We start from the raw sequence: 60,948 nt of genomic DNA on the forward strand, positions 1-60,948 counted from the left end.
GCAGAACTGGACAGGAGGACGTGCGACTCGCAGGACACCCGCACGTGGATTTTCTCACGCTTAGTGTGTTTCGTGCATTGACTTGGTTTATTTTCCTAATATGTTATCTACTACTATATTTACTTATTAATTATTGTTAGGGTTACCTCTATGAGGATTGTTATCATTAGTTTTGAGAATACTTTTTTTGGAGAGATAGAAACCCTATTATTGTTATTGGCAGACGATGTGTAACTAATCTTTATTCTCGGATTCAAGCGATTGAAGCACTCTAATCCGGTTGTGAGTTTTAATGTTTTAATTTCTCTTCTTGATTATTGTGAATTGCTTAGCTCTTAATTATATGAATGTTGATTGATAATTGCTTGGTGCGCAACTAGTAGTCGATTTCTTCATTCTATTGTTAGTATTGTTAATTGAATATGATTTATTGATTAACTTTACACTAGTAACATCTAAGAATTAGTATTGAACGGGATACGTTGATATTAGTACTTAGAAGCGATTCACATAAATATCTAAAGTGCAACTGGATTGTATGCGCTATTTATTCTCTATCGAATTCTCTAAATTATATTGCTGCTGTTGAATTAAACCTTGAACTAGATTGTTAGGGTTGTTTAATAGTTAGGGTTGATTAAGAACGGGATTCGTTTTAATTGACTATTCGTAAGGAGAATTGGAATTTTACATTCACGATAGAGTAATCAAGATTAGTAATTGAAACCGTCTTACAATGATCAATTGTTATTGAGTGTGGATATATGCTTGAATCTAAGACCTTTTAAATCATCTGAATTCGTCTATTTTATTATTTGCTTAGTCTTAGTTCTTTAGATTAATCAAACCAAATTAAATCCCCCCTAAACTAGTTAATTTACTCTATACTTTTAGACACTTTGATTGACTTAGTCCTTCCTTGTGGGTTCGGCCCTTACTTTCTCTATATTACTATTTTAGTAGTTTAGTAAGTAAGTGATTATAAATTTACATTTGATAGGCATACGACTTTCAGCCCGTCAACATTCAATTATATGAATTCAAAAAAAAAAAATATGAATTCACTTTTACAAGAAGAAAGTAATAAAAAGAAATTTCGCACCTCATCAAGGGGAATGATATTAAGAAAATAATCACCCCAACAACTTGGTTGAAAATCGACTGAGGCTTGAGAAACATTCGTTATTGTTGTAGACGACATGTTCTACGTTTATCAATCTGCGTTCAATTGTTGGGCTTGTACAACCCTATTTATAGTTTTTTTAAAAAAAAGGGCAATGATAACGGAAGTACCGTTTTTACTAATGCCACTCAAATACAAGCGAATTATCCTCATGTTGTTTTATACTTATGTTAATGTCGCATATATAATTATTTTAGGGTAGCAAAAATCGATAATTTTAACCATTTTTTGGTAAAATGTACTTAATCTAGATAAACTGAACTTATGTAAATCAACCTAAACTTAGATGAACTTAACTAAATAAAACCAAATTTATTGGATAACAACTAAAATGAATTCAATAAAATAATTTTTTCTAATAGTTGATTAAGACCAAAACAAGCAGGGCTTAGGTAAAGACATTCATATACCTTAGTTTTGAAAAATTAGTAAATAATAACTTCGTATATTGCACGGAAACTAAAACTAGTTAACTTTAATAAGTGTCAACTTTCTGATGTCAAGTAGTCCACATTCGACAAAAATACAAAGGACAGCTAATAGGCCCCGATTCTTTTGTTTAATAGAGTGAAAACAACATTTTGTAAGTTGTCTTTTAAGACTTTATCGAGTGAAAACAACATTTTGTCAAATGATTTTATTTGTTTTAATGGAAAATTGACGTGTATCCCTGAACTTTGTCAATTTATACATGGAAAATTCACGTGTAGCCTTATTTGACCCAACTTATGCTTAAAACGGATAATCACCGTCTTAAATGAGAATTTGTGCAAAGAACTTAATGGACGAGAGGATCCATGTTTTCATGAACATCTCTACTCAATGTTAAAGTTAACTAACAAGATTTTATAAAATAAAGATGACGATAAACAGAACTCTTCAGAGATGGTCTTAAATCACATATTCTCATTTGTGACGTATTATAAAAGTGCGAAATTACAAGTTTGTGATGGAGAAATGTAAACATTTTACGATAAAATGTAATCATTATCCGATAAAAGAGAATTTGTGGATGATTACTTTTTATTAGAAAATGGTCGCATTTCCTTCGTCACAATATGTGACCTGTCGTCACAGGAGAGACCAGCTGGTCTCCAATAAACACCTATTGGGAGCCTAGTTACAAATTGATGGGAAAAAACAAAAGTAATAAAATGGGAACGTATATTATTGAGAAGGCCGTAAAAAAAAAGGTGGCAACGAGTACACTTGTTATAAAATAAAACAAGTATCAAATAAAATCGTAATTTTAAATCACAGTAATAAATGGGTAACGAAAAACATACGAAGGGTACTTAAAAGGTGATCTCTCAATAATCGAAATTAAATTTACAATGAATAGAGATAATGAATAACTAGTTACACAAATGACGGACACATACTTTTTGTCACAAGTTTGTGACGTCTCACAAGCTGTAAATAGGAGAGTTAGTGGGAGAAGGGTTGTGAAAGATTACAAGTTTGTGACGGTCACAAGCGAGATTAGTTAAGTTTGGTAGCGTATTGCTAACTTTTTTTTTCATTATTTTTCAGCCTCGTTATGATTATTCTGTACATTTGTTCATGAAAGTCGTCCTCTAATAAGTCTTATTTTAAGATTATTGACTAATCAACCTTCTTCATTTTACTAATCAAGCTTCTTCATTATAGCAAGTCTTTTTTTTTTTTTTTTTTGACGAGGGGGTTGAGTCCCCCCGGGCCCATGCATTCCCGCACCACCACATGGACCATGTAAGCCAGGGGCGTTTTTGGCGTGGGTGCAGGGGATGCATCTGCACCCCCTTCTCCGAAAAATAATTACAATATTGTTTAGTAAAGGAGCACATTAATTAAGTGGGTGTAGTGGTTATTTAGACTATTTCTTCTCTATAGCTCATGGGTTCTATCCTTGTATTGGACAATTTTTATTTATTGTTTTATCACCATACATTTTGTCCAATTAAACAATTTTTTTTTCATATAACTCGATATTTTCATTGTTAAAAAATTTTATGCACCCCCGTCCATGTCATCCTAGAACCGCCACTGATGTAAGCCACCCCTTTCGGGGGCTCGCAGCGCTGTCGATCATCGCCCCACTTGGTAGTCGAACCCGGACCTCTCAACCGCCGCATTTCAAGTTTGAGTTTAACCCGCCACCACCTGACTAACACCACTTTGTTTTTAGCAAGTCTTTGGATACCGTAGAGAATGGAGGAGCTTTATTCAATAATGGAGTACTACCTAGTCAATCCCTCCGTCTCTATCATTTGTCACCTCTCTCAAAAAATAAAGAAATTAAAGACAAATACTCTAAATTAAGCCGTCACTTTATGATTGTGCAAGAGAGTATATACTCACTAGACTTAGAAAACTATAACAAATAAAAGATAAACAATTGTGTACAAGGAAGATGATAGGATAAAACTAGCTGTTGTTAATCTCTAATAATAACTGTTACGGTGCAAATAATCCATGTCCCACATCGATAGAATAAAGATGGGGCTCATTTTTATAAGTGTCTACAAAACATAATAGTATGAGGACTCTTGGAAAGAAGCCCAAGAGTAAATCCGTGAGGCTTTGGCCCAAAGCAGACAATCTATATATATATATATATATATATATATAAAAGAGAGTTTTTTCGAGCGATCTGAGAGCGTCCACATCATCAAAAATCAATTTAGGAAAGTATAATTTTTGGTGTAAAAAATAAAGTGGAAAATCTTTTAATTATTATAATATGTATATTTCCTAAATTATATTCAAGTGATATTTCCAATTTTATATCAAACTTTTACATTTCATTTGTCAAAAAAAAAATATCGTTAAAAAATTATGAAAATAATATAATTAGTTTTGTGGTAAAAAATGTTATCATTAGAGTATAAATTTCATATTATTTGCATAAATTAATGATGGTGTACTTATTAATATGTAAAATTGCGTACTTTTTAGTATGTTTTGTCCCACATTGGAAAATAAGTAGGTGTGGTGAACATACTACATATAAACTAGCTTTTGAACCCGTGCCCGCACGGGACAATCTTCGAAATTGCATTATTATAAATAATATTTATATTATAATTGTAATTGTCATAATTTTATAAATCCGTTTATATTCCTTTAATCGAGTATAAACAAATAACAATTTGCATATCCAACACATCTAATAACTATTATACCCTAAAAGCAAACACGATGTACATCACGTTCATTTCACGAAGAGTTTAAAAAAATATATTCGAGCATAATTAGAAATAGTTAAATTTTTTTCTCAAAAAAAAGAAATAGTTAAATTTTCTTATCTAAATTTTAACATATGTAAAATTAAATTGGTAAAAAAAAATTTAAATGCAATATTGACCCGCTTTTCTTTTAGCTGATCCATGTCCCATAACTTTTGACCCATAACCTAAAAGGACTCAAACTCAACAGGACCCGTAAATTTAGGCAACAACCCCCGCTTGACACATAATCCAACTATATAGTAGATAATGTACGAAAAATGGGGTATCTAATATGAGTAACTATTGAACAGTTTGTGCATGGTCGTGTTAGTCTGATGATATCTCAACTTATTCATAGTTTTAATCAAAGCTACACAAATCCCTACTTGTCTACACATTTTGAAGATCCTAGTAAGATGTAAGGAGAATTATAAATTATGAATTTATGAACTTGCTCAAATGTGGTTAATTTATCTTCTTTCGTTTTGAAATTGAGTAGTCTAAGCTCTCACAAATTTCGTTGATTCTTTTTTTTTTTTTTAGCTTATTCATCCAGAAAATTATATCGGAAGATAATATTACTTATAAATTTTGTCGGCCATAAATTCCTATTTAAGACGGCACTATCCATCTTAATAAGCTTAAGGCGGGTTTAGTATCTTACCACTTATTTTATAAGACGAATATTGTTTTTACTATGCATTCTTATATGTACAAATTATATACACTTACCGGTCTTAAACTTAAGACAGATAGTACGGTCTTACTCTTAAGAGAGACTTATTGTTAGTCGATTTGCTATATTACTCACGCAATTTACCATATTTGTTAATGTTAGCCTCTTTAACTTTTTCACAACTTGCGTTTGCATTCCAAAGTGATAAGGATGCTCATATCATCTCGGTTACCATGATGGCATAGGATCTGGTTTACCCAAATAAGGAGTATATATCTTTGCCTAAAAAGCAAAAAATTTAAAGTTTAATCATCTTAACCCTAGACGTACATAATAAGTTACGTAAAATATAAACGAAATAATGAACCATCAATCCTAATAAAAACGATAAAAGAAAAGACAATTAAGATTCTAATTACCCGAACAAAGTAACGACACACTAAATCGTATTGTAGCACACCAATTGTAAACTTTCGCACAATCTTATAACTTCCCTACCCACTCTAAATTTTGATTTCCGAATTCCTAAACCATCGTCTAAGATACCAATTTCCCTGCTAGCCAATTATGCAGTCGGCATAATCAATATGAGTATATATTTCTACTTATTCATTTAGGAAGGAAACACAAACATTTATTTTATAATAATTTCTTAAACAAAAAAGGATAATGTTTTGAGAAAGAGTGTGTAAATATTTTGTAAATGTTGTCATTGATATTTGCCGTTGACATAAGCAGTATATATATCAATCTCTCTGATAGCCAATTATGCAGTCGACATATGGAGTATATATATTTCTACTTCTCCAATATTGAATCGCATAAATTTAATAAATTTATTAAGAAATAACAATTTTAACTATAAATTTAGAAAGTGAACACACGGAATTTTTCGAACAATAGAATTTTTTTGTACCAGCAATAAAAAAGGGAAATAAGCAACGATGATGGTGGTGACGTTTTAGCCAAATCGACCGAGTAGATGGACGGAGGATGGAAATGGCCAAATGGGTGGAAAATGATTAAAAGAAGGAATACATTTACATTTACCTTCAGTATTGTAGATATTCATTTGTTCCGTGTAACCGAACTAAGCATTCATCCATTAAAAATTGAAAGGAGGAAAAAAACCCCATGAGCACTTACTATATTATATACTGCGTAGCTTCGATTACATAGCTTATGAATATTTTGATGATAAAATTCCAAATTAATCAAATATTCAAACCACGAATAATAACTCTACGTCGAAAATTCCAAATTAATATTCCCACTTGCGAAGAATAACGCTACGTCGAACATTGACATATTGGAGTTGATATCGATGTCCCTAATGCGGGCGAGGATAAGATTTTCATACAAAATACCTTGGGTGCAGATGAACTAATTATCCTGGTAGCAAAAAAAAACCATAATTATATTGCTTCCGCCAATTAACAACTGATAAAATAGTGAATGATGCACATTATCTTGTGAAACCATTCTTATAATAAGCGTAAAATGGAAAAAGATTATTATAATGAAATCAATTGTGTACTGATGATGTATTAAAAATTATATCGTTATGATTCCATGAATATTATTTCCGTAACTAAATAATATACGGAGTAGAAAATATGCAACGCTAATTAGGCTAAGAATCAACACTTTAATATATGGTTTTTTTTTAAACTCGAATGGATTGATTATGGAATCAATATTTCTATAATATCAAGAGAGATTAATGGAAAATTTAAATATTTCCATTAAAAACTTGATCATATGAGTTAAAATATATTTACAAATTTCCTATGATGGAGGATATGTATTAACTTTCAAAGATCACGCGCCAATTCGGGAAAGAAAATAAGATTCCAATTTTTTTATTTTTCAATCCAAATAATTAGGAATGATTTAATGCCATATTATTTGTCATTTATTTCCTTTCACGTAATTGACCTTATAATATATGTAACAAAGTAAAACATAGCACCATGATCCTAGAGATGACATGTGGCAAATGAATGAGCTGATGACATGTGGCAGACTGGTTTCTGCTTTAATATAATATATGATAGTAGAATTGTCCCACATTGAAAGATTAGTATAAGGTGGGTGATTCTATAATTATAAATAAGAGACATACTTGGAACTTATGCATCAACCCAAAATCTTTTGAGTCTCTTAAGTATTGTCTTGGAGAGCTCTTAAAAGTTTATATCATTATATTTTCTACCTATAGATTTTATATGTCTCAGATTGAAAAATAATGTAGGTGTGGTAAATATACTACGTTTAAATAATATAATTAGAATTGTGTTAAAAAAAATAATGTAGGTGTGGTAATATACTACGTTTAAATAATATAATTAAAGTTGTGTTAAAAAAATTCTATCATTAGAGTATAGGTTCATATCATTTGCACATATTTTAATTATGATAAAAAAACAAAAAAAAAAGTATGAATGTTAATAGATGTATTTGCTTATTATTAAATCGGGTTGGACGTCGAATTAGGTTCAAAAAATATGGTGTACTTTTAAATACGTTATTCATCTCATATTAAAAAATAATGTAGGTGTAATAAATATATACTACGTATAAATAGTTGAATTGTCCCACACCATAAGATTATCATAGGTGGGATGATCCCATGATTATAAATAGGATTTATCCTTGGAACTTAGGTATCACCCCAAATATATTAAATCTCTCAAAGTATACTTATTATATAAGAGACTTTAAACATAATCTTAAATTAAATGTTTAATTTTTAAAGTTGCAACATATTTTTAGGTGGGAGAAAGATCGATAAAATGGTTAATATTATAGCGGAAATTTTTCATGTTACCCTCGAATTTTGTTAGATTACACATAATACCCCTAATTTTAAGTTTGTACATATAAAACCCTTGTGTTTACTTTTTTTATAACATACTTACTCTATGAGTAACTAGATGAGTAATTGAGCATGCCATGTTATTTGTGTTTTGTTATTTAGCTATTAAATGTTAGTTTATTAAATAAAATATGGATTTAAGAATTAGATGATGAAGTTTTTGTGTAATAGACGATAACAAAAGAAAAAGGCTTCAAAAGTCATAGGAGTAATGACATTATGACGGAAGTTGTCAAATGGTATTCTGGGAAAGAAAAAGGTGAACACAGGGGGTACCATTTGTAGAAACTTAAAATTAGGGTTACCATGTGTAATCTATCAAAGTTCAACGTTACCATGAGAAATTTTCAATATTATAATGATATAGTTAATTAAATTTTCATTTAAAAGATAGAGATATCCGTACCAATAAAACAATAAAGGGGGTATTATTTTTTAATTGTTATTTTATTGTCACGCCATCAAACTTAACGTCCATTTAACAGCCTTTATATTAGGGGGTACCATGGGCAAAAAAATAGAACCTCAAGGATACTATAGGCAGATTCTTAAAAGTAGGGGCAACATGGAAAATATGACAAAATTAAGGGGTACCACAGGAAATTTCCGTATCTCAATTATGATAAAAAAAAAAATGAAGAAAAAACAACGACAAATATTAATGAAGAGTACTTGATCATATTATTAAATTTAAATATAACTATTAGATATAATGAGTAACAATTATCCGTATTCGGTATTCGGGATCTGGTTGAATGTCGAACTAAGAGCAAAAAACATGGTGTAATTCTGAGTATGTTATTTGTCTCACATTGAAAAACAATGCAAGTTTGATGTTATACTACGTATAAATGGTAGAATTGTCCCACATCAGAAAAATAATCCAAATTTGGTGAATATATTACTTATAAATAGTAGAATTGTCCCACATCGAAAGATTAGTATAAGGTGGGGGTGATTATATGATTATAAATAAGAATTAACCCACGTATATATTAATCTTTTATTTTTTTTGAAAGAAATATTTTAATAATATGTAAACAAATCATTAGACATAGAATGTAAACATTAAACTCTTATGTTTTTTTTTTTGCATTATAAATAAGTTAATTACCCCGTTGCAACGCACGGGCATTCAAACTAGTATCGTATTATTATGGACTCTGGACACTGATGCAGCAGGCGCTCAACACGAGATATTCACGTTTTCGCACAACAATAACCTATTAAATTAACTATTTGTAAGACCTAACTAGACTCTAGACTCACTCAAATTAAAGGTAGTAGGGTCGAACCCAAGAGAAAGCGATTTAACTAAAGCTAGACTCTAAATTGTTGACTAATCACTAATTAAGACTCTAATTACTACTGTAATTAGGAGTACCAAATTATAGAAACTAGATTTCATGCCCGTGATAATGTTTTGTTTTAAGTGAGTTTTTTCAAAAATGTTAATAGATAATGTATCGACAATTAAAAAGATTGGGATAATAAAAACTAATCTCATAGGTAAAGAGATATATTTTGTTTAGAACTCTATAAATGCTTATGTCTAGGAATATATAATCCTCTATGTTCTACTGTATCTTCTGATAGTCAAGCAATACATCTATACCTATACCAACCCTAAAGACCATAAGCATAAAATTAACATCCAATAATTTCTCCAAGTAATGAACAGTACGTTGATTGTTTCAATTCAAGGAGTTTTGCCTTATATAGGTAATTCTCATTAGAATTACGTGGTTAATTGTATAAAGGAGTTCTAGTCTATCAACAGTTTCTAAAATTATCTAACAATCATACCCTTTAATTTATTTATCTACGTATATTTTACTGAACAAATCTTCTTTTCTATTAGAACCGCATTGTAGCAACTTACGAATGTAAAAATCCTACTTATTACTGAAGACCTTTCTTTTTTTTTTTTTTTTTTGGTGACGAGGGGTTGAATCCCCGGGCACATGCAATACCGTGCAAACCACGTGTGCCATGTAAGACATCCTTTAGGATGACAGTAATCATGACACTCCGTGTAGGGAGTCGAACCCGGGACCTCTCAATTCGTTGCCATTGCAACGCTTTGAGGCACTCCCGCACTCCACTACACTCAAGCCACTTTGGTTAAGACCTTTCTTTTTGTACTTGTATTTTTGCCCATGTAGTTGGTTACGGTGTTTATTCGTTTCATATATACTGAAAGATCTTCTTCATGCACCCATGAGTGGCTGGTAAGACTAAAGCTAACCCTCATAAATGTCGTGCTTTAGCACGGGATCTCAACTAGTCAACTAGTAATCCGTTGCTCCTTGTACGCGGAAATCGACACCCTAAGTGATACCGTGACTACGTAAAGCTCTTTCATCACCTCCTCTTTCAGATTTCCAACTTCTTGTTCCATTTGGCGAAAAGCTCGAGTATGGGCCCATTTGGGGGCGGGTTATATTCAGGTTAATGGTTAAAATGCTTTAATCTGTACTAACGTGACTATGAATGAGTATCTTTCACAATTAGGCATTTATTACATAGCATTGCAACAATGAACCCTTTCTTTTGACGATATATAATATTAGTATGACTTAGTACTTGTAATTTTAGGTCATTTCGGATTACTTTGGATTATTGCAGGTTATTATACTTTAATATAAGATGTAGATAAGTCAACACAATTCGATCTATTTCAAACAAAATAATACGGAGTTGGGTACCAAAACTAATAATAATTATAATAATTATACAAAAGTAAGAAACATAACAACAAAATGAGTCATATAATTAATAATACAAATAAAGCACATAAAAGCTATGGAGTAACCCAATAACGCATAATAATAAGACCCATTATAATGGGATAGGGTCAATGAGGATTGAAGCAATCTTTTGTTGTATAGTTTCGTTGACAAAAGTGAATCCATCGGTTCTTCCTTTGTACAAGGTATCAGTTACACGAGCAAAGAAGAGAATCCGCTCTAATAAAGGCTTCGGAACTGCATACGGTTTAAGCATACCTTCATTGATATCCTTCCAAGCATCCTTCACTTGATTCTCTAACTCTTCATAAACTTGAATATCATTTGAAATACCATGTTGCTTCATGTAGCATTCAACCAAGGATGCAACATGTTCTCTGTCTTGGTCAAACTGTAGATGATCACATTGTTAAATCTTATCTATGTCATTGTCATTGATCATATATCTAGGAAGAAGAAAAACGTAAAGAATGTGTTCAATAATTGAAGAAAGGATTTTTTTGATAACTTATACCTTGAATAACTCGCTTTTTTAAATCTTATAGCTAAGATAACTTTCTTTAAAATCTTATACCTAAAATAATAGTATTTTATTTCAAACTTATACCAAATCTTTAAAAAAATGCCTTAAATTGGCGATTTTGCCCTTATTAATTTGATGGTTTTTAGTGGTCGTAATTGTGGTTGTGTGGGTTAATCATTTTCCTGTTTAATTAGTAAGGAGAAGATCGTCAATTCAGAACTTTTTTCGATATTGGTATCAAGTTTGGATGAATTTTTTTTTTAAGTATAAGATTTTAAGGAAAGTTATCCTAGGTATAAGATTTGAAAAAGTGTGTTATTCAAAGTATAAAGAATCTGATTAGGGAATAACATTTCGCGGGAAATTAGATAGGTACCTTATGTCCTCCAATATCGTTCATGAGCCTAAGGATAATGCTACAAGCTTTTAACAATTTTGGCACCGGATTATTTTGAAAAACCCATTCATATGCCTCCTTTGTTGCTATTTCACCCATACCAAGATATGCTGCGATTATTGCTGTAGTTTGAGCAACAGATATAAGTGCAACTTCAATATACTCATCATATGTAGGAATGTAGTTACTTTTGCACCATTTCGCTTCTTGTAACCATGCCTCGCAGTTTAGCTTCATCTATAAATCAAACCTCAAAGAATTAGAATGACAAGTTAGGTTAATTGAGATGGCCGCTAGATTAAATTTGATTAAATAACCATATATTTCATATTTAAATTAATTGTTAAACAATGGATGTTGAAGTGATAAATGAACGAGACCGGTGGTAATAAGACCGGTCTTCTAGATTAGGTTTTCTAGTAGACAAACATATCTCATGTAGGGAGATTAGTATATTATGTTTTACAGACCTGCTCTTTACAATAATGTATGCCAAATGATCCTTCTTGTTTTCCCACATCTTGCTCAGCTTCAGCAAATGAATCAAGAAGTGTTTTATAACACTCTTTAAAATATTTGGGCAGCTGATCCACATAGCTATAATCCCACCTGTCAATTTTGATGTTTAATACGGAGTATTAATAAGTAATAACCCACGTTAGTTGAAGAGGTTTATTGATAAGCTTAAATAACTAGTTTAAACGGATTGAAAGTACTACGCATATCAACAAACTCGATCACTTTCTTTTTTGATTATCCATGCAAAAGAATTCCACAGTTAAGCGGGTAGTCTTAGGATGGGTTAGACCTGGCCGGTAAAAGCAACCCGACCCGAGACCTGAAGTGACCTGAGCTACATCACTCGAATGTGACCCGAACATGACCCGAGCTTTCTTGACCAGTAACTGACCCGACCCAAAAATGATCCGATCTGAAACCTCCAAACCCAAAAATAATCCGACAAAATATAACTCTAATTGAACCGAAAAGACTTGAAATGGCTATTTCTTTATTATTCATTGACTCGAAAATGACCCGATCGAAACAACCCGACCCGCTTATATGGGGTATATTGGTGTGTAAAGTAAGGCTGGTCACAAAGGGTTGATATTTTAAATATAGATCGAAAGTCATCCCATTGCAAGTGAGCAGGAAGTTGTTGGAATCCGGCCAAAAAGTTTGTGTTTGACAAAAAGAAATTATTAAAGGTTGTGTTTGACAAACCTAGAATTTTTTTTTTTAAAGGTTATGTTTGACAAAAATCCTAAATTTATTGACAGTGATTTATATGTCTGACATAAGGAGTACTAAATAAAAAATTAAAATGAGAAAGTGAGACAAAATAAACAAGAAAGTAAATAATTAAGTAATGTTAAAAATGTGTGGAACTACAAACCTATGAACTGCTTGGAGAAGAAATTGTTTTTCTTGAATAGTGCCATATGAATCAAACATGTCGTCAAGGAGTACAAGCATTGTGCCCATTCTGCTGAGTATTTTCCTGGCGAATGCATACTTGGGTTCATAATAGCAACCCAATACCCAAAATTGGCTTTCGACCGACTTGTCTCTTGTAAATGGTAGCTTTGCATGTATGCCTTTCCACCAACTAAATTTGCATGTTAACAAGATTAACGATTTAAAGGTCTAATACTCCAATGCTAGGCCGACCATAATGGAATTTTATAGGCTATGTAAATAATTAACTTCGTAAAAAACTACCTAGAAAAAAGGCTATTGAAATGAATATAGAGCCCATGTTTTGTGAAAATACTTCAAATTGTCGACAATTTTAATTAACTACCAAAATACCCTACCCCTTTAGTCGCCGCTTTGAATTATTTCGGATCAAGATTTTGCCCTAGCTAAATCATTTTGGGTCAATTGGATCATTTCATATAACTTCAAGTCAGGTCAAGTTTGGGTCACACTTTGGATCAATGAGGTTACTAGGATCGAATCAATAGGCTCCGATTGTAGACGTAATATCTTCCAAATTAACTAAAATACTTCCTCCATCCCAATTTTATTGCCCTCTTTCTCCCAAAATTTATGTCAAAATAAGCGTTCCTTTCTAAATTTAGTTATCAAGTTTTAACACTCAATATTGCCCCTAAATTATTTATTATCTCCAATTCCCCACCTAACACAATATTTTTCTCAACTTTCTAATTTTAGGGGTGAAATAGGTGTTTTACCCATGTTTCTTAAATATGTACCAAAAAAAAAAAAACCATGTTTCTTATATCCTCTCAAAATAAAAAAGGGGCAATAACAATATGTTAAATTCTGGTGTTTAATATAAAAAGTCAAAATACTACTATATTATCTTATTATGTCCTCACAAATCATTTCAATTTATGCTAATTTTCATTCTCAGACTCACATAAAATTTTGGTAACCTGAAATATTGAAATGCTACTATATAAGATCAGGTCCTTAATTGTAAGATCGTAGGATCGAGTTAAGCTTTTACTTTAAAAAAAATGAGACAAGTTGAATCGTATGATTCTACAAAATTAAGAACTTATCTAGGATCGGCATCGGTCACCACTTTTTAAATCGTAAAATCTTATGATCCGGATCGAGAGCTTAACAAGTATGCGTATTATTACTATTCTCGTTGTTTCAGTTATTTGTTTATTTTACATTTGCCAACGTATTAATAGAAAGAGTCAATAATCGATTACTACCACGAACATTCCACTGTTTTTCACTTACTCCTACTTCTAGTTTTTTTTCTTTTTTTTTTTTCTTTTTTTTTTTTTAAGAAATTACACCTATAGTATTCGCTCGGGTGAAAATCTGCACCTAACATGACTTTCGGGTGAAAAAAATATGTGAACTGACAATTTTACCCCTACATTTATATTAGTTACCTCGCTTGTGTTTATTCATTTACTTAACCCACTTCATACTTTTAATTAACCAAATTTCCCCCCTAAATTTCCCCCAGTTTTCCTCTCATATTTCCCCAAATTCTAACCTAATTTCCTGTTGATTCATTCATCAAAATTAATTGTTCATCAACCCATCTATTACTCTACAGAATTTTGTAAGTAGTTATTTTATCCCTTTTTCCAAATTAATTTGTAGCTTGCTTTTTTTAATGGGTCTTCAAATAAATTTTCAATCTTTGTTCGCCTTATTGTTTTGCTCAATTAATATGTTGTTTAGTTTGCTTTACCTTAACCTATGTGGATAGACTTACCTGATTATGAGCTCTTGAAATCAAACTGGGAAGAAGAGAGAGAAGCAAAATATATTGGATTATAACATAAAGAAGAGATTGAAAGAGAGGAAAAAACATAAGCTTAATAAAAGAAGTATCAGCGGCAAAATCGTAAAAAATGTAGTTTTTTAACCAGAAAATTTGAATTTTGACGGAAAAATGGCCTGAAAGTGATTTTGGCTGCAAGATTTGAACCGAGCAAATAATATGGGTGTAACTTTTAAAAAAAAAAAAATCACGCGGAGAGTAAGTGAAAAAATAGAATGTTGATGAGAGTAATCGATAATTGATTCAAATAGATAATGTTAGACTTACATATCCAGGTCTCTGAGTTCCATCTGGTGGAAAGACTGGAGTAGATTGAAGTCTAATTTAGCAAGTCGCAAAAGAGATTTGTTGTGCGAATGAATTTTCTGATAGAAAGAAATGAAGTGCTTTGATTCGAGTCGGATCATTCCTTTGTGGAGGGGTTGATGAAGGGCATGCTCAATTTGATCGGCCATAGGAGACTTGAGTTGATTGACCAAAGATTTAAGAAGAGTAGTTGTAAGCTCAAGGGCTTCTTCTAGTATATCATCCCCATGTACCGCAACATGGCAAGCCTCGTACATGCTTAGTATCCCCTCTATATCGTTGGATATGTCGTCTTGAAAGTCTTTGTTAGACATAAATCTTTTGAAAACATCTGTGTTCAAATTACATAGTATAAGAAAACAACTCTATGAGTTTTGTGTCGTCCGTGTGATATTTTTTTCATCCACACCTTTAAAATGACTAGAAAAGGGTCTGAATCTTACCGCATGACACAATAAAACCATGTTGCCTAAAGATACGAAATCCCAAAGAGACGAGATGTAAATTATACTTGTCACATTCCTTGAGATATTTCTTGTAGAGTTTATCTAAAATTTGTTCGATATTTGTCTCGAAATGGTAAGCCACCCCAAGACGTTCGATAGCATCGACAAGCTCCAGTTGCTTTGTTGGTTCCTCAACGATTTTCAGAAGCTCTTTTTTCACCTCCTCTTTCAGATTCCCAATTTCTTCCTCCATTTCATGCTTAGTTGCCTACCATGTCCAAAAATTTTAATTGGAATAAGAAATGAAAAATTCTTAGGTACACCGGGTGTACCATGTCATCGTACACTCTATCCAATAAGATTATTAGAATTACACACACTTTCCATAAATAATAAAGCAAAATTTAATGAAATATGTTTAAAGGTTTATCATTGGTTAGGGTATACGATAATCTTGTACACCCGGTGCAGGGGCGGATTTGGGGGGGGGGAAGTGAGGGCACGTGCCCTCACGTGCGAGAAAAAAAAAAGACGATAAACATGAACCACACAGAGAAAGTCAGAAACAACATAAACATAAACAATGACACAAACACAAAGGTAGAACTGTAGAAGACGATAAAGACAGTCCGTCGTCCGTCTGGCTCATCCCTCGCTCATCTTTACTCCGCACTCGATCCACACCGTCACTGTCGCGTCACCGACGTACTCGGTATGTCGTCTTATAATCTTATTAATTCGATTAATTTGTTGTTGATTGTTGATTAATTAGATTAGTTTGTTCTTAGTAAGTTAGTAGTTATTAGTTTTGATTAATTCGATTCATTTCTTCCCCAAATTCAATTAATTTGTTCTTATTATTTATTAGTTTGATTAATTTGTTCCCAAAACCTAGATCCCAAATTTGTTCTTATTCAATTAATTTAGCTTAGAATTTGTTGTTTGTTTGTAGATTGAATCATTGATGATGAACATGAATAGCTTACAATACTTGTGGAGTCGAAAGTCACAAATTTTTTTTTTCTTAGTGTCCACAATTTTTTTTTTCTTAGTGTGCCCCCCCTTTACTCAAATCCTGGATCCGCCACTGACCCGGTGTACCCAAAAATCTTTCGAAATAAGGTTTCATAGGTGTAAGCAGTGGCGTATCCAGGATTTGAGTAAAGGGGGGGCACAGTAAGAAAAAAAAATTTTGCGGACAACATTTATACATTAAAATTCAAATATCGTCTTTTTTTTTAAAAAAATTTTTTTTTTTTCTTTTTTTTTTTCGCGTGAGTGACGACGCGTCACTCACTATCCCCACCCCCCCCCCCCCAAATCCGCCCCTGGTGTCCCGGTGTATCCAAAAATCTTTCGAAATAAGGTTTCATAGGTGTAACTGTGTAAGTAGAAAATACTAGAAATAAATCAGAATTAACAATCAGAAAATACTAGAAATAAATCAGAAATAAGGTTTCATACGTGTAAGGTTTCATAAGGTTTACGTAGGATTTACGTAAACAGTTGACGATATATTAGAGGGTTACTTACATAAGTGTTATGTCCCTTGGTCGGAATCATGTATTTATCCCCTTCACAGTTTCACTTCATAAATCCGGTCCCCCACATTTTAAGATATTGAATAATAAATACACAGGTGTGTTTCAAAGAACATATATTTCCTCCGTTTTAATCATTTATTTATTAGAACACTAACAAATAATAATGGTTCATTTTTCACAACGGTGTAAATTAAATTGGTAATTGGGTCCTAAACTCAGTTGAGTTAGCTCTTTTCAGTCAAAACGAATAGTTTAAGTGTCTTTTGACAATTATTTACTTTGACAAATATAGACACATGGTGCTTTTTTTTTTAGTAAAGTTCGTATATCTTTTGATAAAATTTGTGAAAGATATTTTGATTTTCTTTCGTTGTTTGTTCAGGTCCTAATTTAAGATTTTGTAACGGACCCCCAAAATCCCAAAGACGATCCTAGTCTTTAATAAAAGTTTTTGCAATTTGCCTGGGTTTAGTTTGTAACAATTTAACTATAACTAGTGTAGATCCCGCGCAAATGCACGGTAAATATAGGCCTTTTAATTTTTAGTGCATTAGTTATAAATTTTAAATTTATATCTCATGAATTTTTATAAAAAATAACTAATATTAAAACAAATCAAAAGAATTGAATAATTGCATGAATTGTGTTTTTTATGAAAATATTTTAACTACATCAAATTATTAAAAAAAAAATCTTTTTTCGTCACGAAATTAATAATAGGAATACAATTGTTATGTATAGATTATTTTAAATGGAAAATTAGCTTACTAAATGAAAATCTAATTTATTTACATAAGTTTGAGCACTTGGAGGGAAAACTTTAGAGAAGTTGTATTCTCTTAGCATATAGAAAGATTTATATTTTTTAAATTTGCACCTCATTAATATTTATCAGTTCACTCCATTGTATTTTGATATGAAACAAAAAATTGAAGTGGAAAACTAATAAAAAAATTTATTTAAGTTGTGAATTTATTTTAGTGAATGTTTTTGTCATGAAGCTAATAATAAGAATGTGTCAAGTTATTCCCTACAGTAATAATTATTACATTACTGAAAATTTAGCAACTTATACTTTATAGTTTAATATCAATTTTATTTTATTTTAATGAAAAGAACATAATTATGAATTTATTTAAAAAATGAGAGTTTATTTATAAGAATATATTCATTGAAAAGATAATAATGTAATGAAAGAAAATTTTATTTATTACCTTATTTAGCTAGATGTTTTTTGAAGAGAAAACTAAGAGAATTTTTATTCTCTTAGTAGTAGGGGGGATTATACATCATATTCTTCGATTATTTGTTAATAACAATCTCATATTGAATTATACGGAGTATTTGCATTAGTTAGTCAAATATATTTACAAATAATAACAGAGTTTTTAAATACGAGTATAAAACTAGTCCAGTTGGAAAAAAAAAAAAGACGGGTTAATCCCGTCACAAGCTTGTGACCTCTCACAAAAAGGGAGAGGGGACAAGGTGGGCACCTCCCATGTGCTTCCCACTCACCTTTCAATGGGCATTTTGTGAGAAGAAACGATATCTGTCACAAGCTTGTGACGGATATCGCCCGTCTTCAATGAAATTTTGTGATCATTTTACGGGAGACATACTCCCTACTATAATCACATCTGATTTCCTAACAACTACGAAGAAAATTAATAAAAAAGGTTCTACTAGAACATTACTACATTAGTTTTTACTGCATTCAATTATATGAATTCAAAAAAAAAAGATATGAATTCACTTTTACCAAAAGAAAGTAATAAAACGAAATTTCGCACCTCATCAAGGGGAATGATATTAAGAAAATAATCACCCCAACAACTTGGTTGAAAATAATCACCCCAACATTCGTTATTGTTGTAGACGACATGTTCTACGTTTATCAATCTGCGTTCAATTGTTGGGCTTGTGCAAACCTATTTATAGTTAAAAAAAGGTTTTTTGTCAAAAACTACCTTATATTTAGGGGTATTTGTAAAAAAAACTACCTTATATTATTTTTCTTGTTTTATACTACCTTTGTTTTCTCATTTTTTGGTCAAAAACTACCTACGCTGAAAATATGACGAGATTTGGTCGATTTAGTGACATTAACCTATCTTACATGACTTTCTTAACATCAAACAACAATGATCAACTGCATCCAAACCAAAATTTAACTTTAGATAAGCAAAATTAATGAATTTCACATTTCAATAATAACTACAAACATCTACTAAAGTTTAGCGTAAGTACTTTATGACTTCCCAAAATCGGGTCTTAGTAAGATTAAAACATAAAAGAGTCATGTGAGATATGTTAAAGCCGGAAAATAGACCAAATATGTCTAGATTCTTAGCGTAGGTAGTTATTGACCAAAAATAAAGAAAACAAAGGTAGTTGAAAACAAAAAAAATAATATAAGGTAGTATTTTTACAAATACACCTAAATATAAAGTAGCTTTTGACAAAAAACCCTTAAAAAAAAGGGCAATGATAACGAAAGTACCGTTTTTACTGATGCCACTCAAATACAAGCGAATTATCCTCATTGCACGGAAACTAAAACTAGTTAACTTTAAGAAGTACTCCGTATTAACTTTCAAGGGTCAGGTAGTCCACATTCGACAAAAATACAAAGGACAGCTAATAGGCCAATTCTTATACCATACACCCAGGTGTATGGTACATCCTACTCTCACTATTAAAAATAAAATAAATAAAATTAAAAGATAAAAATTCACTCACATGATTAAGCAGTTAACAACGCTTACCATAAAACCATTTTTCATCCCCTTTCATACCTAGATCTTTCATACTTCCAAAAAGAATAATGCATAAAATTTTATTTTATTTTTCATTCAAACCTATTAGTTTTGTATTCTTAGATTTGTATTTTGATTGATAATCTTCTAACTCATCAGGTAACTGTATTAATTGAATGAATTTTTATATTTTGTCTCTTATTATTCATGGTTAGTTTTGTGATTTTAGGAGTGTGATTCATCATATAGCAGTATCATATTCACTTTTAATTTAGTGAATATGATAGTTTAGTTTGATGGTCATATTCATCATATGACACTATTATATTCAATTTCAGTTTAGTGAATATGATTGTGTAATTTGATGAATATGTATTATGGAATGTCATCACAATGTGACACTATTATATTCACTTTGAGTTCAGTGAATATGATAGTGTAATTTGATGAATATGTATTATGTAATCTCATATTCACAATATGACACTATCATATTCACTTTGAGCTCAGTGAATACGATAGTATAATTTGATGAATATGAGAGATTTAATGTCATATTCACTCAATGACCCTATTATATTCATTTTGATTTCGGTGAATATGGTGGTTTAATTTAATGATTATGAACTATTAACTTCGCAAATTTAAGTACGACTAGATGAAACTATAAATTTGATGAATTTGATATGATTTTAAAATTGATAAGTTGAGTAATTTGGAAAAGAAAAAGAAACGTAGAATAAGTAGTGGGTAGTTATTCATATACTGGGTAGTTAACTATTTTTTTTATTTTATCTTTTTTATAACTCCTATGAGAGTATCATGCTCCCTACTCCTGGGAGTAGGATATAATTTGCCCTAATAGGCCCCGATTCTTTTGTTTAATAGAGTGAAAACAACATTTTGTAAGTTGTCTTTTAAGACTTTATCGAGTGAAAACAACTTAACAACAATTTGTCATATGTTTTTATTTTTTTTAACGGAAAATTGACGTGTATCCCTGAACTTTGTCAATTTATACATGCAAAATTCACGTGTAGCCTTATTTGACCCGACTTATGCTTAAGACGGATAATCACCGTCTTAAATGAGAATTTGTGCAAAGGACTTAATAGACGAGAGGATCCATGTTTTCATGAACATCTCTACTCAATGTTAAAGTTAACTTACAGCCAAGTGGTGTTAGTCCAGTGATAGCCGGGTTAAACCTTGAAACTTGCAGAAATGCAGGAGTTGAGAGGTCCCGGGTTTGACTACCAGCTGGCACGATGATCACTTGTCCACTGCAGCCCCCGAAGGGGGTGACTTACATGGTCCATGTGGTGGTGCGGGAATGCATGGGCCCGGGGATTCAACCCCTCATCATCAAAAAAAAAAATTAAAGTTAACTAACAAGATTTTATGAAATAAAGATGACGATAAACAGAACTCTTCAAAGATGATCTTAAATCACATATTCTCATTTGTGACGTATTGTAAGAGTGTAAAATTACTCGTACAAGTTTGTGATAGAGAAATGTAAACATTTTACGATAAAATGTAATTATTAGGATATTAGGCCCATTAAGACCGACTATCATTAGGGTTAGATTACGAGTTACGACGGTCCGTAATCTAACCCTAATCACAGTCGGCCTTAATGGGCCTAATATCCTAATAGTAATCATTATCCGATAAAAGAAAATTTGTTGATGATTATTTTTTATTAGAAAATGGTCGCATCTCCTTCGTCACAATATGTGACCCGTCGTCACAGAAGAGACCAACTGGTCTCCAATAAGAATTTGCGTTATTGAGAAGGCCATAAAAAAAAGGTGGCAACGAGTACACTTGTTATAAAATAAAACAAGTATCAAATAAAATCGTAATTTTAAATCACAGTAATAAATGGGTAATGAAAAACATATGAAGGGTATTAAAAAAGTGATCTCTCAATAATCGAAATTAAATTTACAATGAATAGAGATAATGAATAACTAGTGTGGAGTCTATTGATCGAATACGAAAGAGGGGGGGTGAATTGAGTATTAAAAACGATGACCACTTTTTCGAAATATATGATATAAATTAATTATTTGATTTTATTGATTAAAATCAACTAATTAAATTATTAACAATAAATGCAAAATCGAAATAACAATAATAAAGAGAGAGAGAAAGAGAGACACACAGGATTTTGAAGTGGTTCAGTTTCACAAGTCGAAACCTACGTCCACTATTCTCGATTAATAATTTTTAGTACCTTTCTCCGGATTACAAAAATTACCAATCCACTCGTATAATCAACTATATGATTATAACTCAGATTGAGTATCGCTAAATACTCTAGGTTGCTCTTACGTTAATAAGAAAAATACAACGACAAATACTAATCTCACGTTATGCGAGTGAGTATACTATCTTTGTGTATTTAATATCCAATAACGATTTTTCTTCGAGTGATTGACAAATTTGATGCGTGATTTTTGTATAAGCAAATATGAAAATAAGAATTAAAGCTCAAATGATTTTTTGCTTAAAATATTTTTCTCTCTTGAAATTTGTAGATGTGTGTGTCAACAATTAATGTTGAATGAATGAGAGTATTTATAGTAGAGAGGATTAGGGTTTGGAATGTTCTGGAATTAGGGCATAGGAATGTTCTGGAAATGTAAAACTTGAAGAACAAGTAAGAAGAGAAAGGAAGGAGGAGTTTTGGCCTCCTAGGGTTTCGGCCACCCTAGGGTTTCGGCCTCCCTAGGGTTCGGCCGGCCCAAGGCCTCCTTCGGTCCTTTCTTGCTTCTAAAGCCCGCAACAAATCGAGATAGAATCTAGTTAAAGCCCTAGGTTGCATGACGATATAAATATCGTATTACAAACCAATAGTTTATTTAACTTAAATTCTAATTAATTAATTCCAACCAAATAAATACTCTCTTATTTTTAAAACCATTAAAAATATATTTTCCAAAAATTAACGCATCATTTTTGTCTAGCAATGAAGTTATGTCTATTAGGTCATAACTTCACTAACCTTTAAATCAAACAAAGTAAAACCATTACCGGATGACGACCTATACTAACTAATCTTCAGTAGATCTTCAGTACACGAATCGTCTCTTCACAAGTCTCTCATCTTGAGTCTCGTGGTTGATTTCCAATCTTGATATTGCTTGAATGCATCGATCAAATGTATTTGAAGTTGTACCTCCTTGGTCCAAACTTCAAGCTTGCGTCATTGTAATTGTTCCTTTCTAAATAAAGACTTGAGCACACAATTACACGCATATGTTTATAATATTAAGTCCACATACAAATCATTACTGTCATTATCAAAACAATTAACTAGGACTAAAGGTCCAACAACTAGTTACACAAATGACGGACACATACTTTTTGTCACAAGTTTGAGACGTCTCAGAAACTGTAAATAGGAGAGTTAGTGGGAGAAGGGTTGTGAAAGATTACAAGTTTGTGACGGTTACAAGCAAGATTAGTTAAGTTTGGTAGCATATTGCTAACTTTTTTTTTTTTCATTATTTTTCAGCGTCGTTATGATTATTCTGCACATTTGTTCATGAAAGTCGTCCTCTAATAAGTCTTATTTTAAGATTATTGACTAATCAACCTTCTTCATTTTAGCAAGTCTTTGGATACCGTAGAGAATGGAGGAGCTTTATTCAATAATGGAGTACTACCTAGTCAATCTCTCCGTCTCCATCATTTGTCCACCTTTAATTAAACTACCTCTCTCAAAAAAATAAAGAAATTAAAGTGCTCAAGAACACCTCAAACCGACCTCATTTGCTACTTCAAACATCAATTGAAAATAATCCCACAAACTTTGGACAAAAAGTCGTGTTTGACAAAAAAAAATTATTAAAGATTGTGTTTGACAAATTTTTTTTTAAAGGAAGTGTTTGGAAAAAGAAAGTTTTTTAAAGGTTGTGTTTGACAAAAAACCCACTTTGATGCGGCTCTTTCCCCCCTCCTCTTCTCTAGCTAGTATTGGGTGTGTTGTTAGAAATGACATTGGTTCTTGGGTTCGGAATGGTCAACTTAACTGTTTTCCCATAACCCCTACATATGTGAGGTCCTTAGTACTCCCTCCATTCAACTCCACACTACCACTTTCTTTTTTCACGTTTGCCAACGCGTCTTTTAAGCGCTAAATATCGTTAGCTACGTATTTGCAAAAAATATAAAAGTTACATATTTTTAATGTACTCGTAAAGACGAATCAAACAAGATCCCACATGAATATATTTCTACTTATGTATTGAGAGAAAATTGAAACGGAATGCTTAATTATGAATAGTGTGTAAAATAGAAAGTGTTAGTGTGGAGTTGAATGGAGGGAGTATTAGAGAAGGATTGCGTTTCTGTTGTCAGTCCATGGAAAAATTTGTTATTGCCTATGGTTGTCTTAATGCGGTTAAGATTATTTTGAGTAACGACCCCTCTTGTGGCCCTTATGCTAACATTATTCTTGAGTGTAGGGAACTTAGAGGGCTCACGCCATTTGAAGATCATATTTGAGAAGAGGTTGGCTAATGGAATTGCGGATGTACTCGCCAAGTTCGCTTTAGATGATATTTGTTCTTGTAATGGATATTTTATTTGGGACTATGCTCCTCCCTTTGTAACTCGTACTTGTACTTCTGACTTTTTGTCGGCCATCGAGCCACTTTCCCCAGACCGGTCCCCGATGTACTTGACCTCTATATTTTTTATTTAATATTAAGTACCGTTCTTCCAAAGAAAATGGGACTATATTTAGGAAACTTCTAACGTTTTATGGATGATCTTGTACGACCACTTTCGTACGTTTCTTCGACCCGGTCCGAACATGATCTGCGCTTTGTTGACCCGGTAATAACCCGACCCGATACCACCCAAACTGACAAAACACGGCTCTAATTGATAAAAAAAAAAAACCTCGAAATGGCTAATTTAAAAGCACACGTTATATTATATACGTTAAAATAAAGAATCAATCATTAAAATTAAATCAAAGTAGATAAAAATACTAAACGTTCTTTTTTCTCTCCTAATCATTAACCTGAAAATGCGAACCCAAAACAACCCGACCCGTTTGACTCGAAAATGACCCGACCAACATATCGAAACATGTCCGAAACTCGAAATGACCGACCTGACCCGAATTAACCCGAAGATGTAACACACCCAAACTTACCCGACTCAAACTGGCCCAATCTAACCCCGATCCGATTAACCCATTTGCCAATTCATACCATCACCACTCTTTATCTTCTTTCGGCTTTAAATTCATGAATATATATATATAAGGGCTTTGCCTCCAATACTTGTACGAAGCCCAAAAAATGAACAAAGAAAAGGCATCATTGACAAGTCAACAAGCCCATATCAGTAGCCCATGAGAAATTCATTTTTCTTTTGTCCTCTTTAACCCACCTTGACTCACTTCTTTCACTTGAATTTTGATTTATATGGTATTTTTTTTTTTTTTTTTTTTGGGTTCAAATGAGTGCACTATGTCGTAGGTAAGAATCGAATCTCCAATTTCACTGTTGAAATGAGAGAGCTTTTACCATTTAAGTTAACTATTGTTCTTCTGGTCGGTGCCTTTAAATGTAAGACGTCAAAAAGTGGTACCACAATTCCGAAAAGTAATGTGAAATAACATTATTTAAAAGTTAAAACTAATCTGACTATTATGCTAGTAAATCCTAAACTGAGTTAAATATTCTAAAGTCAATTATTAATTCAATTAAATAAGAGATAAAATGCGAGTCAAAACTCGGTAAAATATATTGCTATTACCCTCCACCACTGAAAATTATATCATCACCGTTTCCTTCCGAAAGATAAATTCTCCATTGGAATGTTTGATTGACCTCTACTAGTTTTTTCGATTCACATACAACACAATACCAATTAGAATGAAGATAAAAATAGTTTTAACACTTATAATACAACATATAATTACCTCAAGATCCAATAACAAACAGTGGCAGAGTCAGAATTTGAAATTCTGCGGTCGAAAAAATTTAGGGAGGGGGGGAGGCGGGGGCGACCGAGTAATAATATAAGGTACACTAGAAAAAAATTGCGAAAATCTCAACCGACAGGCGACAGGGAGGGCGAGGGCCCCGCTAACATCCTCTAGCTCCACCACTGATTACATAGGGACAGGATCGATTAGGACGGAAGCAATCTTTTGTTGTATGGTTTTGTTAACAAGAGTGTATCCTTCGGTTCTTCCTTTGTACATAACATCAGGAACACGAGTCTGGTTCAGAATTATATCCAATAATGGTTTGGGTATTGTGTATGGTTTAAGCATTCCTTCATTTACGTCCTTCCATGCATCCTTTACTTTCTCTTCTAATTCTTCATAAACTTGAACTTCATTTGATATACCATGTTGCTTCATGTAACATTCGACAGCAGATGCAACATGTTCTCTGTCTTGCTCATACTGCAAAATTATTTTGTGGATCGACTAGTAAGAAATGGTATTATTAATGATCAAGAATATCAAATACGGAGTATATATCTATCGTCTTATTGGAATAGGAAGTTAGTTATATGCTAACTAACTAAACTAACTGTAGTTAGTATAACTAACTGTAGTGAAGAATTAGTTAGAAACCTAAGTTTGTTATAAATACTAACAAACCTCCTCATTGTATAGTTACAGTTCTATAATTCTCAAAAATATAATCAATACAAGTTCTACTTCTTCTTCTTCTCCAATATCTCTTACTCGTTACATCAATCATTAGTAAACTCCATTACTATCATCAATCATAAGTAATCATGATCTTCTGATAGTTAGGAATTCTACATGGTATCAGTAAAATCAGAGAACTCTTTCCTGGTATTTCTATCTCTGTTTCTTGTTTACGCATAATTCAAGAACACGAGGTATACAAATCGCTTCCGCACGCTGTTTTTTTATTGATTTTATCATCTCTGTATTCTGGTTTTTCTTTCTGGTTTTACCATGCCTGAGGTTAATGCTTCTGATTCTCCTTCAAGTTTTGACTATTATGACGACCCTTTGTATCTTTCTACGTCTGATCAGACTAGTGCTGTTCTCTCTTCTTTTCTGTTTGATGGACATGATTTTGTTGGATGGAAAAGAGAGGTGCTCATGGCATTAGTGGCCAAAAATAAAGATGGTTTTATAGATGGCACTTGTAATATGCCACCTACCACTGATAAGAGGAATAAGCAGTGGAAAAGGTGTGATTTCATGGTTATGAGGTGGATTTCTAATTCTTTGGATAAAAGTCTTAGGGAGAACTTCAAGTATGTTACTTCTTCTCATCAATTCTGGGGTGAGTTACTTGAAAGATTTGGTGTGTCAAATGCATTGGAAGTATATCAATTGACCAAGGATTTAGAGGCTGTTGTTCAAGATAATTTGTCCTTGGTCGATTACTATAGCAAGATGAAGAACATGTGGGAGACATTGGAGTCTCTTGATCCTTTGCCAGTCTGTTCCTGTGGGAAAATCAGTCTTTGTTCTTGTGATTTGATGAAGAAAATGGTGGAAAGGGAAAACAATGCCAAGGTGATTCAATTCCTCATGAACTTGAATAGTAGTTATGATGGAATAAGGACACAAATACTGTCATTGGAGCCTTTGCCATCTATAAACAAGGTGTTAGCATTACTGCAAAAGATCGAAAGACAGAAGCAGATTACGGATACAGTTTCATCATTAACTGAAGCCAGTGCTTATGCTAGTTTCAAGCAATCTGATCAGGAGAAATCAGGATTTCAAGGATCCAAGAATGGGGAATCTGCTACAACAAAGCATTGTGATCACTGTAACAGAACAGGCCATACTAGAGAGACTTGTTTTGGTCTTACTAAATGTCCTCATTGTGGTAAGACAGGTCACAATCCTGCAAATTGTTTCCTGATCAGAGGTTTTCCAGGGGATAAATCTAAGGGAAAAGAAAAGATTCAGTCCAATAAGTCTAATTTTCCAAAGAAAGGAGCCAATTCAGCTGATATAATTCTTCCTTATTCTCCCTTGGATGATTCTTCTATGGCTGCTGGAAATCAAGTTGGTTGCAGTATGGCAACTTCTGGAACAGCTCCTGCTGTTAGTCTCACTTCTGATGTTATTGATGGACTTGTTACTTCTGTTATTGATCAAGTCATGAAGAGAATTACTTATCAACAGTCAGGTTTGTCTACTGCTAATTTTGCAGGTATGACATCTCCCTTTTCTTGTGTATATACTGCTAATACTTCACAATTTTTAAGTGATTGGATCATAGATACAGGGGCATCTGATCATATGACTTATGACTGTTCTATCTTGACTGATATTCATATTTTTAACACCCCAATTAGGGTAGGTCTGCCTGATGGGACTGTTAAACTTGTTTATAAAATGGGTAAAGTTTCATTGACACCTAGTATCACCCTGCTTAATGTGTTTCTTATACCTGATTTTAAACAAAATTTATTATCAGTTAGCAAGTTATTAGATTTTAATAAGTTATCTGTTGTCTTTACATCACATGAATGTGTTTTTTAGGACCTTTCAAGTAATTTGGTTGTTGCTAAGGGCAAAAGGATTGGGGACCTGTATAGATTTCCTAGGCAGAATGGACATTCTTTATCTGCTTCACTTTCTCATGCAATTGAACAATTGGTCATTAATAAATTCCGTGAATTGGATCAGCAGTTACCTAGAATGTGTAATGTTCAGTCTTCTGTTTCTAATGCTACTTCAAAAAGTTTAGATCTTGTTCATGCTAGATTGGGCCATATCTCAGTTGATAGACTCAAGTTTGTAACAGGATTCAATAATGTAATAAGACGAGACAATTTTCATTGTAAATCTTGCACTTTTGCCAAGCATCATAGATTGCTATTCTCTGCTAGTTTACATAGAGCAACTACCTGTTTTGAATTATTGCATATGGATGTATGGGGTCCTTATAAGGTTCCCTCTATGACTGGTGCAAAATATTTTTTGACTGTTCTAGATGATTATAGTAGAAATACTTGGACTATTCTCTTTCAGACAAAAGATCAAGTCCTTTCTTTGATCAGGGACTTTTTAGCTTATGTTTCTACTCAATTTAAGGGTCTTGTCAAGACAATTAGATCTGATAATGGTACAGAGTTCTTACAAGGACTTTGTGGCTCACTGTTTAGAGACAAGGGCATAGTTCATCAAACTAGCATAGTTGGTACACCCCAGCAAAATGGGAGAGTTGAAAGAAAGCATAGGCACTTGTTAGAGACAGCAAGAGCTTTAAAGATTCATGCCAATTTGCCTATAAAGTTTTGGGGGGACTGTTTGTTGACTGCAACACATCTAATTAACCTAATGCCTACTCCTGTTATTGACCATAAGACTCCTTATGAGCTACTTTTTGGCTCAGCACCTTCTTATGATACACTAAGGACTTTTGGTTGCTTATGTTATGCAACTATGCCTCCAACTTTTAGTGATAAATTTGGCAATAGGGCTAGGGAATGTGTTTTCATTGGTTATCCCCACCATCAAAAGGGGTACAGGTTGTATGATTTGAAACTGCACAAGGTATTTGTTAGCAGAGATGTGGTGTTCAAGGAACAGTTATTTCCTTTTCATAAAGACAAGGCTTGTGAAGATTTACAGATCACTGTTAGTGATTTGGTTAATCCAGCTACATCAACAGTTGTTGTGCCTGTTCAAGATACTCCTATTACTCCTACAGTGGATTCTACTCCAGTTGAACTCATTGAGGAGCAAAATTCTGGTTTATCCTCCTCTGATGCTCCTGTTGAGCAACCTGCTGCAGTCCCAGTAAGGAGGTCCACTAGAGCCAAGCAGTTAAGCACTTGGCTTCAGGGTTATCAATGTAAGATACCTGGACAGTCTACAGCTGGTCTTGTTCAGGCAACTGCATTTCAAGCAGAAATATTAGAAGACATGAAGGAATATTCCTCTGATTATGTGGCTTCTTTGTATCATGTATTCCAAGAGCCAGAGCCTTATACTTTTAAGCAAGCACAGAAGGATCCCAGATGGGTAGAGGCAATGAACAAAGAGGTATCTGCATTAGAGGAGAACAAGACATGGGATATTGTAACATTGCCTGCAGGGAAGAAGGCCATTGGGTCAAAGTGGGTTTATAAGATTAAATATAAACCTGATGGCTCAGTTGAAAGGTTCAAGGCTCGTTTGGTGGCCAAGGGTTTTAATCAGGTTAAGGATAAGGACTATAAACACACGTTTTCTCCTGTGGCAAAATTTACCACAGTCAGGACACTTTTGGCACTTGCAGCAGCTAAGGATTGGCCTTTGTATCAGCTTGACATAAACAATGCTTTCTTGCATGGTTTTCTGGATGAGGAGGTTTATATGAAACCTCCAGATGGGTATGATGTAGGGACAGGAATGGTTTGCAGGTTGAGAAGGTCATTGTATGGCCTGAAGCAGGCTTCTAGGCAGTGGAATAAGGAGCTGACCAGGTTTCTTCAAGTATTGGTTACAGACAGTCAAGGCAAGATTACTCCTTATTTACCAAGACAGATCCTACTGATCAGTCATTCATTGTTGCATTAGTATATGTAGATGATGTGCTGCTCACTGGCACATCTATATCACAAATCACTCAGGTCAAGGATGCCCTTCACAAAGCATACTCTATTAAGGACTTGGGGGAGGTTAGGTATTTTCTTGGTCTGGAAATTTCAAGGACAAAGTCTGGTTTGATGATTAACCAGAGAAAATATATAATGGATATTTTGCAAGATCTTCAGATGGAGAGTTGTTCATCAGTAAAATTCCCAATGCAACAAGGACTGCAATTGTCTACTGATCAGGGAGAGGTACTTGAGAATCCAGAGCAATATAGAAGGTTAATTGGAAGACTATTGTATCTCAATATGTCAAGACCTGATACCTCATATAGCATACAACATCTTAGTCAATTTGTAAGCCAACCAAGAGCACCTCATCTTCAGGCAGCATTGCATGTGGTGAAATATTTAAGGGGCACTGTCAATGCAGGCTTGTTCTATAAAGCACAGCCAAATTTATAGCTCACAGCTTATAGTGATGCTGATTGGGGCCAATGTGCATTCTCATGTAAGTCCTTAAGTGGATATTGCATCCTCTTAGGACAGTCTTTGGTATCTTGGAAGACAAAAAAGCAAGTAACAAATCGGTAAAAAGTACAAAATGAATCAATACGAGTTTATCATACACTACTTCTGAAATGGTTTGGTTGTATGCTTTATTGAAGGATTTAGGGGTTAATGTTTCTCAACCTATCAATCTCTATTGTGACAACAAGGCTGCCTTACACATTTCTGAGAATCCGGTCTTCCATGAGAGGACCAAGCACTTGAGTATCGACTGCCATTTTGTCAGGGACAAACAAGAGCAAGGTTTTTTGTTAACCAGACATATCAGGACAGGGATGCAGTTAGCAGACATCATGACAAAGCCCTTAGGTGCTGCTCAACATGTCTTTCTTTCCTCTAAGCTTGGCCTGGTATTCTCCAACAGTCCAGCTTAAGGGGGGTATATTGGAATAGGAAGTTAGTTATATGCTAACTAACTAAACTAACTGTAGTTAGTATAACTAACTGTAGTGAAGAATTAGTTAGAAACCTAAGTTTGTTATAAATACTAACAAACCTCCTCATTGTATAGTTACAGTTCTATAATTCTCAAAAATATAATCAATACAAGTTCTACTTCTTCTTCTTCTCCAATATCTCTTAATCGTTACATCAATCATTAGTAAACTCCATTACTATCATCAATCATAAGTAATCATGATCTTCTGATAGTTAGGAATTCTACACGTCTAATTAATTTTGCATTTTTGGTATATAACGCTTACAAATAATGTAACTAAGTGTCCATATATACTTCGCTCTCTATATATTCGAGTTTATATTAGTGTGCGAGTGTCCCACATTAATAAAAGATGAGACAATTTTAAACCGAAGATGATTGTTTGAGAACTATCGGAAAAATATGGGAGGGTCGAGTTGACGTGTTGTAGTAGGAAAAACAAAAGGAGAATGCCTATTAACATAATAACACATATCCTAGTGTTCATTATTGAAAAAAATAACCTAAACATAACCAATGATGCATTTTTTATAGTAGTGGCAGAGTCAGGATTCAAGTTTAGGGGGCGAAAAATTTTAGGAGGAGCGAACTAGTAATGATAGAAGGTATACTCAAAAAAATTCAGAAATTTTAACTAAAAATTCCGAAAATTTTATGGGCCGGGGGGAACTTGTAATGAAATTTTTTGGTTAAATCTTTGTAAGATAAACATTGCATTTATTAGATGATCAACAATATGTAAACATACCCAGATGGTACTGAAATTCGATATAACCAGGTATCAGGCGTGGTATTATTTCATTTTCCTTAAATCAATATAATTAGATGAACAGTATGTAAACATTTACGTACCTTATGTCCTCCAATGTCGTTCATGAGCCTAAGGATAATGTCAGAAGATCTTATAATCTTGGGCATAGGGATTTGAGACACCCATTCAAAACTCTCTTGGGTTGCAATCTCACCCATGCCAAGATATGCTGCAACAATTCCTGCAGTCTGAGCAATGGAGATGAGAGCAACTTCAATGTACTCATCATATGTAGGAATATACTTTGTTCCACACCATTTTGCTTCATCAAACCATGCTTGACAGTTTATCTTCATCTGACATGATTAAACCCTAAAGAATTAGCATACATTTTATAAATACTTTCTCTGTCTTGGTCAATAGTTTACTCTTCTTTTATATTAAGGTAACGAGAGAGGAATGAGTTTATAATTATTAAAAAAAATTAGGGATATTCTACATGATATCCTTCAATTTTTCGATTTTCTATATGGTACCCCTACACTTTTTAAAACATACATGGTACCCCTAATTGTTGTCATTATCACTAAGTGTACCCCTAAACTTTATTTTCCGTCAATTAAACTCAGTTTTAGACGTTAAATGATTACTTGGACGCGTAACAAGCTTGTAATTTATCATCTTATGATATAAGGACTCTATTAGGCTAAGTATTTTTCTTTGGACGTCATAATTTGGCAGGGGATTAATAAATTTTCCGTCAAAAATTTTTTAGCCCATATATATCAATAAATATTAGGATCAAGATAGATATTGAATCTAATAGAGTCCTTATATAGTTATATCATGGGATAATAATGATTTGAGGGACACAAACCTGGACTTTCCAATAGTGTGAGCAAAATGATCTTCCTTGATTTGCCAAAATTTGTTCAACTTCATCAAATGTCTCAAGAAGTGCTTTATAACAATCGTTATAATATTTGGGCAGTTGATTCACATAGCTATAATCCCACCTATAGATTTTAAAAAAGAATAATAATATTATTACACATTGGGTTAATTGTCTGATAATTTAGAGCGTGAATATTCTACAATTGAATATAAAAACTGTATTAAAAATTATAAAATAGTTAAAAATTAAATAAAAATGGTACACTAATAAAATGGTCACTAATAATTAATACGGAGTATCAAATAAAATAATTAAAATGTAACAATATGATTAAAATAAATGAAATAATTTTTCATATGACCAATGTGAGATCATAATCCTACACTCAATAATAGTCAATACTAGCTAGTGTATTTAGAAACAATTTTTTTTAGATATGTCAGGTGTAACATGTTATCGTACATTCTAACCAATGAGAGCTTTCCTTTTTATACTCATTCGATTCTATTTAGCTATTTATACGAAAATTGCTTTCAAATTCAGTATTCTCATTGATTTGATGTACGATTATGTATTTACGTGATAACCCCATAATGCATGGAACTCCTAGTGATGATGGTACGTAAGGATGTGAGGAATAATACAAACCCATGAACAGCTTGGATGAGGAGTTGCCTATCTTGAAAATTTCCATATGAATCATTAATATCATCAAGAGTTTGGACAACCATGAACAATCTGGTGAATATTTTTCTGGCTAGTGAATATTGAGGTTCATAATAACATCCCAATGTCCAAAAAAAGCATTCTATTGATCTGTCTCTTGCATATGGTAGCTTTGCATGTAGCCCTTTCCACCACCTAATAATTTGCATGTAAACAAAAATATAATTTAGTCCCTTCATACATAAATACTCCCTCCGTCCCGGTCAATTGTTGTCCTTTAATTTCGTTTTGACACAAAGACCAAGGAAAGAGGAAAATGTCAATAGCTAAATGACAAGTGGAACAAATTGAATGAGAATGGTCAAATTACTCATCAAGTTCATTCTTAAAATAGAAAGGACAACAAATGACTGAGACACCCAAAAATGAAAAAGGACAACAAATGACCGGGACAGAGGGAGTACATAATTATATGGAGTAAATACTTTTGTAGGATAGCAATGAGGCGCTACCAAGTGGTATCCGAACTTCGTATCATCTTAATTTAAAAATATAAGTGAAAAGTGAAGTAAATTTACCAAAATATTTCACAAATACTATCCTACAACCAGTTGTATAGTAGCATTGTACAACCGCCTCAAAGTTGTTGAGCTCTTACACAAAGTTGTTGAGCTATTTTACAAGTTATTGAGTTATTTTATGATGTTATTGAGCTTAATAATTATTCTTTTAAGCTCAATAACTTTGTGTCATAACTCGATAATTTTGTTAGTAGAGCTCGATAACTTTATAACAAAGCTCAACTACATTAAATAAGTTGTATATACAACCATTTGTATAATACATTAACTGAAAATATTTCGGGTGGTACTGGTATTATATCATTTTTCATAAATATAGTTAGTTGTCATTGTGCATATAATCAACATAGGTTTGGAAATTGATAAGTGGCATTTTAGTCGTATTTTACCCCGCATTTATATCTTATTACTACTCGATTTTGTGTGCTTAAATGTCTAAAAAGCTCATTTAATTACTAATTTATAATAATTAGTCATCCTTGATATAATTAATAATTAGTGTGATTATTGTATAATATTAGTATTAATATCATTCTAATTTAATGTTAAGGTGAAACGGGAAAGCAAGTTGGAATAATGAGACGGAAGCATGATCAAAGTGAAGCAAGACGGATGTTGATAGAGTCAAGACGGGTCAAAGCAAACCAAATAAATGAAGGTCAAAGGTCAACCTTGACCTTTAACAATCAAGTAACGCGTCCTGCACCTTCATTGTCTTCACTCACATCATTCATCACCATCATCACCTCCATTATCATTCACCTTCGACATCATACCCTCCTCCATAATCAAACACCCCCTGCATCTCATTCATCAACAACAATCAGCTTCATGTTCATCGTTTTCACTCATCACCATTAACAACATTCATCATCATCATCAATTCACATTCACCATTATCACCTCAACACATTCACCACCATTAATCATTCATCATCATCATCAATTCATCATTCACCACCTTATATATCATCATCAATGAATCACCATCAATTACGTCCTCCGTCTCCGTCTGTATCAATCAGCAGCCCAGAAATCAGACCGTCACCATTAAACCCGAACCCGACATCACCAGCATCAACGACTCCCCTGTTTCCCCTTTGCCACCACTCCATCTCCTTTCTTCCACTATTCGGCCACCATGAACCCACCATCCACCAATTCATCACCCAACATTCACAAATTCGTCCATGATTCCTTAAACTCCATTAACAATCACCATTTTCATCACCCTCATTCAATCGCACTGAAAACCCGAATCCAACATCAAAACCGGTCTCAGGTTTGACTCCATCGAATCCTCAATCAAAAGGAATTAAGAAGAGAAGATCAGAGCAATCGAGTTCAAGATGACCCGTTTAAATTGCTGAAGACTCGAATCGAAACTGAGCTTTTTATGAAGCTTTGCGTCCTTTGCCGGCTTACCGGCAGCCGACATCCCCTACCGGCAGAACACACCCATTTTTCCTCCTTTTTGTGATGGCCTCGCTACCGGTATAGGGACCGGCAGCCGTCTAGCCGGCAAAACGCACCAAATCAACATTCTCGCATCAAATTGTGCTCTATACCGGTGCCCCGGCTGCCGACAGGCCGGCATAACGCACACCCATCCTTTTTCTGCTCTTTCTTCAATGGCTTCGCTGCCGGCATCAAGCCCGGCCGCCGGCGGGCCGGCAGGACACCTCCATTGCTGCGTTTTGAATCCCGTGTTTCCCCTTCCCCTTTTTCCTTTTTCTTTGTTTTTCAATTGTTTGGTTTTGTAAACTTTGTGTCGATTAGTTTTGTATTTAGGATTAGATTTATTATTATTATTATTATTATTAATATTATTATTATTATTATTATTATTAGTGTCATTATTAGTAGTAGTAATTAGACTAGTATAAAAGACCCAACATTACTACCCATTAACACAACTACACACCACCCATTACTTTACCTTAGAAATTAGACTAGTTCATCTTATTCTCTCTCAATATTGTAAAACCCTCATATTTCCTCTCTTATTTTCATTCAATAAAAAGTTGTTATCTTTCTTTAATTATTAGTTTAATTCTTCTTTTGTTCATTCAAGTTCTTCTCTTTTCATTAGTTTACAATTAGTAATTTTGGGTTGTATTTGGAGAATTGAAGAATCCTTCCATATTTCAATCCAAGTTCCTTTCTTTGCTATTGAGTGGGTATAATTTCTCTTCCTAATTTCATTTGTTTACATTTATTTTTCTTTCAAGTTTAATCTTAATTGTTTATGTTAGATTGTTGTTATTCTCTCTCTTGTTCATCTTTTCTCTTCTCACCATTGTTGTTTACAAGATTGAATCTTTGATTTCTCATGTTAAAGATTGAGTCTTTGAGTTTATTGAGTTAAAGTTTGTGCCTTTAGTTTAATCTTCATTGTCTCTTGAATTAAATTGTCTTTCCTTATAATTTAAGTTGGATTGTTGCATGATTAGTAATAAAATTTGTACTTCCATTATGATTATGCATAAAGATTCCATCTTTATTGTCTCTCTTGCAATTAGGAACATGATTAGTGAGTAGTCTTCTACTAGGACTCGGTTTGACCCGACATGAGTAGTTTCACTAATTGAATCTCATAGATTGACTTGACTTATGGATCGATTTTGGGTAGTGTCGACTTGTAACCCTTGTCCACCAACGAGAGTTGGTTAGGTTGTAAATCGGGTACCCGGAATTTGTCCTTATCGCTAACCTTGGTTGAGACCGAAAGGGAGAACTAAGAGAGGGTACCTCTAGACTAGCGTTTGAAATCGACCCTCGAGAGAGGGAGTGGGATGACCCGGAATACGATGGGGGCTTAATGACCTTGACCGATTTCTTGACCTCCTTGGAAAAGTGCACGTTTTTGGGGTTGTTGGGTGTTGAGTTAAGGATTCCGACCTTCGAACCCGAGAGGGGGGTTGGTGGGTAGTGCTAGTGTCCTACTTCGAACCCGAGAGGGGGGTCTTAGGCGAATTAGAGCCATCTCCTCCTTACTTGTCTACCCGAGTGATTAGCCTAGGGAATTAGTATGTGGAATTACGAATTGTTGTGGGAGAACCGAGTTCTAGGCCTTTTATTCATTTGATTTACAACTTTAATCCTCTCTTACTCTTTTATCATCTTTTGTTAATTTGCATTTTATTTTATTTAGTCTAGTTGTTTAGTTTACAATCTCATCTTATATTGCCGACTTAGCTAAGCACGAGAATTTAGACAATTAGTAATCACCCATGCTCCCTGTGGATTCGACCTCGACTACCCTACTACATTAGTTGAGTTATTTGTTTGATCGGGGGAGTGCGACAAACCCCGCTATCAGAAATATACATACCTAGAGCAAGAAAGTAAAAGCTAAAAAAAGGAGAAAACATGAGGGTCTTGAATATATCTATCTATAAATACTATTAAAAGGGTAAACCTTAAAAGCCACGTAGACAATGCCACATCATATTACTAAATGCCAACTTGGATTACTAAAATTCCACGTCATCAATCCTCCATGTAGTATGACGTGTTTAATTAAGAGGGTAATTCATGTTCGTATAACGATCCATTTAAAACGATACACAAATTAAAAAATATTTACATAAAAAATAAATTAGCATAACAAACATTAAATTTTGGCCTTTTTAATTTCTAGATAAATTAAAAAAATTAAGAATCAAAATTTATACTAAATTTTAAATTTCTACGTTTATTCTTAGAATATTTTAAGTAACAAATAAATATCACATTATTCTAATTTTACGCCGTTTATGAAATTATAAAAAAATTGTAAATATTAAGGGCAAATAATAACATACAACATTGACATTTTAATTTTTAAAACTACAATTGGTTAAACGAAAAATAAAATTTACATCACTCTAATTTTAAATTATTTATATTTGCAACTCCTTAAATATTATTGCAATAAACTTGCTAAATTTCATTAAATTGAATACATATGTAAATCTATAAATGTGATTTATAAATAAAAGGGAAGACAAAATATCTACCATTTTTTAGTTGGTAAGATAACTCCCTAAACAATTCTCATGCAATGTGTATTTTGCAAAAAAAAAAAAAAAAAAAAGTAGACCTTTTATATTTAATTACTCTATATTTATGTCTATATTAAATTTTCCTAATAATGAAAATCTATACAATATAGGTAAAAGCCTACTTAAAGCGTTTAATTTTAATCCGCGTGTAATTTTTCTATTGGTTAATAATAATTCAATTATAATAATTACTTGATTATCTAACTAAAAGTAATCTCTAAATATCATGTGTTAAATACTTGTAAAATACAAACAAAATAAAAAATATTAGTTGCAAACACAAAAACAAATTAATACAAACTCTTTAGTTTCCTCTCATAAATTTGTATCAATCTACCTATTCATTTAATTTTTATTTCTTTTACTTAATAAATGGTCTTTTGGTTTTTCCTCACAATTATTATACTTTCTATTTATTTCACCATAATTTTTTTTATCTCCCCTTATTCCACAAAACATTCTTCTTCCCTCAAATAAATTTTTGAAACTAATTAGATAATTAATTATATAAATTTTCTTACATAAATATTATAACAATCCTCTTTTTCATTTTTATCCAAAAAGTTGGTAGGTAAAGTATTCATATATAACCAATTGAATTATTTAAATTTTTTATTCTTATTATGTTTGAATTAATTAAGAGTTAGAATCATATTTAATTATTATTTCTGTGTAATTTTTCTATTGATTAATAATAATTCAGTTATATTAATTACTTGATTATCTAACTAAAAGTAATCTCTAAATACCATGTGTTACATACTTATAAAATACAAACAAAATAACAAATATTAGTTGCAAATACAAAAAACAAATTAATACAAACTCTTTATTTTCCTCTCATAAATTTGGTATCAATCTACCTATTCATTTAATTTTTATTTCTTCTATTTAATAGATGGTCTTTTGGTTTTTCCTCATAATTATTATACTTTGTATTTATTTTACCATAATTTTTTATCTCTCCATTAGTTCAAAAAACATTCTTCTTCTCTCAAATAAATTCTAGAAATTAATTAGATAATTAATTACAAAAAATTTCTTATATAAATATTATAACAATCCTATTTTTCATTTTCATCCAAAAAGTTGGTGGTTAAAGTATTCATATACTATAACCAATTTAATTATTTAACTTTTTTTATTCTTATTATGTTTTGAATTAATTAAGAGTCAGAATCATATTTAATTATTATTGTTGTATTTGTATTAAAATTGCAGGAGGTGACATACTCGCATATTAAAAACATTGCATGAAATCTGGAAATAATGGTTATGGAACTTCTTTGCAATTATCTTTTGACTTGAATATATTTTTCATTTTTATTGAGTTTTCCTTTTTTTTTTTTTATTATGGTGTATGCGAAATATCAAATTTTAGTATGAATATCTAATTATTGGTGACATGTTACATTATATATTCCAACCCTTAGAATATTAATTGACAAATTTAATAAATTGTACTAAATTGTCTTACATCCTTTCGTGCACTTTATTAGTTTTCCGTGTACTCTTCAACTTGTATTTTGTCAATCAGGTTATAAATCAAACATCTTCGTCAACAAACAGATTATAAATCAAATGTCTTAATGGAAGTGTTGAAATTATATGCTCCAAGGAATAAATTGGATCTTTTAATGTGGATCAAGGTAAATATTTTGCATGGTTTTTGATTGGAGTCCCGATGATCATTCTTCAATTAATTGTTTCAACTTTGAATGCTTTCAAGCCTTTAAATCATTTTTTGTTTTCCATCAAATATTTTCTTCTAACACTCCCAATATTTATTCGAGAAATGTTTATTTTTTTTGTAATGATTTGTATATATTGTTCTTTTCTCATAATCAATTGTTAAGAATATTTTTTAATTATCACCCCACTTCTCTTTTTTGTCTATTTTTATATTATCAACTCCTTTTCTTTAATTTCTACTTTGGGACGTGCTTTTTACCAAATGCTTCTTATAACTTTTTTAAAAATTACAAAATAAATGTCATCGTTTAAGGGTAAAATTCTCACATTACTCCACCAATTGCAAACTTTTTCCTAATCTTAATTATTGCACACAAGCAAATGAGGTGATGATTAAAAAAATGGAAGTAAAATAATACAAATTGTGCATCCTTATTTCTTTGGAATTCATTGGGATAGGCGTTAAAACTTCTCACATCAAAGTTCACCAACAACAAGAGATACATTTTCTCGTGTATCCTCCCAAAAATTGCTCAAATAAAAGTTATTTTAAAAAATATTGAATGCGTATTTATTCTAAAATTTTATTTGTATAAGTCACATGTCATCAACTCCTTGCTAATAATTTATGTATATCACTTAAGTCTTTCGTTATACAAAAATCATTTCAATAATATTTTTCTCAATACGTTGGAAATCAATTGAATTTACAAGGACGATGTTGCAAGACCGACAAATCGACAAGAATTATAAATGTATTATTTGCTGAAAAAGTTTAACAAACTCCTTTGCATTTAAGAAAATAAACTTGTAATTTTAGCCGAATTTGTAAGATATTTATAAGTTGTATTTTAACATAACGCTTTCTACGCATTATTCATATCGTCTCTAATTGACTAAAGTCAATATGTAAAATTCAGTTATAAAATATCATTATTATCCATTCATTTATATGTTTTACCTTTTTACTTTATTTTACATTTCTTTTTTCATTAGAATACATTAGGTAATAAGGAATAGAATTAGATGTTCAAGTGTCCAACCTTTTGTTTCTTTGCCGGATAAAAATGGGACCAAGGTTCTTAGAACGCACCAAAACAACACTAAAAACAATATATCAAGTACTAGAATACCAAAAGCCGTCAATGTTGAGTGAACTGAATAACCAACTTGACAAAGTCAAGCGCCCTCGAAATCCAGAGACAATCTAAACACCGTAAAAAAAAGCACGGAACAAAAACAGAAAGGGGAACGACAGTGATTAACACAACAAGACAACAATTAGTAAAAAGACAAAGACAATGAGGACCGTAGCAAAATAAGAGTAGTTTGCAAACTTAATATTCCACCGTTTGAATGCAATTTTACGTTTTTCCATAATTTGTGTTGACTTTTGCTTCTAGGCTTTGAGAATAAGTTGTTTAAAGTGCTCTGATGAAACACAAGACAATACGATTTTCCATTTAATCTATATGCAATACCAGCCTTCGAAATCAGAGAATGGACACTCGTATGTTCTTTAAAATGAGGGATTCATGGGTTTTGGTGTCATTGTTCAATAAAGAGAGTGTGATTTCCAACAAGCTCCAACTATTCTAATATAATAAATTCCCAAACTCCCTTAGATATAATATATTTTATACTCAGGATCTGTGGCAGGGCCCTCTTTATTGCCTTACTTAGGTATCCTACCAACATATCTTCAAGATAATAAGCAAGAACACAAACAAGCGAAATAACGCATTCATGAACGATACCGCAAAAATAAAAGAACAAAAACAATAAAACCCGTGATTTTCACGGGTCACAAAACAAGTTTTTATTTAAAACATATATTGAAATCAATATGGGTTCAATGCGACATGATCTGATCCTAAATAACACGTAACAAAATGAAAATGAGTGAATAAAAGAACTAAAGAAAATATAGACTTACAGAACGAGGTCTCTCAATTCCATTTGGTGCAACGATTGGAGTAAATTGAAATCCAATTTAGCAAGTCGCAAAAGAGTTACATTGCGAGAAGGATTAAGTTGATAGAATAATGAAATATATTGCTTTGATTCGACCCGAATGATTCCTTTGTGAACGGGTTGATGGAGTGCATGTTCAACTTGTTGGGCCATGGGTGACCCGATTTTATTGGCCATAGATTTAAGAAGACTAGTTGTATGCATTAGGGCTTCTTCTAATATATCTTCCTCATGTATCTCAACATGACAAGCTTCGTACATGCTTAGTATTCCTTCCAAATCATTCGATATGTCATCTTGTAAGCCTTTTTTGGACATAAATCTTTTGAAAACATCTGTTTAAATTACATAAAAGAAAAGAACTTTGTTAGGTTTGGCCATGCGGTAATCACCCGATTAATTTTCAGGATAAGTCGTATCGCATCAAAAACAAATTATAAATGACAGATTTTATTAGAATGAAGGTATGACCAACATATTTGAATTAGCAAAATTAGTTTAAGTGTTTGGTAATTAGCAGATTATTAACAAATAGTTAGTTTTGTTTGTAAAATGGATTAAATTTTCCTATTTTAGAATATGTTAACCAATATGTTGGAGTAAGCAGTATGTTGTAAACACAGCATATCGACCTCAAATATGTTGTTTACCAAACACTAAAATTGGTGTATTGATTGATCAAACGTGTTAAAGCCTTCAATATGTTAAAAATCTACCAATATGTCGTTTACCAAACACCCTCATAGCCTCATCTATGTTCGACAGACACCCGTAAGATATTTGAGGCCGGAAAATTATGGTTTTAACTTTACTCACGAAAAAAAGAATTCCGTATATATATTTAATGAAGATGATAATAAAACTAATACTTTTTTTTTTTTTACAAGAAAGGTAAATCTTTATATTCATCCTCAAGGGGGAAAAATAAAAATATAGGGATCTTATGAACAATATCCACTATAGACCATACTATACAACATGGTCCTAATTGTGCACAAATTCTCATTATAGACGGACACTATCCGTCTATACGTATAGACGGATACCACTTCCCCTCACAAAATACCCATTTGCCATCAAGTGGGAAGCACATGGGGGGTGCCCCACCTTGTCCCCCTACCCATTTTATTAGAGGTCTTTACCCGTCTGTTCGCCCCACCCGTCTATACCAAGACCTATTGCTAATTGTGTAAGCTATACAAGTATCCATATCTATGTATTTCCATCCAAAAATTACAGAGTATCATTTTTGCATATAATTGGTCTCTCTTAAAATGGTATATCCATCTTAATATTAGAACAGGTCAAATAACAACACACTTAACTAGATCGATACGACAATTATTTTATTACTCTCTCTAAAAACTCTACTTACTCTTAAGTCTTATCCCTTATGTTATACCAGAACTAGTTTTAATCTCGTGCAAAAATTGCACGGGGTTACTTATTAAACAATTGTTATTATTAAATTATGAATGAAGAAAATGTAGAAATATTGAAATTCAAATATACAAAATTATAAGTAAGAATATCAATCGACAATATTGAATATAGTAAAGACAATAACATTAACACAGTCGTTATTACATGAGACGGTTTTACACGGTGAGGCGATTTCGTTGTATATAAAAACAACTTACTTATTAGTATTAGATAAATAGTTTATTTGTAGAAATAAACCGTCTCACAGGGTGATCCGTCTTACTCTATAATTCGTGTCAATCTAAATAGCTTGAATAACAAACTGTTGGCTCAAAATCTAAATATGATTAAAATAGGCTTAAACAATTTCAAACTAACCCATTAAAATCCCAGTACATATCACCAAAGCCCCCACCTTCACCTAATAGTAGTAAATCAATAATGCTAACCTAACATACATCACACGCCTCTTTCTCCCTCGCTCTCTCTCATCAAACACACCGTCACCACTCACCGTCATTATATCACTCCCTCAAACTCATTCTCTCACTTATGTCTCAACTTTTCTCTCATAAATCTCATGGATTCATAGTCCCTATAATTTCTCTCTATAATCCTCATTCTTTAAACAATATATCATCTCCTTACTCGATAATGTTTACCTAATTGTCAATCTCTCTCACTATCAGCTATGTTGGTTTCATTTTTTGTTCATGTTTCGTGATTTTTTTCTATTCAATTTCTCAGATCCGATGGTTATTTTTCTAAAAGTTGATTTTTTATTTTTTTTATAAATTATAAAATTATTAGTGAATATCATAGATCTAATGAGTATTGTTTTTTTAAATAAAATTACTCAATATAAGTAAGTATGTGTTTTTAAATAATATTCTTTTTACTTTATTTCGTTGCCTATATTATGTTTAAATTATTATTTTTTTATTTATTTAAAACTTATTTTCGTTAATTTTAAAAAATCCCATATTTTGAATGTAATCTTCCCCTTTTTTGAAGTTTCTTTATTTTATTTTTTTGACAAAACAATAGAGTATTTCTAAGAACGGAAATCAAATCTATTAAATTTAAATGACTTGGATATTTTCTGAAGAATATTTATCAATTAAATTCCTAAATCATATTTTTTATGGTTTAATGGCATATTTTTCCTATACTGAATTACAGGATTTTTAAAGAGAATTTTTTGAAATAAATTGTTAAATTTAGTTTTCGGATTTTTTTGAAGATTTTAAAACAATTTCTTCAAAAAACATATGTAATTTTTAAATGTTAAATATTTGTAATCACTTTCTTGAGATCATTTAAAAGAATTAGATTATATTAATTCAAATTAGATTAGCTTAGATTATACGGAGAATTAATACATTGATTTTATTATAAAAAAAAACGTGCAAAATAAACTCAAAATCGTTTTCTTCGGAGTAATTTTTCAGATTTGAATTGGCTGGAGGAGATGAGAGAAGAGAGGGTAATTAAATGGTGTATAGAACATGGTGGGTCCTATATTGGCCAAATTTCTAAAAAAATTCAGTCAATGGAAAACCTTGAAAGAACCTAGTTTTTATAATAGGTAGATTTGTATTTGGCATCACGAACGTGTAGTAAAATCACACCTTTGAGAACAGTCAAGTTGTCAACAAAAACAAAGAACAATTAATTTTTGAGATAACCATTATGCCAAATGGTGAACCACACGTCCCACATTATCTAATTATCTAGGCCCCGATTCTCTGACATTTTGCCAAACAACGTGTGTTACGTGATTTTCATAGAGTGAACAAAAAAAAAAAAAAAAAAATTGTCCGAATGCTATTTTGCCACTTGATTAACTCCAAAATTGGCCAGATGAGCTGGTGTCTTTAATAGTGATTTAAAGGGCGTTGTCTCCGGGGACGGACCCACCTAATAGCAAGGGGTGACATCCGCTACCCCAAACATAAAAAAATTGGTTTAACAGACGGATTTTTATTACCCTAATTATTGCTGAATAGTAGTTAACTAAATTATCTTGTGTTCACTGGTAAAAGCTGTGGTCTTCCACCCATTGCCCCGAGTTCGAATCCCTTCACATACATTAAAAAACTATTTTTTTTTGCTACCCCAAACATTAAATCTTGGATCCGCTCTGTGGATAAGATTTTTGTAGTTTTTAGTTAAATTTTTTGAATTATAATTACTCATTTATCTCCTCTAAAAATTTTCGCCCTCCTAAGTTTAAATTCTGGCTCTGCCACTGCTTATCTCGCCCGTGTCCCCAGAGCCCTTTATAATTTGTAATGTGAACTTATCCTTTTATTTTATCTAAGAACCCCCCTTTTAAAAAAAAAATACGGTACTCGTATATGTTAGACAACCACATAATATAAGAGTTTTTTTTTGTCAAACACAACTTTTAAAAAAAAATTTGCCAAACACAACCTTTAATAAAATTTTTTTTGTCAAATTAAACACGACATTTTGGCCAAAGTTTGAGCACTTGTACGTAATGGGGTGACTTTCAGTCGATGTTTGAAATAGCAAACGAGATCGATTTGAGGTGTTCTTGAACTTGTTGGAAAGGTGGGAGTATAGGCTTTCCAGCGGTTGTCAACACGGCGGTCAAAGATGGCCTTATGTGGGATAAATTGGTGTGTAAAGTAAGGCTGGTCACATGGAGTTGATGTAAGTCAAAGTGGATTTTTTCGTGGGTCAATTCACTCCCATTGAACCACCACTTGCAACCAACGACCACCACAAACCATACAACTACAACATACCCTGCACTCCCATCAACCTACATACCAAATTTCAATCCAAACAAAATATCATAACCCCCCCATTAAATAAAAGACCCTCGAAAACCCCTCTAACAACCCGATGTAAACCCAAACTTCTAACCCTTTCTCTGACCAGCCTTACTTTATGCACCAATCTGTTAGAAAAGGTGGAGCATTATATTACCGTAAATAATATTACAACAATATACAATAATATAAAAGGCATAAATAAAAGAATAATAATATAAAATAGAGTAGAGAAGAAAGATGTAGCCTGGGTCGAATCGCGCTAGGCGCTTTCCTAAGAGAGATAACGCCTCCACTGCACTGGTTACCAAATAGTGCGTTCCTCTCCCAAGATACGACAACCCGTTGGACTCCTTCGGTAGCAGCAAGAGGAGCCCCCGAACCGATGATCGCCCAATGCTCAATAATAATTATGGTTAAAAGTAAAGTAATTATCTTGACATTATTCATAAATATATAAGTGTATATATGATAATATTTAGGACCAAGAGTATGTACAATACTTTAGAAAAACTTATTTATGCATAATCAAAACCCATGCACAATGGATTTCAAAAAAAAAAAAACCCATGCACAATGAGCTAAATGACGGTTCATTTTCCTTCTTTTTATAACCCAAAAGATGAACTCTTGCCCGTTAGAAAGACGAGTGTTAAACATCATAAATACCATGCCATAATTCATATAGTAAATACATGTGTCTAAATAGTGTGTCTAAGCAATACCAAAACGTATGAATCATCAATACTCTCTCTTTACTCTACTTTAAACCAATTCTTAATTAGTCCATAATTCTACATAATAACATACTGGTAACTCATACTAATACTTGGTCAAACACTATTAAGACTTATAATTAAAATAAATCTTAAATCATAAATTTTCCAACACAATCAACCCCACATAAGGCCACCTTTGGCCACCGTGTTGACAACTCTTGGAAATCCTATACTCCCACCTTTCCAACGAGTCCAAGAACGCCTCAAACGGACCTCGTTTGCTATCTCAAATATATACTGAAAGTCCTCCAATTGCAAGCGGTCATGAACTTGTCAGAATCCGGCCAAAAAGTCGTGTTGATCAAAAACAAATTATTAAAGGTTGTGTTTGACAAACTTTTTTTTAAAGGTGGTATTTGACAAAAATCCATATAATATAAGCTGATATAATTCTGAGTGAAGGAACCTTACCGCTAGGGCTGAGCATAAAAAACCGAACCGCATTTTTAAACCGAAACCGGACCGAAACCCGAATAATGGAGACCGAAAAATTCGGGTTTTTTCCGGTGCGGGGCCCGAACCGAATTTTTAAGCATAAATGAGGTGCGGGTGCGGGTCTAAATAAAATCAAACCGGAGACCGCTTTTAAAACCGGATTGACGTTTTTCTCAAAAATATAATTTCATCTATGAATTAAACACACCCAGGCCAAGACTTAAGCCCAAAACATCAAAACGCTATTTCTTTATGAAGTAATTTTAGATGTGTGACTCTTTAATTGTAGTTTTGAACATCATTTACATGTCTATGACTCTTTGAACTTTAATATGTATGATTTTTTTATGAAGTAATTTTAACATTTGACAACCAATGTCTTCAAAAGTCAAATTGACAGCATGTTTATTGTGCCATTCAAGAGCATTCAACCAAAAACCGGGTTCGAAAACCGGTTCGGGTAACCGGTTTTCAAATCCGGTTTGAAAATTTCACAAAAACCGGTTACCCGGATTAAAAGAGGTGCGGGTGAGGTTTAAGAAATTTAAGGTTTTTTAAACCGGGGACCGAACCGGTTTGCAAAACCGAGCCGGGTAACCGGTTTTGCTCAACCCTACTTACCGCATGATACATTAAAACCATGTTGCCTAAAGATACGAAATCCCAAAGAGACGTGATGTAGATTATACTTGTCACATTCCTTGAGATATGTCATGTACAATTGATCTAAAATTTCTTCAATATTTGTATCAAAGTGGTACGCCACCCCAAGACGTTCGATAGCATCGACAAGCTCCAATTGTTTTGTTGGCTCGTTAACTCTGGCCAAGAGCTCATTCTTCACCTCCTCTTTCAGTTTTCCCACTTCTTGCTCCATTTCTTGCTTAGTTGCCTACCAATTTCAAAATATTTAATTGGAATTAGCAATCGGATTTTATGTAAGATTTACGTCACACTATTAATTAAACAGGTACAAAATCTCATTTTAGACGGACACTATCCGTCTAAAGTCGTAGACGGGTCAAATATGTTACCACTTTCATAATAAGACAAACAACAAGTGAGATGGTAGGGGTTGTCTTATTATAAAAAGTGGTAACATATTTGACTCGTCTACATTTTTAGACGGATATACCCGTCTACAATGAGACAACTAACATGCCCATAATTTGGAAATCATCAACATATATATAGAAGGTTAGATATGAGTTTACTAAACAAATACGGATTAAAATTATTCCTTGTGTATTGTTATTCTTAATGGTGTTTTTAATGGACCAGTAAATCTCCTGAGATACCGTCTATCAGTACATTAATGAAAGACCTGTTAGAATTGATGGGGCATATTCTGCACCGCTGACCAAGTCAACATATTGAGCAAGATCAAGGGTATCCACAGCAAAGTCAACGACTTAGACAGTCTAGCCGATACAATCCATCGGCCTGTCACCTGGGCCTCGGCCAGACAACTAGCCAGCCGGGACACATATTCGCGTACTCATATCCAAGACCCCTCGGCCAGCCTGCCATAGGTCCATCGGCCGAGGGTAGAACGGTCTTTCCACCTGCTAGCCACTTGGCCACTTGGCCACTACGTGACAAAAGGTGAAAGCCTATAAATACTCCTCAACCTTCATTGAGGAAAGGATCCACAAAATTGACCTAATAACCACTATTCATCTGGTAATATCTTCCTTATCTCTCTACATTATACTCTTAGCCAAGTAACAACAACTTACCTCTCTAAGTTAACTGACTTGAGCGTCGGAGTGAGTACGCTCGGCCAAAGCCGAGCCCTCAGTTTGTTCATCCTTTCAGGAGACCGCTAGGAGGATTCAAGCAAAGACATCATTCTACGAGCTACGAGTGGTAACAAATATCTGCTCTGGAATTACACCCGGAACAATTGGCGCCGTCTGTGGGAAAGACACTAGAAGCTAGTCACATTCATTCCCAAACAACAAAAAAAAATATAACACAAAAAACCCACCCAAAAAGCTAAGAAGATGTCGAAACAGCAAGAGGTAGTCGTGACCGACGAAACCGCACTCTGCCAAGATGATACTTTTCACAATTCTGGAGTCGTGCAGCCCTCCACCGGCGGAGTAATCCAACCGAATTCGGTATGCCGATGATACTGACACGCCGCTGCCGCCACCGGTCACCATCATGGGACAAAAAATTGACGTAGCAAAACTGAAGATGCTCCTGGACCTAATTGGGAGTACGCCAGCTAACACTGTCACGCCGAGGAGAGCGGCGGAAACCGTCCAGGAGACCAGGGCCCAAAACGTAACTCCAAGAAATTTGAACGGAGCGCTGGGAGAAGCCGACCCTACCAAGACGCCGGAGGAGCCCAAAGTGGTCGTGGTAAACATAAGTCCTTCTCGTACTCGTGAGAGGACAGCGTCGCCGCAGCACCGACGAGGCACACCCCGGAGGGACCAGAGAAGTCCGACTCAGCAGAGTCGGAGAAGAAGCCCGAGCCGGAGAAGGAGTCCTTCCCGCTACGAGGAGAGGAGCCGGACTAGGAATGCGAGGAGCCGATCGCCGCGTGTCATTCGACACGTGGTCAGACAGCCCCTCAATGATTATGTCCTAGACACCGCCGTGCCAACTAAGCTGAAGTTGCCGGCGTTCACGTACAAAGGAGACAGTGACCCAACCGACCACGCCGAGGCCTTCGAGTCTTACATGTCGGTATGGGAGCAGCCCGATGAGGTCTGGTGCCGAGTCTTCCCAACGACTCTGCATGGGATGGCTCAAAATTGGTACAAGGGGCTTCCCGACGGCTCGGTATACTGCTTCGCCGACCTAAGAGACGCCTTCGTAGCCCAGTACTCCTGCAACAAGAGGAGAGCCGTGGAGACGTCGGACCTCCTAACTATCAAACAGGAGGAGGGCGAGTCTCTACGAAGCTATGTGAAGAGGTTCGACGGCAAGGTTCAGCAGATTCGGGAGATCAACCCCGAACTGGCGGCTTTCGCACTGATGAAAGGTCTCCCAAGGGGAGACTTAAAAGATGAGCTCATCAAGTACGGGGGCCTGGGCCTAGACGCCGCTAGGAAGATGGCCGACCAGGCCATCAAGGTGGAAGATTACCACCAAACCTGGGTAGGCCACAGCGAGACTGGGCACTCAGAGAAGAGGAGCCACCGGGAGGACAGCCCGGATGAAAGACGCCGCGACGACAATAGGTCACGGTCCGACAAGTCCGCCAGGAAACAAAACTCGGCGGGCGCCGAGGGGAGCTCGGCACCATACTACCGAAAGCAGTACAATTATCACACCCCCTGGTCGTATCCGCCGCAGAGGTCTTCGCCCTGAGCAAAAGCGAAGGTCAGAAGTGGGAAAGGCCCCCTAAGCCGAGGGGCGACGGTGACACAAGCCAGTACTGCGAGTACCACGGCTACACCGGCCACTTAACGAACGATTGCCGACATCTGAAAAATGCCATTGAGGAACTGATCCGGAAGGGGAGCCTAGGCAAATACATTGCCGGAGGCCAAAGAACAGACGCCGGCGGATCAAATAAGAAATCCGTCTCAGAACGGAAAGGAGTAATCAATGTTGTCATCGGGGGCAACAAGAACGGTGAGTCCACTCGTGGGTACAAACGGCACCTGAATGAGCTATATCAGGCCATCAACTTTGTGCCCAACACAGCAACCCCCGCTTCCAACATCCCCGATATGACCATCGGGAAGAAGGACTACGACGGAGTCATCGCTCCTCACAGCGATCCACTTACAGTCCACCTGGACATAGCCAACCACTTGGTGAAGAGGTACCTAATTGACACAGGGGCCTACACGAACATTATGTACGGAGAATGCTTTCTCAGTCTCGGTCTGAAGGTTGAAGACTTGACCCTCTGCACCGGCCCGTTGTACATCTTTTCTGGGGCCGGCTGTACCCCCTGGGTCAATCAGCCGCCAATGTGTTTGGGGAACGAGGTGCAGCCAGGAACGTTATGTCGGAGTTCGTGGTCATTGACGGTTCATCCGCCTACAACGTCCTCATAGGACAAGTCACTCTGAGTGAGGCCGACGCAGTGATGTCCATTCGGGCTCTGACGTTAATGTATGTCTCGGACCAGGGGGAAGCGCATAAGCTCGTCTCGAAGAACGAGAACGATGAGGTAGTCAACGTCCAAGTATCCGCCAGAGGGTGCAACACGCAATCCTTCGAAGTGGCGAAGAAATCAGAAAAGGGGAAGAGCCCATCCTTGCAACAGAAGGGCGAGCGCATGGATACCACCGTTGGTATGGTCGAAGGAGCGGAGACCGAGGAGGTAGAGATTGACCCAGGCCGCACTGTAACTATCGGTGTCAATCTGGAACCAAAATTCAGGGCCGCTCTCCTAGACCTGCTGAGGAAGAACAAAGACGTCTTCGCCTACTCAGCGGCCGAGATGCCAGGCGTGAGCCGGGAGGTAATTATTCACAAACTAAACGTACTCCCCACCGCTCGCCCTGTCAAGCAAAGGATGAGGAACTCCTCAGCCGAGAAAGATGAGGCCATCAAAGCCGAGGTAGATAAATTACTTGCGGCGGGCTTTATTATGCCTTGTACTTATCCTGAGTGGTTAGCCAATGTTGTGATGGTGAAGAAGTCGTCGGGGGCATGGAGAATGTGCGTAGATTTTACCAACCTTAATAAAGCATGCCCCAAAGATTGTTATCCTTTGCCTTGGATAGACAGCTTAATCGACGCCACGGCAAAGCTACACCATCTTTGAGCCCGGGGACGCCTTCTCGGGGTATCACCAGGTATTCATGGCTGAGGAAGACATGCCTAAATGCGCGTTCATCACCGCGAACGGCACATACATGTACAAAATGATGCCGTTTGGTTTGAAGAACGCCGGAGCAACATATACAAGACTGGTGGACAAAGTGTTCCAGAGTCAAAAAGGGCGAAACATTGAGGCTTACGTCGACGATGCTATTGTGAAAAGCAAGTCCGACAAACAGCACCGGCCGATTTACACGAGACATTTTGTTCACTAAGGAAATACAAGATGAAGCTCAACCCAATGAAGTGCAACTTCGGTGTCCGGCAGGTAAATTCCTCGGTGTACTCGTCGGTGCAGGCATTGATGCCAATCCGCACAAAGTCCAAGCAATCCTAGACCTGCTTAACCAAGGAATCGAAAAGAGGTTATGATGCTCGACCGGAGAATGGCGGCTCTCGCCCGTTTCATCTCTCGGTCAACCGACAAGAGCACCCCATTCTTCAAAGTGTTGAAGGGGAATAAAGACTTCACTGGGAGGAACGAGAGCACGCTTTTAAGCAACTAAAAGCTCATCTTCGTACTCTCCCAACTCTGTCTGTGCCGATCATCTGGGAAACGCTATACCTATACATAGAAGCATTACCTCGGCCACGGTCGATCGTGATCATCGGGAAGAAGACAAACAAGAACACCCAATCTACTTTGTCGACCATACATCACCGTTCCCGCCGAGAGAAATTACCCACTAATTGAAAAAGCAGCTTTCGCCGTTGTCGTTGCCGCAAGGAAGTTAAAACCCTACTTCGACGCTCATCCCGTGACGGTCCTAACCGACCAGCCTTTGGAAAAAGCTTTGGAGAAATTCGAACAATCCGGTAGGCTTATCAAATGGGCAGTGGAACTCTCGGCTTCGGCATTCGGACAAACCAAGGCCTTCGATAAAGGGGCAAGCACTTGCAGATTTCCTGGCCGAATGCACATATCAAGAAGAACAAAACCCAGGTATATGGGAGGTTTACACCGACGGCTCCTCCACAACGAACGGCTCGGGAGCCGATCCTTATCATCACCCAAACGGGACGAGTTCGAATATGCCTTGAAATTCACCTTCTCGGCCTCAAACAACGAGTCCGAATACGAGGCGGTGATAACCGAGTCGAGCTAGCTAGGGCCACGGAGCGAACACATTGTGTTAAAAACAGATTCACTGTTGGTTACTAACCAAATCAGAGGAGAGTTTGAGGCTCGGGACGACGGGATGGTGAGATACCTGGAAAGGGTAAAAGCTGACATAGCAAAATTGAAATCTTTCCAAATCCAATGTGTTCCCGGATCCGAGAACAACCGGCCGACGCTCTCTCAAAACTTGCCACCAACCATCAAGAATGTCACCAACCGTGTTTGGTAGATATCGGAATACGAAGAGTATCACTGAGGATGTCGGCATGGTAGGCAACGTAGAGGCCGAGACAACATGGATGACTCCGATAATGAAATTCAAAGTTACAAGTGAGTTGCTTGGGAGGACCGCAATCTCTCGGCCAAGATAAAAGGATCGCCGCTGTGTACTTGGTGTTCGAAGGGGAACTGTACAGAAGGTCCGTAATAAGACCACTCTTGAAATGTGTCGCTCCAGCCGACGCAGAGCTAATACTAACAGAGATTCACGAGGGCATATGTGGACACCACATGGGGGCAAGAAAACTGGCCCACAAAGCTCTCCGAGCCGGCTACTTCTGGCCCACCATGCTTCAAGACTCCAGAACAAAGACCAAGAAATGCACGAACTGCCAGATGCATGCCCCGGTGATACATGCCCCTTCCCGAGACCTACAACCGGTGCTTAGCCCCCTTCCTTTCGCACAGTGGGGGATGGATATGCTAGGGCCGTTTCCAACGGCCTCCGGAGGAAGGAAGTTCTTGATCGTCGCCGTTGATTACTTCACCAAATGGGTTGAAGCTGTAGCGATTCGCCGAAGACCACAATGCCGTCGAAAAGGTAATGGGAAAATGTTATAACCCGTTTTGGATTGCCCCAAGTCATGGTATTTGACCACGGCCGAGAATTTTGGAGTGACCTGATAATGAACTGGTTAGAAGAGCTTGGCATCAAGTATGCATACTCCTCCGTCTGCCACCCACAGAGCAACGGACAAAGTGAGGCGACAATAAGACGATCCTCAACGGTTTGAAAAAGACAGTGGAAGACCTTAAAGGAAGATGGGCCGATGAACTACCGGCGTCCGTGGTCCCTACGGACCACAGAGAAAGAAGCAACGGGGTACAGTCCTTTTCACTTGGTCTACGGATCCGGCGCCCTACCAATTGAAGCGACGGTGCCAACATTCGGAATTGGCTACTTTTAACCTGGAAAAAAAATGAGGAAGGCCTTAAAGCCTCCCGGATCCGGTCGAAGAAAGCCGAGATACAAAGACGCCTCAACTTGGCAAAGATACCAAAACCGGATGAGAAGAGCCTACAACCGAAGAGTCCACAAGAGGGACTTAAAAGTAGGAGATCTAGTCCTAAGAAAGTCGGCCGCCACAAACAAAGGAAATATTCATGGTAAACTAACGGCCAACTGGGAGGGTCCCTACAAGGTGGTTGAAGAAATGAGGCCGGGTACATACCGGCTGACAGACATGGAGGGAGTGCCTTTGATGAGCCATTGGAACACCGACAACTTAAGAAAGTACTTTGTATAGCGGCGGAGGTGTCCGAACCCAATGTGGACACCCCAACGCGTGATCATAAATGAAGAAACAACCAAGTTTTCCATCCAAGTGTTTGTCCCCTCCATAGTTGCCACCCAAGGAGAAGAATTGCTATCGAGCCGTAACCCCGATTACCTCGGCTACTTGCCGAGGGCGACGGGGAACAACGACCGGTATGCTAGAAGAATTGTTATCGAGCCGTAACCCCGATTACCTCGGCTACTTGCCGAGAGCAACGGGGAACAACGACCGGTATGCTAGAAGAATTGCTATCGAGCCGTAACCCCGATTACCTCGGCTACTTGCCGAGAGCGACGGGGAACAACGACCGGTATGCTAGAAGAATTGCTATCGAGCCGTAACCCCGATTACCTCGGCTACTTGCCGAGAGCGACGGGGAACAACGACCGGTATGCTAGAAGAATTGCTATCGAGTCAGAACCCCGATTACCTCGGCTACTTGCCGAGAGCGACGGGGAACAACGACCGGTATGCTAGAAGAATTGTTATCGAGCCGTAACCCCGATTACCTCGGCTACTTGCCGAGAGCGACGGGGAACAACGACCGGTATGCTAGAAGAATTGCCATCGAGCCGTAACCCCGATTCCCTCGGCTACTTGCCGAGAGCGACGGAGACACATCGGTCGATACGTCAAAGACGTTACACAGTTGAGATATGCATTTAAACTGCCTCGGCCATACCAAAGGTAAAAACGAAGGCACTCAATTAATAACGCAAGAGGACAAACAAAGGATTGTGATCAAAGCCTCGGCCAAGCCAAAGGCCAATGGGACAAACTTTGTTAAAATTAATTGAAAGAAGAGTACAGACGACGGCCGTCCCCATAGGGGTAAGCCTAAACACAACCTACCAAGAAAGTTTTTACAAACAAGGAAAAGAAAAGCAAAAGATTACAAGCATGTCAATTGAAGCGCCAAAAGATGGCAGGGAGGAAAGGCTCAATAGTTGGCCCCCGAACAGCTAAAGCTATCCGAGATGCCGGGTGAGTCTGTGACGACCGCCCGTCTCCCTATGCCTGTTGCTGCCCTCCATCGGTAGCAGCAGCATCTTCGGTGGCCGGCTCTGAAGAAGGCTCGACATTTTCAAGCGCCTTTAGCCTCTCAGCCTCTTTCACCTTAGCATCATAGGCCGCCTTGGCCTCAGCTATCTGGGACGCCTTTGCCGCCTCCGCCTTCTCCGCAGCCGCTACTTCCGCAGCATCAGCCATCTCATCCAGGAGCTGGTCATATTTATCCCACGGGAAGGAGCCGTCGGGGATGAGCTTTCTGATTGCCTCCTTGGCCGCCTCCTCGGCCTGGTCCCGGAATTGAACGCACATTTTAGGGAGGAGATCATCTTGAAGAATTTCAATATCCTTCTCCTTTTGAGCAAGGATAGCCTGTGTGTCCCTAAGCGCCTCCGCCTGGTTCTGGAACAGATCCTTCCACTCGTCCCTCTTGGCAACCACGGCGTCGTAAGCAACCTTATACCTCTCCAGCTCCTCCATCATCTTGGCCGTGGCGGCATCAGCATCCTCAACTTTGGCCCTCTCGGCCCTCGCGAGCTTCTCGCTTCCTCCTCACGCTTCTCGAAGGAGATCCCTCTTAGCCTTCCCGGCTTCCCCCTCGCAGCAGAGATCAAGCTTAAGCTTTGCGATCAGTGGCCCAGATTGGGCCATGGCCTTTTCCTGCTCCATGATGAGGGAGCCGGTTAGACGGGTCCACTTCGCCAACCTCTTATATATTCTCTCACCCTCCGTCACGAGCTCGGTGGGAGAAATCTTCTGAGCTGAGTCAACGGTGATATTTCTATCACCCGTCTTCTCAATAACCTTCTCAGGCTGCTTCCCTGATTGCCGTTCAGTTAGAACGCCGGCTGCCGATGGTGGATCTACAAAAAATTTACATAGAGCATCCATGTCACCATGCATTGACACATCAGAAAGTCTGTCATCAGGAATGTCCAACGAACCGGCTAAATCCGAACCACAAGTTAGATCCGTACCAGTTTGGACCCTCTTAGTTGAGGGGCCGGTTGAGGCAGGCTTCTCCCCGGCAGCGGTGGAATCAGACGGTGGCTCTTTTCTCTTCTTTTGAGGAGAAGGATCCTTAGCAACGGTCACCTCCCCCTCAGTAATATTGATGACCTCCACATGATCCTTTTCGACCACTGGGGTCGAAGAGGGAGTTGGCATTGATACCGCCGCCAACTTGGACGCCGCCTTCTTTGATCTCTTCGGCACGCCTCCGAGAACCCGTGCTTGGGCCGTCTCCTGATCCAACGCCCTCGTCTGCTTATCCATGATTTCGTTGGGGGCTAGTCTACGATCACGAAAATCAGCTGTAGGACGCCGCTTAAGGACCTTCCCGTCCTTGTCAAGCCCTAACCTCTCCAGGTCCCTCTCAGACAGATCCTGACCAAACCGATCTGCAAGAAATCAAACAAGAGTTACATAAAGGAAGTAAAACAAAGCTCTAAAAACAGGAATATAGCAAGCAAAGGTGGGCCTCACACCGACCCCACTCACCCTGGTTGAGGGCCGGTATGAGGCCGACGCGGCAAAGCAGCTCGTCTTGGAGAATGATCTGAGTCGGAGGCAGCCATCCTTTCTCAGCGTCAAACAGCTGCATCGCCCGCTTCTCATCCACGGTAAGGGGGACCAACGAAGCGTCCAACTTAACCTTACCCCGGGAGGTACATTTCTCGTATTCTTCCCGGGTCTCACACCGTAAGTAAACGGGGCTCTGGAAAGACCGAGGCAATGGGTAGTCCTCCGGCACTTGGACGTACACCCATCGCCCTTGCCAGTCTTTGCAAGAAGTAAGTTTGTTCACGGAGACATAGCCTGGCTCCGTCTGTACGCTATACCACCCTACTTTGCCGGATTTTGACGGCCGAAGACTATGGAGTCGGCGGAATAAGTTAACCGTAGGGGTCTCCCCCTTAAAGACACAGAGCCATACAAAGCCGACTATCGTCCTCATGGCCAACAGATGCAGTTGGGCCACGGCAACGTTCATAGCCTTGATGATGGCCATGACGTGTTCATTCAAAGGAAACCGGAGCCCATACTCCAGGTGCCTGATATGCACGCCGATATAACCCGGGGGAGGGAAGCAGACCGCCTGACCCTCCCCAGGGATAACAATTTTATACCCCTCACCGAGGGAGAAGTGATCTCCGAAAAGAGTCTCTCCGGAGCTGCTTGCGAACTTATTTGTCCAGGCACGGTCGAGGCCAGTCGTGCAGGCCTCACCATGGTCCGGGATAGTCGTCCTCCCACTATCAACAGGAGTCCTCTCATCGTCATTAGCATCATTGGCATCATCCTCAACCTCCCCTTCCTCCGAAATGGGCAGATCAGCCACGGGAGAAGGAGACCTAGGGCCCCCAAACCTTAGCGGGATGGCCTCTAGTACCCCCTCCTCATCAAGACGCGACGGGAAACCCCCCGGCACAGAAGTACTAGTCCCGGCATCAGCAGAAGACATGTTCACAACAAATTACTAGCAAGATAAAAAAGAATTTATTTGTTTACCTCGAAGAAAAACGCTCGCCGGATCAAAGACTCTGAAGATTGGAAGAAAAGGAAGCCCTTGAAAGTTTAGAAAGATGAAGATTTTGTAGAAAATTTGAGAAAATAAATTTGGTGGCCAAATTCACGGATGAACTGCCCTATTTATAGGGAAAAGCCCATGAAGAAGGACCAATCAGGGCACAGCCCATGAAGCGTCAACCAATCAGCGAACAGACACGTGTCAGACATGCAACCACGGAATGTCAATCGTTGCAACAGTTAAATGTCAATCAATGCAACAGTGACCAAGCGTATTCAATACGCCCATTCACATCTCTTCGCCTGTTCATCTTCCGCAACAAATTCCTAGGTACCTGCTATCCGCCGGCCACATGATCAACCAAGCTAGGAAGCACGGCCGGGGCAATCAAAAACAACCGACTCTCACCGGTCTCGGCCAAACACATTCTTTTCCACATCGGATGCCCTTTACGCATCCATGTGAAGGGGGGATATGGTACGGCCTAACAAGAACCACGCCGATGCATCAAAAGAAGTTGATACCAGAAATTTTGCAAAAATACTTGCGCAGAATATACGCTCAACATACATCGGAGCCCATACCACGGCATAGACTACGCTGGGGGCAAATTGATGGGGCATATTCTGCACCGCTGACCAAGTCAACATATTGAGCAAGGTCAAGGGTATCCACAGCAAAGTCAACGACTTAGACAGTCTAGCCGATACAATCCATCGGCTGTCACCCTGGGCCTCGGCCGGGACACAACTAGCCAATGGACACATATTCGCGTACTCATATCCAAGACCCCTCGGCCAGCCTGCCATAGGTCCATCGGCCGAGGGTAGAACGGTCTTTCCACCTGCTAGCCACTTGGCCACTTGGCCACTACGTGACAAAAGGTGAAAGCCTATAAATACTCCTCAATCTTCATTGAGGAAAGGATCCACAAAATTGACCTAATAACCACTATTCATCGGTAATATCTTCCTTATCTCTCTACATTCTACTCTTAGCCAAGTAACAACAACTTACCTCTCTAAGTTAACTGACTTGAGCGTCGGAGTGAGTACGCTCGGCCAAAGCCGAGCCCTCAGTTTGTTCATCCTTTCAGGAGACCGCTAGGAGGATTCAAGCAAAGACATCACTCTACGAGCTACGAGTGGTAACAAATATCTGCTCTGGAATTACACCCGGAACAAGAATAATTAATAATATTCGTATGGCCTATGTGTTTCGGGTTTTAATAAAAGTTAAGTTCATATTAATATAACGTGACTTTAATATAAAAGACGGTATCGTGATGGATCGGCCCCGATTAATGTAATTAAAGTCCGGGAATTATTATTCCCTCTTACCTTACCCTAGTAAGTCGTCTTTCACGAAAAGGTACGATCGGGTTTGTTTTTGCGAAAAGGTACGTAGCCATTATATAAATAAGAGGATCTACGTGACAGAAAAAACATACAGAAACAATTATTCTGACAAAACAAAACATACGTACATCAAAACCAAGAAGGGTGAAAGACAATTTCTTCTCCATCATCCAGGAACATTAAAGAAAGGGTTAAGGAGGAGAATCAATTGGTTTATACTTCTTATTATTGAATTGATTGCGTCTGTAAGACATGGATCAAGGTTAGTCCTTTATTCCGTCTATTGATTGTATTAAGGTTGAATTAAATCAAGTCTATATTGATTCTTGGGACTGATTTCATTAATGAAATTATAAAGTTTATCTTACAAGACCGTCTCTCTTAAAAATTTGTGTTAAGGAAAATACAATCATTATTTTAGTTGTTTTAGTTGTTTTTTTTATTTTTAATGGTGGATGAGGTTGGACAGTACTACCCTCTCATCAGGTAGATTATATATACAATGGCGGAAGAATTATGTACACTCTAAACTTAATTACGTAAAATTAAAACTGAAATTTGTATTTCGGAATTAAAATTTTCAAGGGACGAACTATAATACATTAATGTAAGCTATAAGAAAGCCGAAAAATTTAACTAAGAATTTCGAAATTTGCACCTCATCAAGGGGAGTGACATGAAGAAAATAATCACCCCAGCAACTCGGCTCAAAATCGACCGTGGCTTGAGAAACATTGCTTATTGTTTTAGAAGACATGTTTACGCGACTTTGCTTACTTTTGATGTTTATTATCAAATGTTCGTTCAGTTGTTGGGTTAGTGTTACGGTTTAATCCTATTTATAGCGCAACTGAAAGTCTCATATAAAAACTATTTTGCAACGGTAAAGGAGCTTATGCTTAATTGTTATAACTCAAACACTATGCAAAATAAATTTACGACGTCAAAGAATAATGCCAAGCTGATGAATGTTGACAATTGCAAGCAACTAACTGAGCAACAATTTCGCCTTTG

At 36.0% G+C, this 60,948-nt stretch overlaps 2 protein-coding genes across 2 annotated transcripts; both read right to left on the reverse strand.

The window, feature by feature from the left end:
• Positions 1-15,159: 15,159 nt before the first annotated feature.
• Positions 15,160-15,901, reverse strand: LOC141590671 (putative sesquiterpene synthase). The gene is made up of 2 exons (XM_074411240.1): positions 15,646-15,901; positions 15,160-15,533 (listed from the first exon to the last, which is right to left on the reverse strand). Exons 1-2 carry the CDS (start codon positions 15,899-15,901, stop codon positions 15,160-15,162), a joined length of 630 nt encoding a protein of 209 aa, XP_074267341.1.
• A 10,148-nt stretch (positions 15,902-26,049) lies between these two features.
• Positions 26,050-60,724, reverse strand: LOC141591336 (putative sesquiterpene synthase). The gene is made up of 7 exons (XM_074411653.1): positions 60,593-60,724; positions 48,187-48,457; positions 42,091-42,463; positions 33,818-34,030; positions 33,152-33,290; positions 32,376-32,630; positions 26,050-26,393 (listed from the first exon to the last, which is right to left on the reverse strand). Exons 1-7 carry the CDS (start codon positions 60,689-60,691, stop codon positions 26,094-26,096), a joined length of 1,650 nt encoding a protein of 549 aa, XP_074267754.1. The 5' UTR covers positions 60,692-60,724; the 3' UTR covers positions 26,050-26,093.
• Between the last annotated feature and the right edge of the window lie 224 nt (positions 60,725-60,948).

The sequence above is a fragment of the Silene latifolia genome, chromosome 7 (genome assembly GCF_048544455.1).
Source record: "Silene latifolia isolate original U9 population chromosome 7, ASM4854445v1, whole genome shotgun sequence".
NCBI lineage: Eukaryota > Viridiplantae > Streptophyta > Magnoliopsida > Caryophyllales > Caryophyllaceae > Silene > Silene latifolia.

Bases quoted from the DNA above. Each gene is read 5' to 3' on its own strand.
- LOC141590671 (XM_074411240.1), bottom strand. From the start codon at position 15,901: ATGGAGGAAGAAATTGGGAATCTGAAAGAGGAGGTGAAAAAAGAGCTT. The intron at 15,534-15,645 runs GTAAGATTCAGA...ATTTGAACACAG, and splicing joins TGGTTTTATTGTGTCATGCG to ATGTTTTCAAAAGATTTATG.
- LOC141591336 (XM_074411653.1), bottom strand. From the start codon at position 60,691: ATGTCTTCTAAAACAATAAGCAATGTTTCTCAAGCCACGGTCGATTTT. The intron at 48,458-60,592 runs GTGCAAATTTCG...TGAAATTGGTAG, and splicing joins ATGTCACTCCCCTTGATGAG to GCAACTAAGCAAGAAATGGA. The intron at 42,464-48,186 runs GTAAGTAGGGTT...TAATTTAAACAG, and splicing joins TGGTTTTAATGTATCATGCG to ATGTTTTCAAAAGATTTATG.